Source organism: Trichomycterus rosablanca, chromosome 2, assembly GCF_030014385.1.
Source record: "Trichomycterus rosablanca isolate fTriRos1 chromosome 2, fTriRos1.hap1, whole genome shotgun sequence".
Taxonomy (NCBI): domain Eukaryota; kingdom Metazoa; phylum Chordata; class Actinopteri; order Siluriformes; family Trichomycteridae; genus Trichomycterus; species Trichomycterus rosablanca.
In genome coordinates this window covers 64,250,454-64,322,542 of record NC_085989.1, presented here as the reverse complement: position 1 = coordinate 64,322,542, position 72,089 = coordinate 64,250,454, and the positions used below count along the sequence as shown (strand labels likewise).

General features: G+C 39.4%; 2 protein-coding genes across 2 annotated transcripts in view; both read left to right on the top strand.

Annotated features, from left to right (window-relative positions):
* The window catches only part of LOC134300329 (NACHT, LRR and PYD domains-containing protein 3-like), a 15,769-nt gene extending 2,579 nt beyond the window's left edge, over positions 1-13,190 (top strand). The window contains exons 2-12 of the mRNA XM_062985054.1: positions 190-317; positions 886-1,002; positions 1,194-1,251; positions 2,955-3,156; positions 3,392-5,156; positions 5,480-5,653; positions 5,818-5,991; positions 7,188-7,361; positions 10,971-11,144; positions 11,372-11,548; positions 11,788-13,190. Of these exons, the coding sequence (XP_062841124.1) occupies positions 205-317; positions 886-1,002; positions 1,194-1,251; positions 2,955-3,156; positions 3,392-5,156; positions 5,480-5,653; positions 5,818-5,991; positions 7,188-7,361; positions 10,971-11,144; positions 11,372-11,548; positions 11,788-11,794 (3,135 nt within the window). The 5' untranslated portion in view covers positions 190-204 and the 3' untranslated portion in view covers positions 11,795-13,190. The remainder of the gene's footprint in view (positions 1-189; positions 318-885; positions 1,003-1,193; positions 1,252-2,954; positions 3,157-3,391; positions 5,157-5,479; positions 5,654-5,817; positions 5,992-7,187; positions 7,362-10,970; positions 11,145-11,371; positions 11,549-11,787) is intronic.
* Positions 13,191-40,016: 26,826 nt separating this feature from the next.
* Positions 40,017-52,881, top strand: LOC134303392 (uncharacterized). Its single transcript, XM_062988793.1, has 6 exons — positions 40,017-40,069; positions 45,524-45,636; positions 47,423-47,551; positions 49,173-49,310; positions 50,911-51,052; positions 52,779-52,881. Exons 2-6 carry the CDS (start codon positions 45,534-45,536, stop codon positions 52,879-52,881), a joined length of 615 nt encoding a protein of 204 aa, XP_062844863.1. The 5' UTR covers positions 40,017-40,069; positions 45,524-45,533.
* Positions 52,882-72,089: the final 19,208 nt, after the last annotated feature.

Below are 72,089 nucleotides of genomic sequence, written 5' to 3'. Positions count from 1 at the left end.
TTCTGTTTACATTATTTCTTATGGGAAAAACAGGTTTAACTAACAAACATTCTGACTTAAGAACAGCCCTTCAGAACCAATTACATTCATAAGTCGACTGTATTAAGAATGTTAAATCAGATCAGCTGGTTGAGTTATTGGCATACTTTTTAATATAGTTATTTACTTTTGGTTTTACCTTTACTCCAGTGTTACTCTAGTGTGATGGAGGGTACAAGACCAGATTCACCTGAACCCAGCTGTGTCTCCATGAAGAGTGATCGGTCAATGGATCCTTCAATTAACTTTAAAGATGGAGGATGTTCCACTGATCTAAGGTTAGTATAATCTCATGGTGCGTTAGTGCCTTACTGCACCTCCTAAGCACCCAGTCATAAAATGACTTAAATGATGAAGATCTAAAACTTTTAATAATTATTTATTAGTTATGAGTAACTGGTTAAACCGTGCAAACCACTTCAGAGACTCTTCTACTGATCTGAGGTAAAATTGATGTAACTCTGTAACAAGATGACCTCTTTGGTTAAGTCCACAACTAGACTGAATACTGATCTTGTAGACTTAGTAGCTAGTTAAGCTAGCTGTTTGAGTACTTTGTGCTTTTTGTGCATTTTTGACACAGTGATGAACTGCCAATTGTTTATTACATTTTATTACCCCCAAATTAGCTAACAATCTGTGTTAAATTAAAACTCGTATGGGATGAAGTTGTTGGTTTTGTTTACTGTGTAATGAGTGGTGTGTACTAAAAATTCTGATACCAATACAGCTTTTCTTGAGCAGGCTGAAACAAAAATCTTTTACTTTCTATTTCTCAATATATTAAATACTTCAAATTTAACTTTTTTTTTGGTTCATTTGTGTTTGGTTTTATTAAAACTCCAGTCTGATGGAGGGTACGAGACCAGATTCATCTGAACCCGGTTGTGTCTCAATGAAGAGCGACCAGTCAATAGAACCTCTGTTTAAATTTAAAGATGGAGGATGTTCTACTGATCCAAGGTTAGTATAATCTCCTGCTTTATTCATTAAAAATGGTACTAATGAGAAAAGACGTTAAAAATGTTTCAATAGCTGGATGATAGAATGTGCTGGTGTATGGTACGGTTTTGTTTAGTTATTGATGCAGCTTTATCATTATTAAGTCATTTTTATATTTTATTATATAATTTCTTTTTCATCTTTTTGTAAAGACAACAAAAGAAGACATTACAAGTTACTTGCAGAGATCAGCTGGAATCTATATTCAAGGTTTGTATATATGTGTGTAATAATAATGATGCTAATGTAGTTTGCCGTTGGCTTAATGAATGTTGTGAGGGATTGTATGTTGATTTTGGATTCTGGACCCTCCCTGGTTCTGCTTCTTTCAGACCTGAATGGTCTTTATTTTTGCCATATGGGGTTAATGGGACTAATTAGGGGCATTACGAGTTACGGACGTCGAGTTACAAGGTACCACTGTACTAGTCAAGTCAAGTCAACTTTATTGATATAGCGCTTTTTACAATAGACATTGTCTCAAAGCAACTTTACAAAATCCATGACCAATAGATACAAAAATCCCTGTTGAGCAAGCCGAGGGCGACTGTGGCAAGGAAAAACTCCCTGAAAATTACAGGAAGAAACCTTGAGAGGAACCAGACTCAGCAGGGCCCATCCTTCTTGGGTGGTCTGGAGGATACTTTAAATAAATACACGATTTACACAGAGCATACAAACACAGAATTAAATGATCTAAAAGTTATAACTGGTAATAATAAAGTCTGTAGTGATTTCTTGTCATTCTTGGTGCAATTACTCCAGACCCGTCACATCCGGCACGAGCAGCATAGTTGTCACGGCAGTCTCGACTTTAATCCTTAACCTCGGCGGGTAAACAGGTTTCCATCAGAATGCCTTTGGAGTAAAACAACAGAGAATGTAGTTAATAATGTACAATGCTAGTTGAGTAAAACAGTTTTACAGAGAGTTTTAGACTCCGGCAGCCCTAATTATTACAGCATAACTAAAAGGGAGAGCGAGCAGGTAACAAGGTCATGAAGGCTTTCACAGGACATCAGCGCCCATCTCCCCACCGTCATCAAACCTGAGTGATCAGATAAGAGAGGCAGAACGACAGCAACCCAAAATCCCTGATCACCACAAGTTTCTATGACCAAGAACCCCCAAGCTCTGCTCCTTTGTCTATATTAATCAAAAGCCTGAGAAAATAAATATGTTTTCAGTCTAGACTTAAACATTGAGACTGTGTCCGAATCCCGAACAGAGGCAGGAAGATTATTCCAAAGTTGTGGAGCTTTGTAAGAAAATGCTCTTCCACCAGCTGTGGTCTTTTTAATTTTAGGAACTATAAGTAACCCTGCATCTTGTGAACGAAGTGGACGCGCTGGGTTGTAGTGATTAATAAGTTCACTCAGATACTGTGGTACAGACCATGTAGCGCTTTATAGGTTAGTAAAAGTATTTTGTAATCGATGCGGAATTTAACTGGCAGCCAGTGTAGAGATGATAGAACAGGACTAATATGATCAAATTTTTTAGTTCTAGTTAGCACTCGAGCTGCTGCATTTTGAACTAACTGGAGTTTGTTTATGGATCTACCAGAAAGTATTCTACTAGTCTAAAAGTATTACAACAACTAGTTCAGTATAATGTTAGAACTATATAACTCCTTATATTTACATTTTCAGCATTAAGCAGACGCTTTTATCCAAAGCGACCTACACACAATGAGCGGAACACGATGAGCAATTGAGGGTTAAGGGCCTTGCTCAGGGACCCAACAGTGGCAACTTGGTGGTGGCAGGGCTTGAACCGGCAACCTTCTGTTTACTAGTCCAGTACCTTAACCACTGAGCTATCACTGGCCCTTATATGGTCACATCAGTCATCTATCTTTATTACCTCATGGTGCTTCTTGTGATGATCTGTTCTTCTAAATTCCTTAACAGGAACTGGAGCTTAAAGTCATCAGCATGATAAAGAATGAGCTAAACAAATTTAAAAAGCTACTGAATGATGATTACCCAGCATGCTCTGAGCAGGAGGTGAAGGATGTGGAAAACCTGAGTAGTTTTAGACAGGTGCTAAAGATCACACTGAATGTCCTGAAGATCATGAACCAGACAGACCTCGCTAACATCCTGCAAAGGAGTAAGATACCTAAATACTTGGTCCTAGAATCATCACGGCTTTTAATTGGTTTTTAGATTCTATTATATAATGTTTTATGAGCATCAGGTACTTCTTGATACAGGTACATCTCTACAAATAAGCCAATATAATCATAGAGGTTAATATTTAAAATAATTTAGTAACGAACCTATTATTTATTCAAGGGTTTCTTGATCATGCAGTAAATTATTGATCACCATCTTTTGTTTATTAGAACTATCAGTCTATAACTATCAGAAAAAACTCAAATCCAACCTGGGAGAGAAATTTAAAAGAATTAATGAAGGAATCTCCCAGCATGGAAGCTCAGCACTTCTGAATGAGATCTACACAGAGCTCTACATCACAGAGGGTTTGAGTGAAGGTGTCAATTATGAACATGAGGTGAGAAAGATCGAAGCGGCGTCCAGGAGACCAGCAGCGCAGGAGATTCCCATCAAATGCAACAACCTCTTTAGAGACACATCTGTCAGAACTGTGCTGACTAAAGGAATCGCTGGAATTGGAAAAACAGTCTCAGTGCAGAAGTTCATTCTGGACTGGGCTGAAGGGAAAGCAAACCAGGATGTTCTCTTCATATTTCCACTTCCTTTAAGAGAGCTGAACTTGATGAAGCAGGAAAACCTCAGTCTGATGGAACTTCTTCATCAATTTTTCCCAGAAGTGAAAGGTCTGTCATCATTACATTGTGATGCTTATAAAGTTTTGTTCATCTTTGATGGTCTGGACGAGTGTCGACTTCCTCTGGATTTTCAGAAGAATAAGATTTTGTATAATGTAACAGAATCAGCCTCAGTGGATGTGCTGCTGACAAACCTCATCAAGGGGAACCTGCTTTACTCTGCTCTCATCTGGATCACCACTCGACCAGGAGCAGCTAATCAGATCCCTCCTGAGTGTGTAGGCCAGGTAACAGAGGTACGAGGGTTCAGTAACCCTCAGAAAGAAGAGTACTTCAGGAAGAGGATCAGTGATGAGGACCTGGCCAGTAAAATCATCAAACACATGAAGTCATCAAGAAGCCTCTACATCATGTGTCACATTCCAGTCTTCTGCTGGATCTCAGCCTCTGTTCTAGAAAGAATTCTGGGTGAAGCAGAGGGTGGAGAGATCCCCAAAAGTCTGACTCAAATGTTCACCTACTTCCTGATCTTTCAGATAAAACACAAGGAACAAAAGTATCATGGGAAATCTGACCCTGATCCACACCAGACCAGAGAGACGATACTGTCACTGGGAAAACTGGCCTTCCAACAACTGGAGAAAGGAAACCTGATCTTCTATGAAGAAGATCTGACAGAGTGTGGCATTAATGTAGGAGAAGCATCAGTGTACTTAGGAGTCTGCACCCAAATCTTCAGAGAGGAGTTTGGGCTGCACCTGGGTCAGGTCTTCAGCTTTGTGCACCTGAGTGTCCAGGAGTATCTGGCTGCTTTATATGCATTTATCTGCTTCATCAACAAAAATACACCAGAAAACCAAACTTTTGATCTTTTCAACAACTCAAACCTGTCTGAGTTCCTGAAGAGTGCAGTGGACAAGGCCTTACAGAGTAAGAATGGACACTTGGATCTTTTCCTCCGCTTCCTCCTAGGTCTCTCACTGGAGTCCAATCAGACTCTCTTACGAGGCATACTGCCACAAACAGGAAACCATTCTTACAACAAAGAGGAAATACTCAAGTACATCAAGGAGAAGATCAGTGAGAATCCCTCTGCAGAAAAGTCCATCAATATGTTCCACTGTCTGAATGAAATGAACGATGATTCTCTAGTGCAGGAAGTCCAAAATTACCTGAACAGAGGAGGTTCCACTTCTAAAGTTGGACACGGTCTCTCTCCTGCTCAGTGGTCAGCTCTGGTGTTTGTGTTGCTGAACTCAGTCCAGGAGCTGGATGAGTTTAATTTGAGGAAATATTACCCAGCAGATGAAGGTCTTCTGAAGCTGCTCCCAGTGGTACAAGCTTCTAGAAGAGCTGAGTGAGTAATTCATTGATAAACATTTGATTCAACAGTTCATCACATAAACTGTAATAATTAGATACAAGATGAAATGGTGGAAATTAATATTTAATTTAGTAACTAATATTAATGCTAAATATTTCTGCACCACTTATTAACTTGCACTCTGATAATTTTACTGAGTATAAAATCTGATTTGAAATGGTAGAAATCATCAACCACAGAGCTCCAAAAATATGAGGACTAAATGGTGAATGCAAGTTCAGTAATAAAGAGAGAAATGCATTAATGATAGATATGATTAATCTGAATTAATTCATTGGTTGATTGTTTCTCTCCAGGTTGATAAACTGTAATTTAGCAGAACGAAGTTGTGAAGGTCTGTCGTCAGTTCTCAGTTCAAACTCCTCCAGTCTGAAACATCTGAACCTGGATTGCAATGACCTGAGGGATTTAGGAGTGAAGCGGCTCTCTGCTGGACTGCAGCATCCACACTGTACACTGGAGAAACTAGAGTAAGATCTTCTCTTTCACAAAGTTTTATATGCATTCATTCATTTACACTGATCACTTTATCCTGGGAAACAATCAGTGTAAACAAATAAACTATCTCAGGGGCGACACACACACACTTTTAGAGACAATGTTAAATTGATTGTTTCTGATTGTTTCTCTCCAGGTTGGTTAATTGTTCTTTAACAAAGGAAAGTTGTGCAGCTCTGTCGTCAGTTCTCAGTTCAAACTCCTCCAGTCTAAAACATCTGAACCTGGATTGCAATGACTTGAGGGATTTAGGAGTGAAGCTGCTCTCTGCTGGACTGGAGCATCCACACTGTAAACTGGAGAAACTAGAGTAAGATCTTCACTTTCACACTGGAGATCTGTCCTAATTTAAAGCATAATTTACACCAAAAAATTAATTTAGTGGACATTGTTTAGTAATCTGGGGCGGCACGGTGGCTAAGTGAGTAGCACTGTCACCTCGCAGCAAGAAGGTCCTGGGTTCAATCCCCAGGTGGGGCTGTCCGGGTCCTTTCTGTGTGGAATTTGCATGTTCTCCCCATGTCTGCGTGGGTTTCCTCCGGGTGCTCCGGTTTCATCCCACAGTACAGAGGCGTGTAAGTGAGGTGAACTGGAGACAGTAAATAGTTCATGACTGTGTTTGATATTAAACCTGAACAGAGTTGCCATACGCCATCACATCCTACCAGGATTGCTTCTTTTACTGACTTTTCTTTTCAGGAATAAAATTAATTTGTTATAATGCATTCACAAATACAGAGCCTCAGTTAGTGGAAACCTTTTTACAATTGTACAATATTATATAGGTTTGGTTGCTTGAAGGTGAACAGTGGAAAGATTCAGAATTATTAAATACGTTAATGATTGACAAATAAATAAATAAAACAATTGTATGTGGCTCTTAGATAATTTATCAATTTAAGTTTTTTATGTTTAGGTTATATTCATATGTGGATATGTTTGTATTTAAATAATTTTGTTATTTCTGAATTTGGAAGTCCACACTTGTTTATATTAATCCTTGTTATATTGGCATGTTTATGTGAGATGTCACTTTAAGAACGACAGTCATAATTGCTATGCTGAGTGCGAGTGTGCCGGTTAGATTTAGGATGATTTAGGATGGAGCCAAACGCTTTTCTGACCGTGTCTGGTCATTTAGATTAATTTGTTAGAATAATTAGACAATTTTTAATTAGTAGATGATATTTTTCAAGTATGGATTTTTTAGTTACTTCATTTGTTTGTAGTTAAATAAAAGTTTGACATGTAAGGAAAAGTGCAGTCTTTTTTGTTTTTTTTATGGATCGAGTGGACTGGATATCGGTGAAACACGTGTCAGCTCTAGGTCTCCACATCATCTTACAACTTTTACGAACTTAGGATCTACAACAATTTAAAGTGTTCCTTCAGTATTAAACTCTACAGTACAGACTGTACATTTAAAACTTGATTCAGAGCTAAAACTGCAGTTTTGTGTTTGTAATTAATAAAAGGGGAAATATTCATCTGATCATTTCTCTCCAGGTTGTGGAACTGTGATCTAACAAAGGAAAGTTGTGCAGCTCTGTCCTCAGTTCTCAGTTCAAACTCCTCCCGTCTAAAACATCTGAACTTGAGTTACAATGACCTGAGGGATTCAGGAGTGAAGCGGCTCTCTGCTGGACTGGAGCATCCACACTGTACACTGGAGAAACTGTGGTAAGATCTTCACTTTCACACTGGAGATACAGAAGATCTTTTCCATCTTTTCCATCCTTGGCGGATGGGTTGTTTGTGACTCTTTGGAGTCTTCATACTTTATCACATCCTAGCATGATTGTTTCTTTACTGTAGCTCACTAGCTTACCTGAGATTTGATCCTGAACTACCAGCATCTGGGTTTCTGGTATTGAACCTGTTGTAGGAAGATGAAGAATAATGTGATTTAGCTTAAAAAAAAGACATCTGCTATTTGTGTATATCTTCTCAGTGTTTTTCTATACAGGAATAAACTGACGTTGTGTGGATTAGCTCTTTATTTGGTGACATTCTCAGATACACAATCAAGCCGAAAAGTCTGCACACCCCTTTCACCTTTTCCATGTTGTTTAAAAGGTTGTTCAAACGCAATTTTAAGTGGATTACACTTCTCCTCATAATGAATATTAAAGTCACCAACAATTAAAGCTTTTTTAGTTGATAGGACTAATTTGGAAAGAAAATTGGCAAATTCATGAAGAAATTAAATTGGAAAAAAGCTATGAGCTTGGCACACTTGTTTCTGGACATTTGTGCCCGTTCCTCCTGGCATATCCTTGCAAGCTCCAACAGGTTGGATGGGGAGCGCCATTTTCAGCTCCATCCACAGATTTTGGATTGGATTCAGGTCTGGGTTCTGGCTGGTTGATCTTCTCACATCTCCACAAGGATACGCCGGAGCTCTGTCAGAGTGACCCTCAGGTTCCTGCTCACCTCCCTGGCCAAGGCCCGTCTTCCCCGATTGCTCGGTTTGCACATACTGCAAGCTCTATTAGGAAGTCTGGTGGTTCCAAGTTTCTTCCATTTACGAATGATGGTGGCCACTGTGCTCTTTGGGACCTGCTTTCACTTTGTCATAGTGGCTATTTTGTGTAGAATTTTGTGACAAAAAAGAACTTGATCTATTATACAGGGGTTGGACAAAATAACTGAAACACCTGTCATTTTAGTGTGGGAGGTTTCATGGCTAAATTGGACCAGTCTGGTGGCCAATCTTCATTAATTGCACATTGCACCAGTAAGAGCAGAGTGTGAAGGTTCAATTAGCAGGGTAAGAGCACAGTTTTGCTCAAAATATTGCAATGCACACAACATTATGGGTGACATACCAGAGTTCAAAAGAGGACAAATTGTTGGTGCACGTCTTGCTGGCGCATCTGTGACCAAGACAGCAAGTCTTTGTGATGTATCAAGAGCCACGGTATCCAGGGTAATGTCAGCATACCACCAAGAAGGACAAACCACATCCAACAGGATTAACTGTGGACGCAAGAGGAAGCTGTCTGAAAGGGATGTTCGGGTGCTAACCCGGATTGTATCCAAAAAACATAAAACCACGGCTGCCCAAATCACGGCAGAATTAAATGTGCACCTCAACTCTCCTGTTTCCACCAGAACTGTCCATCGGGAGCTCCACAGGGTCAATATACACGGCCGGGCTGCTATAGCCAAACCTTTGGTCACTCGTGCCAATGCCAAACGTCGGTTTCAATGGTGCAAGGAGCGCAAATCTGGGGCTGTGGACAATGTGAAACATGTATTGTTCTCTGATGAGTCCACCTTTACTGTTTTCCCCACATCCGGGAGAGTTACGGTGTGGAGAAGCCCCAAAGAAGCGTACCACCCAGACTGTTGCATGCCCAGAGTGAAGCATGGGGGTGGATCAGTGATGGTTTGGGCTGCCATATCATGCCATTCCCTTGGCCCAATACTTGTGCTAGATGGGCGCGTCACTGCCAAGGACTACCGAACCATTCTGGAGGACCATGTGCAACCAATGGCGGTGCCGTGTATCAGGATGACAATGCACCAATACACACAGCAAGACTGGTGAAAGATTGGTTTGATGAACATGAAAGTGAAGTTGAACATCTCCCATGGCCTGCACAGTCACCAGATCTAAATATTATTGAGCCACTTTGGGGTGTTTTGGAGAAGCGAGTCAGGAAACGTTTTCCTCCACCAGCATCACGTAGTGACCTGGCCACTATCCTGCAAGAAGAATGGCTTAAAATCCCTCTGACCACTGTGCAGGACTTGTATATGTCATTTCCAAGATGAATTGACGCTGTATTGGCCGCAAAAGGAGGCCCTACACCATACTAATAAATTATTGTGGTCTAAAAGCAGGTGTTTCAGTTATTTTGTCCAACCCCTGTAGAATGAGTCTGTAATGTAATAAAACGTGGAGAAGGTGAAAGGGGTGTCCAGACATTCCAGCTTGACTGTAACAATTACGTTTTTCGGTCAGTAACGACCTGTTTATGTTCATCTCTGATTAATTTCACTGCAGCATGAGCACCAGAAAACATCTACTGCAAGTTGAGGACACTGAGACTTAAAGATTTTAACCAGAAATAATCAGTTATCTCTGTCCTAGCAGTTTAGCTCTGACTTTGCATGTTAGCTCTGAATAGTTAATAGTTTGATGTTCTGAAATTAATTTGTTGAACCAAATCAGGTTTTTCATGATTACAAAGTTTTACACATCAGGACTTCCTCATTCATTTACACTGATCACTTCATTGGGTCGTGGTGGGAAACCATCCGTGCATAGAGTAAACACACCCTGGAGAGATGCTGTTTGCAACTGCATTTTGGGCAGTAGGTTTCTGCGAGATGAAACTCGTTCACCTGACTTACTGTTGAAATTAACATACAAATTGTACCTGTTGATGCATGCTCAATAATCCAGGTACACAAATCCACAAAGTTGAATCAGTTCATCTGGACACAAGTTTGTTGTAGAGATACGTTTCGTCACTCAATCCGAATGACTTCTTCAGTCAGACTGATCTCTACAACAAACTTGTGTCCAGATGAACTGATTCAACTTTGTGGATACAAATTGTACATTTTTTTTTTTTTACATCTACTCCTGATTAATTGTTCAGCCATGCTGGAAAAAGCGTTTACATCACAACTTTTGGTAGAAAATAGCTTTTTCCATAGGACTGTCACCACTTGAAAGCAGAGAGTGTGCCACTGGGAGAACATGCAAAATTCTTCACAGACAATAACTAAAAATGATCATTGAACCTAGGAGCTCATAAACTGCGTTGCAGTTGCTCTACAAGCTGCACCACCCCACCATCCTGGTATATTTGGAATTTGATGGTGATCAACGCCATTTGTTCAGGTTACTGTTAGTTAAGCTAAGAAGTGTAAAAGAAACTCCACTATGAAAAGATCTGATGATGACTCCTGTCTGATTATGAAGCATCATTAGTTGAACTAGGTTTCATTGGTTGGTGTTTAAGAGGGTTTTTGGTTTTGAATGTGTAGATGTTTTAGTGGGATTGTTGCTACATGATCTACCAGCTAACAAAGATCTACTGAAGATTTAAACTCTTTAAAAGCCTTTCAAATGTGGAATCCACTTTAAGTCTGAAATCAAATGTTTACACTCCAGTTGGAATGATTGCTGATTTAGCATAATGAATTCAGCTGCTTTTACTTTCATCTGCAATGCAGCCTGGGTAATATTATCAGATCTGCTACTTGGATTCCACCTACTGCTGCAGGGTGACGTCTTTCATTTCTCTGATGTATCTGATAATTTCTCTCCAGGTTGATTGGTTGTGATCTCACAGAGAAAAGTTGTGAAGTTCTGTCCTCAGTTCTCAGTTTAAACTCCTCCAGTCTGAAACATCTGAACCTGGGTTACAATAAACTGAAGGATTCAGGAGTAAGACGGCTCTCTGCTGGACTGAAGATTCCACACTGTAAACTGGAGATACTGAGGTGAGATCTTCACTTTCACACTGGAGATACAGAAGATCATTAATGCAGAAACTGTTATTGATGTGTGTAGGAGTTTTACTAACCCACACAAGATGATACACTTCATCATTAACATAATAGAATTCTTTTACATTTTGAAGATGTTCTCAGTGATGTCTGTGGATCTGAATGGAGATGGAGGAGGAGGTGGGAGAAAATGATTTTTATTAAATGATTTTATTCTGCAGGTTGAACAGCTGCAGTATTAGAGATGAAGGTTTTACTGCTCTGGCTTCAGCTCTAAAATCAAATCCATCATCACTTCTGAGAGAACTGTATCTGACCCACAATCATCCAGGAGAATCAGGAGTAAAACTGCTCAAATATCTACAGGTGGATCCACAATGTAACCTTAAAGAGCTACAGTGAGTTACTGCTGCTTTACACACAGACACACCTACACACACATGCAATGATATGCCTGTCTTATTGGGAAATCCGAACTGTTCATTAGCAGAACTTCATCTCTATCAGGGTTCTTCAGTGATACTGAAAATGTTCCATCATTGTTCCACCATGTGGGTGCTGCTGCTTATGCTGGTTCTGATTGTGTTGAGTCTGATAGGTGACTGAAACATCTGATCATGTCTGATCTCTTCTACAGCATCTGATTCTAACACACATTAAATAAAGAGAAGAAGAAGATGAAGAGCAGTGGAGATAAACACCATCTACTCTTCACACTGGGATGCTACATGGTGACGCTTTGTTCAACTTCTTACTGCTTAAATCTGTAAACATGCTTACTGTACAGGAAGATGTGCTTCTCTCATGACATCACGTCCTGTACAAGATCAGCACTCTCAAACCCATACTGGAATGCTGATTGATAGAGATGGAACGATCGATCGGCTATGAATCGGTATCGGCCGATTTTTTATCAAAATATGCTATCGGCGATCGGCCGATATTTCCCAAACGTAGCCGATCCGATGGTGTGATATATAAAGATCACGTTAAGCTTAACCGATTGATCCTGACTTTGAACTACTGCTGAACTTTTAGGATCATCAAAACCCTTTTGTCTGACTCGGTTACAGATCTGTGGTAATAGCGGTTTAATTAAGATTTTTAATGTAAGAGAGTCACACAAAATGTTCTGTAGTAGCTGGTGTTTATTTAAAACCACGACATTTATTAATAACAGTAAACACGGAGAGATAACTGAGAAGAGAAACTTACACTTCACGGAAAATGAATCGACTCGTGAATCACTTTAAGCAATACAGTGAACAGATCATCTCTCTTAAAGACACACACACACACACACACACACACACACACACACACACACACAACACACACACACACACGCGCTGCTCCGGTTTATCTTCACTGTGAGGCTATTTTTAAGGTTTTTTCAGACTGAACTGGATAACATTAAACCTGTGTGTGTGTGTGTGGTCAGTTAGACTAATGAAATATGTCTTCTGTGGGTAAAAAAAATAATTGTTTGATGTACTTTATTTACTACTAAATTTGCAACACCCCCCACCCCCTATCGGAATCGGCTATCGGCCGATATCCCTGAAAGGAGATCGGAGATTGGAATCGGTGCCAAAAACCCAGATCGGTACATCTCTACTGATGGACCTTCATCTCCTCCTTCTATACATAATTATTGAAGTAATGAGATTGGAGAGTCCATCAGGTTCCCATCTGTAATCTGAAATCACTTTTATTTAACTGTACATTCTAACCAGCTAACTGATTAAACCAATAAATCATGATAGATTAAAATGATGAGAAACAAAGTGATGATTCTTAATAATGACGTTAAATATAGATGATGATAATGTAAACATTTAATAAAAGGGAGAGTAAGTGTAACAGTTCTGTTAATGACTAATCATAATTATAACACTAATATATTATGATTGATATTTTAAATAAACATTGTGCTTTAATGAATGAAACTACTGTATAATTATTATTTGGAAATATTTTGTGTGAAGTTTATATTCTTCTATAAAGTATTTACCTCAATCTGCATTTGTCACACTTTTATGTATCAAACCAAATAAACACAAAACGTTTTTAAACAATGGATTTATTTATTGAATGAAAAATTATGTGCATGGCTTTATTATCAGAATCAGAAGAAAAATTGCAGTTTTTTACAGCAGCACCCATTTATGTAAAAAGAATAAACACTCTACTAGCTTAAAACAAAGAAAAAAGAAGAAAAAAAAGTTAAAGTTAAAACGTTATATACACACAATTAAATAATTACAATGCTTACATTATTATTGTTGCACAATGAAAACTGAATATTGCATGTATGAAAAACAGATAAACCATAGTGTCACACATTAAGGGAGGAATTGTAGAGTTTGATGACCACAGGTAGAAAAGACTTCCTGTGGCGCTCTGTGGTGCATTTTGGGAGAATGAGTCTTGCACTGAATGTGCTCCTGTGTCCCATCAGTGTGTCATAAAGTGGGTGGGAGCCATTGTTCATAATAACCTGCAGTTTAGACAGCGTCCTCCTCTCCAACACTGCAGTGAGAGAGTCCAGCTCCACACCCACAACATCACCGGCCCTGCGGATCCGTTTGTTGAGTCTGTTGGTGTCTGCCACCCTCAGCCTGCTTCCCCAGCATGCAACAGCATAGAGGATAGCACTCGCTACCACAGACTCATAGAAGATCTTGAGCATAGTCCGGGAGATGTTGAAGGACCTCAGGTGCCTCAAAAAATAGAGACGACTTTGACCCTTCTTGTAGAGGGCATCAGTGTTCTTAGCCCAGTCCAGTTTATTATCATGTGCACTCCCAGATATTTGTAGTCCTCCACAATGTCCACACTGACCCCCCTGATGGACACAAGGGTCACCGGTGCCTTGACCCTCCTCAGGTCCACCACCAGTTCCTTTGTCTTTGTCACACTGCGCTGCAGGTGGTTCAGCTCGCACCATGTGACAAAGTCCTCCACCATTGCCCTGTACTCATCCTCATCATCCCTTCTGATACATCCAACTATTGCATCAGAACTATTGAGTCATCAGAAAACTTCTTTAGATGGCAGTTCTCTGTGCAGTAGCTGAAGTCCGTGGTGTAGAGGGTAAAGAGGAAGGGAGAGAGGACCGTTCCCTGTGGAGCTCCAGTGTTGCTGATCACTCTATCCGACACACAGTGCTGCAGGCGTACATACTGTGGTCTGCCAGTTAGGTAGTCAACAATCCAGGACACGAGGGAGGCGTCTACTTGCATCACTGTCAGTTTGTCACCCAGAAGAGCAGGCCGAATGGTGTTGAATGCACTGGAGAAGTCAAAAAAACATGACCCTGACAGTGCTGGCTGGCTTGTCCAGGTGGGCATAGACTCGGTTAAGCAGGTAGATGATGACATCCTCTACTTCCAGACAGGACTGATAGGCGAACTGGAGGGGGTCCAGATGAGCCTCTCCATGGTCTTCATGATGTGGGATGTCAGTGCTACTGGCCTGTAATCCTTGATGTCACTAGGTCGCGGCGTCTTCGGAACAGGAACAATGCAGGATGTCTTCCACAACACAGGGACCCTCTTGAGACTCAGGCTCATATTAAAAACATACTGCAGTATTCCACAAAGCTGGGTGGCACAGGCTTTAAGCACCCTGGGGGGGACTCCATCAGGTCCGGCAGCCTTGTTTGTGTGGAGTCTCTTTAATTGCCTTCTCACCTGGTCAGCAGTGTAGAGGTAACAGGTGGGTGACGGGTGGAGGGGTGAAGGTGTGAGGTGGACGATCACGTGGGGGGGGGGGGGGGTGCAGACTACCTGGAGGAGGAGGGAGGGTGAGTATAGTGGGCTGCTGAAGACCAGCAGCAGAAGAATCAGGACGGGGGAGGACAGAGCTTGTAGTGTCAAATCTGTTAAAGAACAGATTTAGCTCATTGACCCTGTCCACGCTGCCCTCTGCTCCATGCTGCCCTCTGCTCCCTCTGTCCTCATTCCACTCCAGACCTCCCTCATGTTGTTCTTACTCTCCAGCTTCCTCCTATAGGTGTTCTTAGCCTCCCTGATAGTTGTCTTCAGTTCCTTCTGGTGCCGGCCAGTCTGTAGCCTCGAAACAGTCCTGCAGTGCCTCGTACGTACCCTCAGACCATCTCCTCACTGTCCTCGTTGTCACAGGCTGACTCTTCACCAGCGGCACATACCGGGGGCTGAGGTTCACCAAGTTGTGGTCAGACCCCCCCAGCGGGGGGAGAGGGGAACAACTGTATGCCTATTAACATAAAAAACTACTCCATATTGCTAATATAACAATAATTACTATTAGCATTGATTGCTAACTGAAATTCCGTGTTCAGCTACATCGAGAATATCAACATTTACCTCAGTTCTGTTGGTACATTGTTAAAAAATTACTCCATATTGATGATATATCAATTGGCATGATGGCGCCGCGGATGGCAGCCTCGGCACAGCGCTCTCTGCTTTATTCTTTGTTTTTGTTTATTTTATGTGTGTTTTGTCATGCAAACCCAATAACATACACCAGGGAAGAGCTGCTTAACATCGGGCAGCTTACCGCTAACAGTTTCTCGCCAATGTTTACAAACTCGTATAGTTTTATGGACATTTTTGTTGGTGGAGCAGCGGCTCTCTGTGCAGCATGGAGGAGACGCAGCGCGCCGGTGCGCTAGTGAAACTTAGACAGCGAGGTTTTTCAACTGCGCTTCCATCGATTCACTTGGCGAACCTCCACTCTCTAAACAACAAAATGGATGAGCTGCTTCTCCTGAACAAAATTAAAAGAGACTTTGCACATTCCACTGAAACTTTTTTACTGATTTTACTGAAACTTGGCTCAGCGAATCCATTCCTGACAGTGGATTGCTTCTGCCGGGCTTTCGTCTACACCGAGCGGATCGTGTAACGGGACTCTCAGGTAAAACTAAAGGTGGTGGAATATGTTTTTACATCAATGAAAACTGGTGCACAGATGTCACAGTATTAAACAAACACTGCAGCCTGGATTTAGAAACATTGTTTATTAACTGCAAGCCGTTTTTATTCACCGCGGGAGTTCTCCTCCTTTATCTTGGTCCAGGCACGTGCACAGACATTTTTGGGGGCAGGTGCTCAAGCCAAAAAAAAGGGCACCCATCGCCAAAATTATTAGTAAAATAAAAAAAAACAGTAGAATATTTAACTTACATATTTATTTTGTTAACACAATCAATACACATCTAATCAAATAACTCAAATTATCAAATTGCATAAATAAATGAAAAACAGGCAAAAACAAGGCCATATTGTGCACGCGTTTTAATAACCAAACATCTGATACTGATACATCTCCCTCATTTACGAGATGTATAGGATGGCGCCGCGGATGGCTACCACGGTGAGAGCTCTCTATGTTTTGTGTTGGTTTTTGTTTGTTAATGTTATTTATTGTGCGTCAAACTCGGTCAGTTGGAGCAAAGAACAGTTACTGACCTTCAGAGACAATGTTTCACCAACTTTTATTCCGGAGTTTTCTCAAAATCCTTCAGAGTTTTTGGAAATCCTCACAACTGGTGTGCTGGCTCTACTCAACCTGGCAAGAAAGCGGCGGAGAGGCAGACGAGCCGGAGCGCTCGTAAAGATGAGGCGACATGGAGTCCGAACACCGTTACCGTCTTTTTTCCTCTCCAATCTGCGATCTCTGCACAACAAACTGGAAAACTACTCCTGCTCAACCAAACCAACAGGGACTTTTCAAATACATCTGCGCTGTGCTTCACGGAGACCTGGCTTTCGGAGCTGACCCCGGATAGCGCGCTGCATCTCCCTGGCTTTCGGAGCTGCACCGAGCGGACAGAGACGCGGAGCTCAGCGGCAAAACAAGAGGAGGAGGACTGTGCTTTTACATTAATGAACGCTGGTGTAAAGATGCAACGGTACTGTTAAAATCATGCACTCCTCATCTAGAATCACTTTTCATTAACTGTAGACCGTACTACTCTCCCAGAGAGTTTTCTTCATTCATTCTGGTCGCTGTTTACATTCCGCCGGATGCGCGCACGAGAGATGCGCAGAAACTGCTGGCCGATCAGATAATGAAAGCAGAAAGGGAGAACCCGGACTCACTGCTCATCATCATCGGAGACTTTAACAGCGCAAATCTTATGAAAGAAATGCCGAAATACAAGCAACATGTCACCTGTGCCACAAGAGAAGGAAACATTCTGGATCATTGCTACACCTCTGTTAAAAATGCCTATCACTCCGTCACGCGTGCGGCTCTCGGACATTCCGACCACAATCTTGTTCACGTCATTCCCACATACAGGCAGAGACTCAAAACTAACAAGCCTGTCATTACAACAGTGAAGAAGTGGACCAGCGAAGACATCGAAATGCTACAGGACTGCTTTGAATCCACAAACTGGTCTGTCTTTGAGGAGGCGACAGACAGCTTGGATGAATATACAGACACTGTAGCATCATACATCAGTTTTTGTGAGGACAGCTGTATTTCTACCACAACACGGGTAAAATACAGCAACAATAAAGCATGGTTCTCGGCTGAACTCAGACAGCTTCGGAGGGAAAAGGAGTCAGCATTCAGGAGTGGAGATAGAGTTCTCTACAAAGAGGCCAAATACAAGCTGGAGAAAGGTATCCCATCAGCAAAAAAGGAATATTCAGAAAAGCTGAAAAGCCAGATTGCTGCTAACGACCCAACTTCAGTCTGGAGGGGCCTCGAAGAGATCACTAACTACAAGGTGCGAAAGACCCCCCTTCTCCTGAATGACCATCAACTCACCAACGACCTGAACGAGTTCTACTGCAGATTCGAATACAATAAGGACAATTCTTCATCCTCCTCCTCCACCATGGCTCTCTCACCTCTGTCCCCAGCTCCTTTAACCATCAACGAGCGGGACGTCAACAGACTGTTTAAGAAACAAAAGGTGAGAAAAGCTCCTGGGCCAGACGGAATCTCTCCATCCACCCGTAAGCACTGCAGCAATCAACTGGCATCCACCTTCACTCACATTTTTAACAGATCATTAGAACTTTGCTCTGTTCCTTCATGCTTCAAAACATCGACCATCATACCAGTCCCCAAAAAACGAACATTTCTGGACTGAATGATTACAGACCTGTAGCCCTGACATCTGTAGTCATGAAAGTCCATCACAAATTGAAAGTGAAGACCATCACAAATCCTTTACTGGATCCCCTGCAGTTTGCATACAGAGCAAATAGATCTGTCGATGATGCAGTCAACGTGGCCCTGCACTTCATGCTACAGCATCTCGACAGCCCTGGAACCTACGTTCGAGTTCTGTTTGTGGACTTCAGCTCGGCTTTTAACACCATAGTGCCAGAGCTGCTGCAGGTCAAACTGTCCCAGCTGTCAGTGCCGGATGCCATCTGCCGGTGGATCATGGACTTCCTGACAAATAGGACACAGCAGGTACGGCTAGGAAAACACACCTCAGACCAGCGGAACCTAAGTACTGGTGTACCACAAGGCTGTGTGCTTTCACCTCTTCTCTTCAGTCTTTATACCAATGACTGTGTTTCTAAGGAACCAGCTGTAAAGATCCTTAAGTTTGCTGATGACACCACTGTGGTGGGCCTCATAACCGATGGTGACGAGTCTACTTACAGAAAGGAAGTCGAGCAGTTGGTCTCCTGGTGCAGCGACAACCACCTGCTGATCAACACACGAAAGACTGTAGAGATGGTGGTGGATTTCAGGCGCAACGCGCCCTCCTTACACCCCCTCACAATTAATGGCTCTATGGCCTTAGTGGTGGAGTCACTTAAGTTCCTGGGCACCACCTTATGCAGGGACCTAAAGTGGGAAAAGAACACACTCTCCATCGCCAAGAGGGCTCAGCAGAGAATGTTCTTCCTGAGACAGCTGAAGAAATTCAACCTGCCACAGAGTCTGCTGATCCAGTTCTACACAGCAATAATAGAGTCCATCCTTACATCATCCATCACCATTTGGTTTGGTTCCTCAACATCACATGAACGAGCCAAACTCCAGCGTATAATCAGGACAGCGGAGAGGATCATTGGATGTAGTCTGCCAACGCTTCAGAACATCTACAACAGCAGAGTGCTGAAGCGTGCCGGCAAAATTACAGCAGACCCATCTCATCCTGGACATCACCTTTTTCAAACTCTTCCATCTGGCAGAACACTCAGGACAATAAAAACAAACACATCAAGACACGCTAACAGCTTTTTCCCCAGAGCTGTAACACTTTTTAACCAAAGTTGTTCTCTTGGGCAAATGTTGGTAAATACTGGTTAACAGTCCGTGTGCTGTCGCGTCTGTTAAATATGTTCTATGTTACATGTCATACATGTGTAATTGTCTGTACTATTATGTGTATTGTTTGTACTACTATGTGGACTATTGTGTGTATAATTGAGTGTATCACCAAAGCAAATTCCTCATATGTGTAACATACCTGGCGAAATAAAGTGATTCTGATTCTGATTCTGATTCTTTATGTCCTGTCTTTGTGGAAGCCTTGGCTTTCAGCCAGGGTGCCCATGGTACCTCCTATCGATCCGCCACATTGCACTTTCTACTACTGCAGACAACAAGATGAAAGCTACGACCAACACTGGTATGCAGTGGCGGAAGGCCAGCTTACCACCATTCACACTGACTGTCTTATTTTGGGCCCTAAAGGTGTAGCTGCCCATGCTGTCTTAACACCAGAACAAACTGACCTATGGCACTTTAGTTCTGAACAAAACTCACCACATGTTTCCTTGCTTTTGTCCCGTGGTCATGAGGCCAGACAACTAGGTACAATGGTACAAAAGGCCATGTCTTTGGAATTCTTTCCTACGGAGGTTCAAGGACTATCAACTACAAAGGACCAAACATATTGGAAAATTGCTTGTGACTGCACAGACAGCGAAGTCTATGAACATCAGCAGTTGGAGAGGTATCACAGCAGGGAACTAACTGACCATTCATCCGCTAGTGATTATCTAGCCACTGTTCCTGAGAAGCTGTGGACCACCCATAAGGTAGATGTAGGCTGTGTCCCACACCATTTGGCCCCAATTCGTCTAAGACCAGATGCCCAAATCATTTGTAAACCACAATACCCGCTGAAGCCAGAAGCTGAGATAGGCATACAGCACACCATTAATGATCTACTGACTTGTGGCGTCTTGATTCCGACCATGTCTGCTTGGAACACACCAATTCTGCCAGTGGCTAAGGCTGGCAAAGACAGGTGTGAATACAGAATGGTCCATGGCTTAAGAGCCATAAACAAAGTCACACATACTGAAAACATTACTGTCCCAGACCCCTACAGATCCCTGCAGAATCTGACTCCTGATCATTGTTTCTTCTCTGTGGTAGACTTAGCGAATGCCTTTTTTAGTATTCCCATTCCCAGTGACATTCAGCCAATCTTTGCTTTCACATACAGAAGCCAACAGTACACTTACACCAGATTGCCTCAAGGCTATAAGGATAGCCCGGGCATCTTCAACAAATGTCTGGTGGAAGACCTTTCTGTCTTACTGACACAGAACCTTTTGAGCAGTGACACGGTGTTGATTCAATATGTCGATGACTTACTAATTGCTTGTACTTCTGAAGAGCTCTGTTTACAGGATACTGTTACCATTCTTACTCATTTGGCGAACTTAGGATACAAAGTCAACAAAGCCAAACTGCAGATATGCCGACCTGTCGTGACATTTCTAGGACGGAGGGTTTCCAGCAAGGGTCACTCCCTGACTGCTGACACCAGAGTTTGCATCCTGAATCACCCGAAGCCAACTACCGTGAGTCACCTTCTGTCTTTTCTTGGCTTGACAGGTTATTCCAGGAATTACATTCCTAATTACTCAGGCTTGGTTGCACCTTTGAGGGCTGAAATTACCAGGTTAGGTCAAAGAAACCTAACAGCCAAAGTAGAGTGGACCAAGCCCCTTGAGGCTGCTTTTATTGAATTAAAACAGCAACTGACCTTAGCCAGTGACCTACAACAACCGAAATACTCTGACCCTTCTATTTGGATGTTTCTGAAAAGAATGGCATCATAAATGCAGTTCTTTTTCAGAAAAGGGGGAGTGGTGTCAGAGCTGTACTCTTGTACCATAGCTCAAGATTGGACCCTGTGGTAACAGGTCAACCAGGTTTTGTCAGATACCTAGCAGCATTGTCCACAGCAATTACCAAAACAGCACATTTGGTCATGTGTCATCCTCTTATTGTCAATACAAGTCATGGTGTGACTGCATTTTTGATTTCCACAGCCTTTACCCTGTCAAGAGCGAGAAAAGACAGAATCAATAGTATTCTCACTCAACCTCATATCTCATACACTACAGGGAAAATGGTGAACATGACTGAAGGTCTGAATTCCGACCCTGATGCAGAACCACATTGCTGTGAGTAAATTACACAAAAACTGTTGAAGTGTAGGAGAGATTTAGAAGACACTCCTTTAGAGGACCCTGACTTGACTCTATTCTGTGACGGATGCTGTTACAAAGGGGACAAGGGACTTGTAGCCTCATATGCAGTAGTCAAGCAGACTAATGAGGGTTTCATCCCTGTGGACTCAGGTATCATTGAACAACCAGCGTCTGCCCAATTGGCTGAGTTAGTAGCAATCACCAAAGCATTGGAGAAAGCTGCTGATCAAACAGTTAACATCTACACAGACTCAGCTTATGCCCATTCTGCGTTGCATCTAGATGGGCCGCAGTGGATAAGGAGAGGACTAGTGACTGCACAAGGGACACCCATCAAGCATGCAACACAGATTTTTCAGCTGTTGGAAGCAGTAAATAAACCAAAGAGAGTGGCCGTGATTAAGTGTAAGGGTCATTCAAAAGAGCCTGGACTAGTGACACTAGGTAATGATGCAGCAGATCAGGCAGCAAAGAAAGCGGGAGGATACATTAGCCAAATGGTGGTGTTGGCGTCAGAAAACTTGCCTGAGCTAAAAGACAAGCAGGTAAGGGAAATGCAGGAAAAGGCAGGAACAGCTGGTTAGATAAAGGAGCTAGTGTAGTGGAAGGACTGTGGAAAAGTAAGGAAGGATTGATTGTGGCACCATCACATTTGCTCACACTGTTGATGAAAGAAGCACATGGTCCAACACATGTAGGTACGTCCAACATGCTTGACAGTCTGATGCAAAATTGGTGGCATCCACACATTAGGGATATGGTGAAGAGGTTTGTGGTTGACTGTGAGGTGTGTCAGAGCTACAATCCAAAACCAGGGTATAGAGTGACTGCAGGACGGTTTCCTGTCCCTGAAGGACCCTTTAAAGAAATTTGCATCGATTTCACTGGGGTGGAACACCGAGTGAACGGCTATCGTTACATCCTAGTTATGGTAGATAGATTCACCAGGTGGGTTGAAGCAATCCCAGCAAAAAAGGAAGACTCTAAAACGGTGGTGAAATGGTTAAAAACAGAACTAATACCCAGATATGGAGTTCCCACTGTGATTCGTTCAGATAATGGGGTTCATTTTAATAACGCCAAATTGCAGGAGGTGGAAAAAGCTTTGGGGATAACACACAGATTTGGAGCTGTGTACCATCCCCAGTCCCAAGGGCTGGTGGAAAGGGCCAATAACACCATCAAGACTAAACTGGCCAAAACTTGTCAAGGCTCCAAATTAAATTGGGTTGAGGCTTTGCCCCTGGTGTTGATGTCCATGAGAGCATCGCCCAGGAGTGACACTCACTTCTCCCCACACCAATTGCTAACTGGCAGATGCATGCCAGGGCCACCTAGAGACAGGGTGGTGAACAAGGCACTGGATTTGTGGGATGAAGAATTGGACAGCTACATGAAAGCCTTAACCAAGCTTATTTCCAGCATTAATCAACAGGTTAGGCCCAAGGACAAGAAGAAGGAGCCAGAACCAGAACCAAAGGTAAAGGTTGGACAGTGGGTAAGAACCAAGGTTCACAAAAGGACGTGGGACAGCCCAAGGTGGACCGGTCCGTGGCAAGTGACAGAGGTCACCTCACATGCTGTGAAAGTCAAGGGTAAGAAAGGAAATCTGTGGCACCACATCACACATTGTACCCCTGCAGATCCACCAAGCAGAACCTGTGAAGAGACCAGAGAAGACCTGAGCAAGAATCTGCCCCTTTTCTGGCACGAGACAGAATTACCAGAGAAACACTCAGGCTGGTGGGAAGAGAGATCAGGTAATGTAGTCACTGAAGGAGGTAAGTATATTGCCCATTGTATTGGTACTGATCTTGTTCCAGAAGCCGGAGTTGCAAAACAGATAGGAGAGCAACTTGGAGTGAAGGACTTGACAACAGCTCATGTGGGTAAATGCACAATACACAGTGAAAAGGGAGTGACAGTGTTTAATTTGGTGACTAAAACTCACTCAAAGGGCAAAGCAACATTGCAGAACTTCATCTTAGCTGTGCAACACCTGGCCGACTTACTTAAAACCTTAGAAGTACCTGAATTAGGCATTCCTAAATTGGGTGGTGGCCTGGACGAACTTGATTGGCGTACAGTCCGACCAATTTTGCAGGCTTTACTAAAGGACACAGGCACTAAGGTTACTATTTTCTATAGGGAATAGAGAACTCACTGCCTGACTAACACAATGCCTTTTCATCCACTAACAGATCCGCCTAATCAGGCTTTGAAACGACCAGGATGTGGATTCATTACCATGACCATTGTGGCAATATTGACCATATTATTGAATCTATCAACAAGAAGGCGTGAAGGACCCTGCAGATGTGATGAGACATCACCGACAAACCAGAGAGGTGAAGCCTGGAGGATCTTTTGACAAAACTGTCTGGATAGATGGAATTGGAGTGCCGAGAGGAGTTCCTGATGAGTTCAAGGCTAGAGACCAGATTGCTGCAGGCTTTGAGAGTGTATTCTTCTGGTGGTCCACAATAAACAAAAATGTAGATTGGATTAACTATTTGTATTATAACCAGCAGAGATTTGTGAATTTCACTGTCCAGGCAGTGGAAGGACTTAGAGATCAATTGGACAAAACCTCACTAATGACTGTCCAAAATAGAATGGCACTAGATATGTTGCTGGCAGATAAAGGAGGTGTCTGTCACATGATTGGAACCACCTGCTGCACCTTCATACCCAACAATACTGCCCCAGATGGAACTGTTTCCAGAGCCTTGGAGGGACTGAAGGCTCTCTCAAAGGAATGGAAAGAGAACTCTGGTATCGAAAATTGGTTCACTAAGTGGATGGAGAATTTCTTTGGCTCATGGAAAGGAGTAATAACTCAATTGGCAATGGCAGTTTGTGTGGGATTGGCTATCCTAGTGGTGTACGGATGTTGTTGTGTGCCATGCATAAAAACCCTGATTGTGAGATTCATTCACACCGTGATTCAAAAGGGGGCAGCAGCAGGTGAAGTCCAGGAAACTGTACTCTACATGCAAACCGATGGGCCAAAAGAAAACTTAAAGAATGAGGAAGATCAGGAGTACTGGACTTAACTTCAATGTTGAGTGTTTGTCTGTCTCGTTTGTCAATATTCTTCTGTCTAGATTGCTGATCGATGGATGACACCAAAGGGGGACCCCAAGAAGCAAGAATAGAAGAAAATGTCATGAATTAATGTTTTGTGTGTATTTAGCTACAATACAACATATATAGGATAAAGGACATATTGATAGTTTAAGTAAATAGTAATGTTAAGTTGCAAAACACATAGGCACATATTTGATTAATGTAACCCTTGCATGATTGGTGATGGTTCAAGTTGTCCAAAAGGAGATCACTGAAATCAAAAGGGGGACCATGGATTTCCTGTCAACAAAAAGATATCATCATCAACACATAAGGGAATTTAGCTTACTTTGAAGATGTAACACATATAGGGAAGTCTCTAAAGGACTATACATTTTGAATTTCTTTCCTATCCGGTTGCTGAAAGGTCCAAGTAAGCTTTGATTGTGTAACTATAGCCTTCTGAAGCTCTTTGTTGAAGTGAATGCAATGTTTTGCATTCAAAGGGGGAATTGTTATCTTCTTCTTCTTCTTTCGGCTTTTTCCCTTTTTCAGGGGTCGCCACAGCGAGTCATCCTCATGATCGCTCATTGATTTGGCACAATTTTTTACGCCGGATGCCCTTCCTGACACGACCCTCCCTAATTTATCCGGGCTTGGGACCGGCACTACAATGCACTAGTGCATCTAGCGGCTAGGTATCTATAGGACAATTCAGTGTTTCCAATTATCCTGGTGGCATGTTTTTGGACTGTGGGAGGAAACCGGAGTACCCGGAGGAAACCCACACGGACACGGGGAGAACATGCAAACTCCGCACAGAAAGGACCCGGACCGCCCCACCTGGGGATTGAACCCAGGACCTTCTTGTTGTGAGGCGACACTGCTACCCACTAAGCCACCGTGCCGCTAAAGGGGGAATTGTTATAATATAAATTATTATTGGGCATTACAATATTGGTCTAAAACATTTTGGTATTCAAAAAATGTAATTGGAGTTGGGCCAAACCGCCACGTGGTATAAAACCGGTTAGAACTGGCTGAGCTGAAGCCTGGAACAAAGGGCATACCTTATATGGAGTAGTTCTACACCTGACCACTAGGGGGGGATGGTAAACTATAAATAACGGCTGCGCGCTCTACTCGTGGTCTGTTGGGTTCTTCACTTAGATGGAGAAGCTTCAGAACGCAGCTGCTTTGTGACTTGGAGGACGAACCAACCATTTTTCTGAATAAAACTTTTAAAGAACGCCACCTTGCCTCCTGATTAATTCGGATCGATTCTAACAAAAGATCCACATCTAACATGGTACAGTACAGCGTGGTACAGTACAGTATGGTACAGTACAGTGAGGTACAGTATGGTACAGTACAGTGTGGTACAGTACAGTATGGTACAGTACAGTGAGGTACAGTATGGTACAGTACAGTGTGGTACAGTACAGTATGGTACAGTATGGTACAGTACAGTGTGGTACAGTACAGTGTGGTACAGTACAGTATGGTACAGTACAGTGTGGTACAGTACAGTATGGTACAGTGCAGTGAGGTACAGTACAGTGTGGTACAGTACAGTGTGGTACAGTACAGTGTGGTACAGTACAGTACAGTTAGTATTGGAGTCACTAATCAGTAGAAATAATAAGAGAATGTGGATAGCGGGATTAGAACCTGTACTGTACCGTACTGTCCTGTGCTGATACACTCCAGTCTGGATTTAAGTTTTAATCTAACTAGGATTTATTTGTGATTGGAAAATCAAACCCACAACCTTCAGTTTCCTCCAGTTGTTGAGTTTCTTCTTCACATGTTGATGAATTTCAGGTGAAGTATCTTTAATCCTGGCAGAACACGTCCCTTCTGTGGAGCTGCTCTTCTCAGAGGACCAACAGTATGGATGTTTCCAGATGAAGCCTGTGAAGAAGGAAGAACCTGAAGATGAAGATGAACTCAGTAAGACTATATTTAGAATATTGTTGTGATCTGGTGTTTAGATTGTAGATTTTAGTGCATAAGTGAGCAGGTGAGTGAAATGAGGAGACAGAAGATAAAGAATATTAAACAGATCATGCTGACTGTACAGTGTATAGACCAGTATATAATTACAGAGTAATGCACGGTGAATAAAAGTGGCTGAATGATTGGGTAATGAATGAGAATAAATAAAGTCGAGTATATAAGCAGATATATTCAGTATATACATGATTGTTAGTGCTGATGGTATATACAGGTGAGATGGTTCACTTATGAATAGTACAGAGTTTCATGGTGCAGTGATATTTTTAAAGTGATGGGGAAGAGTTTAGCGTTTACCCCTGTTTTGATTATGGTCTCGGCGCCGGGCTCTTCCTGTTGGGATTAACAGTTCGCTTGGGCGTGGTGTTCTGCTCACCTCTGGAAGTAGCTGGTTGAATTGGAATGGACGGTCCAAAATGACACTTAAAGTGGTATAATCAGAATCAGAATCAGAATATCTTCATTGTCATTATACCAGGTATAACGAAATTAAGGTGCCATACTCTCAAGTGTTTACAAACAATAACCAAAGAAGAAAAACTAGAATATACAAAATATAAAAAATTTAGAAATTTACAGAATTTACAATGACATACAATAGAATAGACAATAGAATAATAGACTTTCTGTTAGGTAGCAAGCTGGTGAAAAATTGCACATAACCATTTGTAAATATTCTAAAAATTGCCCGAAAATTGCACATTACCCCGGTAACAACTGAAACAGATGGTGGCCGGAGTGAGATTTGTCCATAACAATTTTTTGAGCTCTCTGAAGGTAAAGAGACTTGTGTAGGTCCTCCAGGGTGGGTAGAGAGCACCCGATGTTTTTCTCTGCAGACCTCACAGTTCTCTGTAGTTCCTTCTTGTGTGCTGCAGTGCAGCTGGAGAACCACACACAGAGGCCGTGAGTGAGGACGCTCTCTATGGTAGAATGGTAGAAGGACACCAGCAGTCTCTGATCGATGCTATTTTTTCTGAGTGTCCTCAGCAAGTAGAGTCCCTGCTGTGCTAGTTCTGTGATGTTCACACCCCAGGTTAGGTCCTCCTCGATATTAATGCCCAGGAAGCGAAAGTATGTAACCCTTTCCACACAGACCCCATTTATGGTTATGGGTTGAATGATGTTCCTCACCTTCCTAAAATCAATAACCAGCTCTTTTGTCTTTGCTGTGTTGAGAAGCAGATTGTTGTCCTTACACCACAGCGACAACCTCTCAAATCAAATCAAGGTTTATTTGTCCAGTAGGCAGTCGTAAGTATACAGGGTGTAGAGCAGGGGACTCAGCACACAGCCCTGAGGAGAGCCTGTGCTGAGGCTGATGGATGTAGAGGTGTGAGGTCCCACTCTAACTCTGTCTGTGCCCCGTCAGGAAGTCTTTGATCCATAGGCAGGTGTGATAAGGCAAACCCAGATCCAGCAGTTTGCACGTCAGTCTGTGGGGGATGATGGTGTTAAAGGCTGAGCTATAATCCACAAAGAGGAGCCAGGCGTGGGTTCCCTGCTGCTCCAGGTGGTTTAGTGTTGTATGAAGGGCAGTGGCTACTGCATCCTCCGTAGACCTGCCAGCCCTATAAGCAAACTGGTATGGATTGAATGTGGAAGGAAGGAATGACAGGATGTGATTCCTAACCAGTTTCTCGAAACACTTCATCACGTCTCTGGAGTAAGAGCAACTGGCCGGTAGTCGTTGAGGCTGATGATAGTCGATTTCTTAGGCAGTGGGACTATGGTTGAAGATTTTAGGCAGGATGGAATAGTTGACAGGGAAAGTGACCTGTTGAAGATCCTCGTAAAAATCTCGGCAAGTTGATCTGCACATTCCTTCAGCACACGTCCGGAGACACCATCAGGGCCTGCTGCTTTCTTTGGATTTATGGACTTCAGCGTGCACCTTACCACCCACTCATCCACAGTGAAGGTCAAATTGATGTTACTGCTGACCGCTGGGTGCGATATAGCTGTTTCTTGCGGCACCTCTTCAAAGCGTGCAAAAAAGAGGTTCAACTCCTCTGCCAGTGTAGCGTCGCCCTCAGTTGTCCCACGGCTGCCTTTGAAGTTTGTGAGGTGCTGTACTGCCTGCCAGACCTGCCTGTTGTTGTTACTTTCCAGGTGGTCATCAATCTTCCTTTTGTAGTCAGCCTTTGCCTTTTTCATGGCTCTCTGCAGGTTAGGTCGTGCTGAACTGTAGAGAGCCCTGTCGCCGGATCTGAAAGTGGTGTTCCTTTCTTTAAGCAGCAGTTGGACCCCTCTGGTCATCCAGGGCTTCTGGTTGGGATAGACTCGGATTTGTTTGTCCACCGTGACCATGTCCATGCAGTTTTTTATGTAGCACAAAACAGTGTCTTCAAAAACGTCCCAACATGTACTGCTAAAGCAGTCCTGAAGCTGCTGAGAGGCTCCATCAGGCCAGATTTTAACAGTTCTGGTTGTGATATTAGCACTTTTCCTGAGGGGGGTGTAAGCTGGGATTAAAAGCAGGGACAAATGGTCAGACTGGCCTGGCCCAGGTGTGGTAGTGGTCTAGCCCTATAACTGGTCTTGATGTTTGTGTAAACCTTGTCCAGTGTATTAGCTCCTCTGGTAGCACACTTTACATGCTGATGGAATTTGGGGAGGACTGCTTTTAGATCCACATGATTAAAGTCCCCCGCAATAATATGCACAGCATCAGGATACAGGCTTTGTTGTTGGCTAATGCTATCATACAAAAGTCCTAGCGCCGAGTTAGCATTAGCGTCCGGAGAAATGTATACAGCAGTTAACATAACCACAGTAAACTCCCTAGGTAGGTAAAAAGGTCTGCATTTTACAGTCAAAAACTCCAAGTCCGGGGAGCAGTGACGGGCAACAGTTACTGTGTTTGTACACCAGGTGTTATGAATGTACACACTGACCGATAAATCGAGTTTTGGGTGACAAATGATCAACTAGCCAAGTTCTCAAGTCTAACAAAATTTATTTAGAAAAGGGTTTGGTTCTCCTCAGGCCTCACCAGCTGGTATCTGTACTTCTGCTTTCAGAGAATAATCAATGCAAGTCAGAGATACAGACCCCGAGCGCAGGGTTCAACGTGCTTTTATAATTTTGCCCACACCTTCTGAGTTCTTTGTTCTCATGGTCTGTTCAAACCAGTCCTAATTAATTCTTTCAGATGTTGCTTTCTCAGCGCCATTGACCTTGTCCGAGGCACCGAACCGGCCTTATCGGTATAAGGTTTTTAGGGAGTTCTTCTATGGAGCTGTGTGCTACCAATTATCTGTTCACTCCCTTCCTGTAGCTATTCACACCGACCTTGCACCAACTTAATTGGAACTCACTGTTTTACTTTGCTACATCCTTCACTTTGCTAACAGGTGGGGTGTCCAATTTTAATTATTCTAACAATCCCCCTTAGAATGCAAAACATTGCATTCTTCTCCCAAAGCAGAAGTAAGATCTAAAACTTACACAATTAAAAGCATGCGTGGACCCTCAGATACCCGATAGAGCAGAGTTTAACGTCCTTTAGAGACGGGAAGTACCTATATGTGATAATCATATGTAATCAAACTAAAATACTCTAAATCCCTATTATGTCATTATGATGTCATCAAATTGATTATACATAACCACACAAAATAAAATGAAATACAAAAAGGTGTTCCATGTTTTTGATGATGATATCTTTTTATTAACAGGGAGTCTGGTTCAGTATGAGAAACGACAGCCTCATTCAGCAATGACCTCCCCCTTAGATCACTCCTTACTGTGTGCCTTCCCCAAGGGCACAGTCTCCCTGACGGCAAGGTGAGACAAAGCAGGCGTTCTGGCAATCTTCCCAGAAACTGCTTTAAGCTATCACATTCCCCAGACCAACCTTCCTCCCTGAACCATCATCAAACATACAGAACCTACTGTATACGGAGATATATTTGTAACCTGTGCTAAAAGCAAGTGTACCTATGTGTATTGTATTTACCCATTACTTTATTCATTTGCTATCAAGTGTTCCTCTAAATATTTGTGTATTGTTGTAATGCAAGCTAAATAGAAAAGACATAGTAAATTCAAAAGACAATCTTTTATTCTTGCTTCGTATCTTCTGGATGTCATCCAACTTCAAGGTGTTCCTGTGAATAAATCACACACTTCCCAAAGCAAAGAAATCAACGTACTCATCCTTATTTTGATCAACCAGGTCCTCATGAGCCTCAGGGTTAAGCCCTGTCGACATGAGCAGTACTGTCTCATCTGTTGTAACAGGAGAAGCCCCCTTTTGGATCACAGTGTTGATAAATTTAACTATCAGAGCTCTGATGCAAGGCACGCAGCAACACCCGCACACAACCACCATGGCCAAACTTACACACACAGCCATGGCCAATTGCATGATCAGACCTTTCCAAGACCCAAACATTTTTTCCAGCCATTTAGCAAAGGGATTGTCTACACCAGAATTTTCTTTCCATTCTTTGGACAAGGCTTTCAAACCTTTAAGGGCTCTAGAGACAGTACCGTCTGGGGCTGTATTGTTGGGGATGAAAGTACAACAGGTTGCTCCAACCATGTGACAGACACCTCCTTTATCTGCCAATAACATATCTAGGGCCATTCTATTCTGGATAGTCATTAGTGAGGTTTTATCCAATTGGTCCCTAAGTCCCTCTACAGCCTGAACAGTAAAGTTCACAAATCGTTGCTGGTTGTAATAGAGATAGTTAATCCAATCCACATTTTTATTAATAGTTGACCACCAGAACAAGATACTTTCAAAACCAGCTGCGACTTGATCTCTGGCTTTGAACTCATCAGGAACTCCTCTAGGAACGCCGATCCCATCTATCCATACAGTCGTATCAAACGATCCTCCAGGTTTTACTTCTCTGGTCTGTCTGTGACTTCTCATAACACCAGCTGGATCCTCCACTCCGTCATGTCTGAAGATCCTGAAAGGCATTATTAAAGAAACAAGAGCACATTCTCCTGTCCACACACTGGACAGTCTCCTTCTTACTTTCAAATCACCACATAGCCACAGCAAATCAGCTCTGTTTGTCGTTTGATCGTAAAAGGTAGTATTTTTGAGACCAATGTTTTCAGTCTTGCTACACCACCCTTCGGGGAACTGCCCTCTATTGATTTGCCCAGATACAGTGGAGTGGAAACATGTATAATTACCCTTGTATGCTACAATGTTCGCAGGTAATGGTTGGTTAGAAATGGGAAACCCTTTTTCCAATTCTTGGCAGACTGTGGTGTTTTCTATATCCATAACCCTCTGATGTGTATCTTACCCATTCCAGCCACATGTTTTGTTGGTAAATCCTGTTTCAACGGCCAGCTGGTCTCTCCATGTCATGTTCTGGGTCTGAAGTATCATCACTGCCTGTCCTCCATCAGAAACAATCGGGGCTGGTTTCCCTAAATTGTCAGTTTTGCTTGCAGTCCTAGGTTTCAGACATAGTCTCCCTAATGGATCATTACCTGATATGTCCGCACCCACCGTGATACAACATAGATACTTCCCTTTTTTGTCTTTTTAGCCTTGTCTGTGTGTCATTTGCATTAGTAAAATTCTGAATTCTGTCTTTCCCTTCCTTGTCCTCTCCTCTAATAACCTCTAACCACCCATCATCAAACTGTTTCTTTCTTATTTCTTCCCCCTTTTCACAGAGAATCAATACGAAACCCACAAATGTTATGGATAGCAGCATCATTGCAGTCGTGGTAATACACCAAGTTCTACAGCCCAACCTTCTCATGGCTTGACCAACTGGATCTGTAGGTGGGTTAAACGGCATCTTACTGAAAGTACCTAAACTAACCTAAACTTTAATGGAAAACTGTAACTTGGGTCCTTGTTTGGCTCAAATAAGATTTGAGAAATGGTTTCACTACTTTCCACTCCAACTGATCCAGTCCACACCCTAATTTTGGAATCCCCAGAGTGGGCACATTAAGTGCCAGCAGCAGCTCCGTCAAATTTGCTACTGCTGAGATAAAATCCCTAAGCTTAGGCTTGTCAGTAGACCACCTCTTGGTTACCAGATTAAACACAGTCACCCCCTTTCCTGTGTGTACTGCACACTTACCAACCTGAACCGGATTCAGACCTTCCACTCCTAGTTGGCTTCTTATCTGCTTTGCCACTCCAGCTCCAAGAGTCAGGTCTGCACCTACACAATGAGCAATATACTCACCTCCTTCTGTAACCACGTCTCCCTCTATTTCTTGCCACCAATCAGAGGTTTGCTCTGGAAGGGGAGGCAATTCCCACCACACCGGCAAGTTCTTCAGCTGTGCTTGGACCTCTTCAGTAGTTCTGGATGGTGGTTCTGCTGGAACACAGTGGGTGATGTGGTGCCAGTGTTTGTGATTGTTACCCTGTACCTTTACTGCATGTCACGTCACTTCCTCCACTTTCCATGGACCTGTCCACCTTGGCTCATTCCACTTCCTCTTGTGGACCTTGGTTCTTACCCACTCTCCGACCACTGGTGCCAGAGTCCTGGTGTCCTTTCCTCCTTGTTCTTTAGTCACCTGTTGGTCAATCCTAGAAATAAGCTTCGTTAAAGCTTTCATATACCCATCTAGTTCTTCCTCCATTAAATCTAACGTTTTGCCAATTGTCCTGTCCCTAAATGAACCAGGCATGGGTCTCCCGGTCAAAATTTGGTGAGGAGACAAATGGCTGTCCCCTTTTGGTGAGGATCTCATTGACATAAGCACCAATGGAAGTGCTTCCACCCAGGACAGTTTTGCGTTATGGCATGCTTTTGCCAATTTGACCTTTATAGTATGGTTGGCCCTTTCCACCAACCCTTGAGACTGCGGGTGGTAAACAGAGCCAAATTTGTGCGTGATTCCCAGGGCCAATTCAACTTCAGCCAATATTTTGTTATTAAAATGTGTCCCATTGTCAGACCTGATTACCTTGGGCACACCAAACCTGGGAATCAGTTCATTTTTTAGCCATTTAACCACTGTTTTGGCATCTTCCTTTTTGGCAGGAATGGCCTCCACCCACCTGGAAAATCAATCCACCATCACCAAGATGTACCTGTACCCATTCACGCGTTGGTCAGGACCCATATCAGTGTAATCAATACAAATCTCTTTGAACGGCCCTTCAGGTGTTGGGAATTTTCCTATGTCAATCTTGTAACCTGGCTTTGGATTGAAAGACTGGCACACACTGCACTCACTCACATGTTGTTTGATCATGTCCCTAAGGTAAGGGTGCCACCATTTAGACCCAATTAAGTCAGTCATTACTGGTATGCCTGTGTGTGTGGGTCCATGTGCTTCTCTCATTAGCAGTCCTAGAAGTGCCGAAGTGGCTACTGGTTTCCCTTCTGGATTTCTCCAAATCCCTTCACTCTCTTTTGCTCCTCTCTCTATCCATACTGATTTTTCATAGGGACTAGCTTTCCCTGGAATCTCTTTCAAGCTTTCCTCTGTTAGTTCTGGCTCTTGTTCTGTCCCTAGTACAACACATTGAGTTAGTTTGTACCCTCCTACTGTCTTGGCTGCCTGATCTGCTGCATCATTTCCCTGTGCTATCAGATCACTTTCCTTAAAGTGGCCTTTGCACTTTATGATGGCCACTTGTGCTGGGAGCTTCAAGCTTTCCATCAAGTTGTGAATTTGTGTGCTGTGTTTGATAGTGGTGCCTTGCGCTGTCACCAAACCTCTCCTCAGCCATTGTGGTCCATCAACATGGATAGCTGAGTGGGCATAGGCACAGTCAGTGTAAATGTTAACTGTTTGTCCTACAGCAAAGTCCAAAGCCTTGGTCAATGCTGTTATTTCTGCTAATTGAGCTGAAGCTGGTTGTGGGACAATTCCTGAGTCCACCACAACGAATTTATCTGGTGTGTGCATGACTACTGCAAAAGAAGCAATCAGTCCTTTCTCTGCTTTATAACAACACCCATCACAGAAAAGTGTTAAGTCAGGCTGTTCTAGAGGCTCGTCTCTGAGGTCTTCCCTACTTTTCAGAAGTTTCTGGGTAATTGCCTCACAGCAATGAGGTTCTGAGTGTTGGTCAGTCCTTCAGTCATGTTCACAATTCCTCCTGAAGTGTAAGTGATGTGTGGCTGAGTCAAAATGCTGTCAATTCTGTCTTTTCTCGTTCTAGACAGGGTGAAGGCCGCTGACATCAAAAAAGCGACTACTCCATGTGTCGTGTTGACCGTCAGGGGGTGACACATCACCAAGTGAGCAGTTTTTGTAATGGCAGTTGCCAATGCTGCCAAGTACCTTGTACATCCTGGTTGTCCACAGACTACTGGGTCCAATTTTGAGCTGTGATACAAAAGTACTGCTCTCTCACTCCCCCTTTTCTGAAATAGAACTGCATTCACAATGCACTCTCTTTCAGAAACATCCAAGTGAAATGGTTTTGAGTAGTCTGGTGTCTGAAGCTCACTGGCCAGTGACAATTGTTGTTTTAAGGCAATGAACGCAGCATGTAGGTCAGGAGTCCAGGTGATTTTCGCAGACAAATTTTTTCAGCTCGCAATGGGTCAACAATACCAGAATAGTTAGGAATATAATTCCTTGAGTAGCCCGTGAGACCAAGAAAGGACAGAAGGTGACTGACTGTAGTCGGCTGAGGGTGATGTAAAATGGTGTTTCTAGTGTCTGCGGTCATGGAATGTCCTTTGACTGAAACCACTCGTCCCAAGAAGGTAACAACAGGTCTACAAACCTGAAGTTTGGTCTTGTTCACCTTATAACCTAAATTGCCTAAATGAGTCAAGGTGGAAACTGTGTCACGCAAGCAGACAGTGTCTGAAGTGCAAGCAATCAAAAGGTCATCCACGTACTGGATCAAGACTGTGTGCTTGTGTAAGATCTTTGAGTCAATCAGAACAGAAAGGTCAGTAAGCAAACACTGATTAAAGATACCAGGACTGTCTTTGTAACCCTGGGGAAGTCTGGTGTAAGTGTACTTTTGATGCAAGTAAGTGAAAGTAAAAATTGGCTTGACGTCATCAGGAATAGGAATGCTGAAAAAAGCATTAGCCAAGTCAATAACTGTGAAGACACAATGGTCAGGTGTCAGGTTTTGTAAGGATCTGTAAGGATCAGGAACAGGAATGTTTTCAGTGACTGTGACGTGATTAATCAATCTGAGGTCATGCACCATTCTGTACTCCTGTCATCCTGGTTTCGTAACAGGCAAAATGGGCGTGTTCCAATCTGAGGTTGTGGGCTCAAGGACCCCTACATTCAATAAGTCCTGAATGGTGCTGTGAATGCCAGCCTGTGCTTCAGGCTTCAGAGGATATTGTGGTTTGTCAACCACCTGCACGTTAGATTTTAGTTTGATTGGGGCCAGATGGTGTGACACACATCCAACGTCCACTTTACTGACTGTCCATAGCTGAGCTGGAACCTCAGCTAAATGTGTTACTGTGTCACAGTGGTGTGACAGTTCTCTGCCATGAAATCTAATTAGCTGTTGGTGTTCGAAAGTAGCCAGGTCAGAGCAGTCACAAAGAATTTTCCAAAAGCGGCCACAGTGCGAGACTAACAAACCAGGGACTTCAGTGTCCTGGTAGTCCTGTGACATGGCTAGACGCATCATAGGCCCCAGTGCTCTGGCCTCCTTTCCAGCAGCCAGTAGCAGTGAGACATGTGGTGCGCAGGAGTCAGGATCAAAATGCCAAAGCAAAGATTGGTCTGAGGACAGCTGCACATGGGCAGCGACACCTTCAGGTCCCAAGATCAGATAGTCAGTGTGCACAGAGGTTTGTTGGCCCTCAGCAAGACTGTACCAGTCATGTTCATACTGGTCATCAGGTTCTCTTGTGTAATACATAGTGCAGTGTGGAGGATCTTTTGGAGGTACCATAGGTGTGTTGGCAATGAGCCAAGGTTTCCATAGCGCAAAGAAGTACAGAATGTTGCTGTGATCAGATGTTGCAACTGGTGCATCCAATTTTGCCCAGTAGATGTCGCACATGTTGGGTATTGTGTCTGGAACAGAAGAAGTCACCAAAATTCTACAAAATGTGTCTGAGTCATCACTTGAATAGACAGTCAGTTTGCCATCCCTATCACAGAAGATGGTACATGAAACAAGACAAAGCAAATCCCTCCCTAACAAATTAACAGGACAATTTGGGGAATGTAAAAAAGAATGATACACAGTCTCAGTTCCTATCCTTACCTGCAAAGGGGTCATAAATGGTTGCACCATGGGCACACCCGAGAATCCAGTAGTGCTGGCAGTCCTGCCAGACAACTGACTTCCCCAACTTGGATTGGTTAACACAGAAGTTGTGGCTCCCGTGTTAACCAGGAAGTCAACTCGCTCTCCTGCAACTAATAAAGTCAACATTGGTTCATTGGTGCAACCAGGAGAGGAACTGGAAACTGGGCAGCATCATTGGTTACTGGGGTAATTCTGATTCATGGGCCGATACTCTGCTGGTAGTCTAGCCTGAGCAGGGACTGCTGGTAAGGCGTTGGCTGGAGGTGCATAGTATGATGCCTGTGGCGCAGGAACAGGTGCCAATTGAGTGTGCTGTGATTGGGCTGGGTGTGGACAATTTCTCCACCAATGTTCTAGGGCCCCACAATTAAAGCAACCCCTTTGGGAGTGTCTATGGTCCCAAGAGGTTCTGAAATTTCTTCCAGACCATTTTGGACCTCTCCTACCAAAACCTCTGCCCCTGTTAGGGTAGTTTTGCACATTTTGGTAATATGTAGGCGGGGCAGGCACCTCCTGAGCAGGTACCATTATTGGGGCTGATGGCATGGGCTGTGGCAACACAGGTGCATTTTGTACTGGCACCATACTAGGTGTGGCCACTGCCTGTAGGGACTGAGTGTCCACCACCTCCACCAATTGCTTTTTCACCTTATTGGCCTCCAATTTGTCCTTATCTATTTTAGCAAGTGTCACTTTATCCTGGTTTTCTGCTTCAGCTAACTTTTTATTGTGTTTGGCCATGTAGTGGGTGACATGAGAAGACCACGGGCCCTCATCCATTTGATTAAGTCCCACTACATCATCTAATTTATTCTGCACTGATAATGGTAATGAAGCAATTACAGCTTGTCTGAAAAGTGTTTCAGTGGCTAAGTTAACATCTGGCCTACCACCTGTGTTCCTCTTCCACAGTTCCTTCATACGTTGGATGAATTCATCTCCCTACGCCGCCTTCGCCTCCTCCCCGTGGGGATGGTAATCCACGGTGAGCCCGGACTCCTCGCTATGTCTGCCGGTATATCATGCGAGTATAAAAACTCCGCTGTGACGCTCCATTCGCACAAAACTCCTGTTTTTAAGAGATCGTGCCGGCTGTATGTATTTCTTGCACGACAGAAAGTAGTAAGAACGAGACATAACACGTACAAAAACAATAAAAAAAGAACACAGAGAGTGAGAGCACTGTGCCGCTGCGTCCATGCGTGCCGCCATCTTGGCAAATACTACTAAATTAATGTCCATCAGCGTCTGTCTCTTGTATGTGTAGTTCACACGAGTGATTCAAGTGAAAACACAGTAAATTGCCGTGTGATCTGGACCAAAGACGAAAAGGATCCAGATTGTTATCAGCAACATGTGCTGCCTGCAAGACGTCGTCTTTTCCAGGGATGTCCAGCATTTTTCAACAAGATGATGCAAACCCACCTGCTGCACACATTACAAAGACGTGGCTGTGGAAGAAGAGTGTATGGGTACTGGACTGGCCTGCTTGCAGTCCTGATCTGTCCCCAGTAGAGAACAGTTGCAGGTCTGAAATGCAGGAATGGATGTTTATTAATAAATTAAATAAAGTTGAGCAGATAAAAGATGAAATATCTCAGCTTCATCCTGTCTGACATCTAATAAAAGTCAATGTAAGAAACTCTGTGTTTTTATTATTTACATTTTCCATCCTGTCCCAACTTTTTCTGATTTGAGGTTATATTATTATTATTATTATTATTATTATTATTATAAATAAAACAGCTGAAACCCTGTTTGAACAAAGGTTTATAGGTCGTCTTTTTTGACAGATAGTGTAGAAGTACGTGTCTGTTAGTTCTAACTTAAGTGCAGAGGAAAATCAGAGGAACCTGGGATGAAGCATCATACAGTGAAAGCTTGTATTGTGATCATGCAGATCAGTGTGAACAGGAAATGATGAATGCAGGATGAATCACGTTACAGGACTTTAGCATCGGATCTCAGTTTAACATTTACTAACAATCTTTATTATTTATAATGTTATAAATGTATTTTATTATTTATAATGTTATAAATGTATTTTATTATTTATAATGTTATAAATATATTTTATTATTTATAATGTTATAAATGTATTTTATTATTTATAATGTTATAAATGTATTTTATTATTTATAATGTTATAAATGTATTTATTATTTATAATGTTATAAATGTATTTTATTATTTATAATGTTATAAATGTGTTTTAATATTTATGTTATAAATGTGTTGTGATATTTATAATGTTATAAATGTATTTTATTATTTATAATGTTATAAATGTATTTATTATTTATAATGTTATAAATGTAGTTTATTATTTATAATGTTATAAATGTATTTTATTATTTATAATGTTATAAATGTGTTTTAATATTTATGTTATAAATGTGTTGTAATATTTATGTTATAAATGTATTTTATTGTTTATAATGTTATAAATGTATTTTATTATTTATAATGTTATAAATGTATTTTATTATTTATAATGTTATAAATGTATTTTATTATTTATAATGTTATAAATGTATTTTATTATTTATAATGTTATAAATGTATTTATTATTTATAATGTTATGAATGTAGTTTATTATTTATAATGTTAAAAATGTATTTTATTATTTATAATGTTATAAATGTGTTTTAATATTTATGTTATAAATGTGTTGTAATATTTATAATGTTATAAATGTATTTTATTGTTTATAATGTTATAAATGTAGTTTATTATTTATAATGTTATAAATGTATTTTATTATTTATAATGTTATAAATGTATTTTATTATTTATAATGTTATGAATGTGTTTTATTATTCATAATGTTATAAATGTGTTTTATTATTTATAATGTTATAAATGTATTTTATTATTTATAATGTTATGAATGTATTTTATTAGTTTTGCACCTGTGAAAACGAAATCTGTAAAATTTGTACCTGTAAAATAAAAATCTGTAATTTTTTTATCTGTAAAAATAATATTTGTATAATAATACAGATTTCGTTTTCACAGGTGCAAAACTTTTGCTACATATTTACCTCCATAGATACAGGGCTAATGGAGGTTTATTACTGCTAAGCTGCTTTTCAACTCCAGGCCAGTTGGTGGCGCTGGTGCATCTTAAGTTGTTCTGCCAGCCGCCATTAAACCTCATCAGAAGAACAAGAAGCTGCTGTGTTTGTACTGTAGAGCCTCTGTAAGTAAAATATGTATTTAATTATAACCCTTATATTTAATTATAACTACATTCTAATTAATAATAAAACTAGAGTTCATAATAAAACATCACTGTGAGGATTTGAGGAGATTTAACTCCAGTTTTATTTAAACACACAAACTGCTAGCTGCTCCGCTAACTGTTAGCATCACACATGATTCAGTACTGATGAACCGATTCATTTGAACCGATCCAGCAAAATGAATCAATTGAGCGGAACTTATTGAGTTTCTTCATTATTAAATCTAACATTTTTATATAAACATCATATTTAACTTTGTTTACATGTGAACTTTGTTTACAGTTGAACTTTGTTTATAGTTTAACTTTGTTTATAGTTGAACTTTGTTTACAGTTGAACTTTGTTCACAGTTTAACTTTGTTTATAATTTAACTTTGTTCACAGTTTAACTTTGTTTAAAATTTAACTTTTTTTGCCGATTAACTTTGTTTACAGTTTAACTTTGTTTACAGTTGAACTTTGTTTACAGTTGAACTTTGTGTACAGTTGAACTTTGTTTACAGTTGAACTTTGTTTACAGGTGAACTTTGTTTATAGTTGAACTTTGTTTACCGTTGAACTTTGTTTACAGTTGAACTTTGTGTACAGTTGAACTTTGTTTACAGTTGAACTTTGTGTACAGTTGAACTTTGTTTACAGTTGAACTTTGTTTACAGTTGAACTTTGTGTACAGTTGAACTTTGTGTACAGTTGAACTTTATTTACAGTTGAACTTTGTTTACAGTTGAACTTTGTGTACAGTTGAACTTTGTGTACAGTTGAACTTTGTTTACAGTTGAACTTTGTTTACAGGTGAACTTTGTTTATAGTTAAACTTTGTTTACAGTTGAAAGTTGTTTACAGTTGAACTTTGTTTACAGGTGAACTTTGTTTATAGTTAAACTTTGTTTACAGGTGAACTTTGTTTACAGGTGAACTTTGTGTACAGTTAAACTTTGTTTACAGTTAAACTTTGTTTACAGTTGAACTTTGTTTACAGTTGAACTTTGTGTACAGTTGAACTTTGTTTACAGTTAAACTTTGTTTACAGTTGAACTTTGTTTACAGTTGAACTTTGTGTACAGTTGAACTTTGTGTACAGTTGAACTTTATTTACAGTTGAACTTTGTTTACAGTTGAACTTTGTGTACAGTTGAACTTTGTTTACAGTTGAACTTTGTTTACAGGTGAACTTTGTTTATAGTTAAACTTTGTTTACAGTTGAAAGTTGTTTACAGTTGAACTTTGTTTACAGGTGAACTTTGTTTATAGTTAAACTTTGTTTACAGGTGAACTTTGTTTACAGGTGAACTTTGTGTACAATTAAACTTTGTTTACAGTTGAACTTTGTTTACAGTTGAAGTTTGTTTACAGTTGAACTTTGTTTACAGTTGAACTTTGTGTACAGTTAAACTTTGTGTACAGTTAAACTTTGTTTACAGTTGAGCTTTGTTTACAGTTGACCTTTGTTTACAGGTGAACTTTGTTTACAGTTGAACTTTGTTTACAGGTGAACTTTGTTTACAGTTGACCTTTGTTTACAGGTGAACTTTGTTTACAGTTGAACTTTGTTTACAGGTGAACTTTGTTTACAGTTGAACTTTGTTTACAGTTGACCTTTGTTTACAGGTGAACTTTGTTTACAGTTGACCTTTGTTTACAGGTGAACTTTGTTTACAGTTGACCTTTGTTTACAGGTGAACTTTGTTTATAGTTGAACTTTGTTTACAGTTGAGCTTTGTTTATAGTTGAACGTTGTTTACAGGTGAACTTTGTTTATAGTTGAACTTTGTTTACAGTTGAACTTTGTTTACACTTGAACTTTGTTTACAGTTGACTTTTGTTTACAGATGAACTTTGTTTATAGTTGAACTTTGTTTACAGTTGAACTTTGTTTACAGTTGAACTTTGTTTACAGTTGACTTTTGTTTACAGATGAACTTTGTTTATAGTTGAACTTTGTTTACAGTTGAACTTTGTTTACAGTTGAACTTTGTTTACAGTTGACTTTTGTTTACAGATGAACTTTGTTTACAGTTGAACTTTGTTTACAGTTGAACTTTGTTTACAGGTGGTTTTTACAGTTTTATAGTCCCAGTCAGGTGAAAAGTGGAAGCGAGCGTTTTTAATTGTGTACTAGCTTGATGAAGAAAGAAATAAAGTTTTGATGCACAAATGATGGGGAGCCTCATACTTTAATGACTTATTCCAGAAAGATAGTTAACGTGTGGGGAGTTTCGCTCTTCCATTCATCATGGAATCTCCAAAAGGGACAAAACACAATCAACACGGAATTATCACTGCGGTCACAGCGCCATCTACACTAAATGTTTTACTGCGCGTCTAAACCATGTATTACGGTACCCGTCAGAGAGGGTAAAACTGGTGTTTACAGTTCAATAAACATCATCTACCGTGTTCTGATGCACAAAATCCACTAAATTCAAGAAGAGCATCGACTCTGTTATTAATGAAATACATTTCAGACATTTTTACTGGAGGATTTTGTTGTGATCGGATCTCAAACTCATGTGAAGTATCTATTCGGTTTTGTTAATACCACTTTTTAAAGATCAATAAAATAACAAACTGGTTTTGTTATCAGGTGCTACCCTATGATGATAAAGAACATTTACTCTAGTCCTCATCTAATTTATATACATTTTTACTGTAGGCATTTGAGTAATGGGATAAAAAAATGATGTAAAGTGTCTATTCGGTTCTATAAAGACCATTTTTTTAATTTTGAGATCATTTTACTGTATGAATTCGAAATAATGGGATGGCAAACTTAGGCAAAGTGTCAATTTGGTTGTGTCCAGACCACTTTTTGCTGCCTGGTGCCACAGTAGCTTCAGTTCATAACATTAACAACAGCCAGTTCTCTCTCTCTCTCTCTCTCTCTCTCTCTCTCTCTCTCTCTCATATATATATATATTAGGGCTGTTTTTAATTAATATATAATTTTTAATCGCGATTAATCTCAGAATTTCATATAGTTAATCGCGATTAATCGCATTTAAAAAAATCTGTGTAAATGTTATAGAAAAGAAGGATTTTTAAGTGAAATGTTAAAATTTAAATGGTGAACACATTTTATGCTAAATGTACTTATGTTAAAAACTGCTGGGACAAGAGGTAGGTAGGTAGGTAGGTAGGTAGGTAGGTAGGTAGGTAGGTAGGTAGGTAGGTAGGTAGGTAGGTAGGTAGGTAGGTAGGTAGGTAGGTAGGTAGGTAGGTAGGTAGGTAGGTAGGTAGGTAGGTAGGTAGGTAGGTAGGTAGGTAGGTAGGTAGGTAGGTAGGTAGGTAGGTAGGTAGCATAATACAACAAATAATTAACAGTACCAAAACAAAAGCAAACAGAAAAAAAATAGAACCGAGTCTTTCTTGTTATTTACATAAAATGAATAACTGTAATGATGCATGAGGTATATTGCTAGTGTGAAAATTGAATAGTAATTAAACTATCAGATTATTACATAGTAAAGTGACATGTGACAATATTGCACAATTAGGCCAATATAGCCACATATGCAGTACATGCACATATATACCCATATACATACATATTCACACATGTAAATACCCATACACATTCACATATGCAAATACATACACACATACTCAAGTACACATATGCAAATACATACATATACTGTATATTCTGTAGTATGGACGTTTCTACACGAAGTGAGTGTGTTTTGACCCTTTGGGGCTTCCATAGTTCATGGACTAGCGTGCTTGACTCAGCTGTGCGCTATTCGGTAGAATAACAGAAGAAGTAATTTGAAGTAAGTGTTTTGCTCCCGACAACTTGTTAATATAGCGTGTATTTATTTCTTTATTATTATTAAGTGCATCACTACAACGCTTGGTTATATTATTTTAACAAACCGCAAATAAATAACGGTGGCAAGTCCGACATTAAAACGTTTGTTCTACCAGTCAAGTCTCAACATGAACTAGAATTTGCATTAACGGCGCTAATTTTTTAAATCGCGTTAAATTGAGATTGCGTTAATGCGTTATTATCGCGTTAACTTCGACAGCCCTAATATATATATATATATATATATATACAGTATATATATATATGTATATATATATATATATATATATATATATATATATATATATATATATATATATATATATATATATACAGGGGTTGGACAAAATAACTGAAACACCTGTCATTTTAGTGTGGTAGGTTTCATGGCTAAATTGGACCAGTCTGGTGGCCAATCTTCATTAATTGCACATTGCACCAGTAAGAGCAGAGTGTGAAGGTTCAATTAGCAGGGTAAGAGCACAGTTTTGCTCAAAATATTGCAATGCACACAACATTATGGGTGACATACCAGAGTTCAAAAGAGGACAAATTGTTGGTGCACATCTTGCTGGCGCATCTGTGACCACGACAGCAAGTCTTTGTGATGTATCAAGAGCCACGGTATCCAGGGTAATGTCAGCATACCACCAAGAAGGACAAACCACATCCAACAGGATTAACTGTGGACGCAAGAGGAAGCTGTCTGAAAGGGATGTTCGGGTGCTAACCCGGATTGTATCCAAAAAACATAAAACTACGGCTGTCCAAATCACGGCAGAATTAAATGTGCACCTCAACTCTCCTGTTTCCACCAGAACTGTCCGTCGGGAGCTCCACAGGGTCAATATACACGGCCGGGCTGCTATAGCCAAACCTTTGGTCACTCGTGCCAATGCCAAACGTCGGTTTCAATGGTGCAAGGAGCGCAAATCTTGGGCTGTGGACAATGTGAAACATGTATTGTTCTCTGATGAGTCCACCTTTACTGTTTTCCCCACATCCGGGAGAGTTACGGTGTGGAGAAGCCCCAAAGAAGCGTACCACCCAGACTGTTGCATGCCCAGAGTGAAGCATGGGGGTGGATCAGTGATGGTTTGGGCTGCCATATCATGGCATTCCCTTGGCCCAATACTTGTGCTAGATGGGCGCGTCACTGCCAAGGACTACCGAACCATTCTGGAGGACTATGTGCATCCAATGGCGATGCCGTGTATCAGGATGACAATGCACCAATACACACAGCAAGACTGGTGAAAGATTGGTTTGATGAACATGAAAGTGAAGTTGAACATCTCCCATGGCCTGCACAGTCACCAGATCTAAATATTATTGAGCCACTTTGGGGTGTTTTGGAGAAGCGAGTCAGGAAACGTTTTCCTCCACCAGCATCACGTAGTGACCTGGCCACTATCCTGCAAGAAGAATGGCTTAAAATCCCTCTGACCACTGTGCAGGACTTGTATATGTCATTTCCAAGACGAATTGACGCTGTATTGGCCACAAAAGGAGGCCCTACACCATACTAATAAATTATTGTGGTCTAAAACCAGGTGTTTCAGTTATTTTGTCCAACCCCTGTATATGCCTTTCTGTTTATTAGATCTGTAATAATGCAGTCAGCAGAAGAGGAACACGTCGCCCCTGTGGATCTACAACATGAAGGATTCCAGAAGAAACTAATAAAAAAGGAGGATGAAGATGATAGTTACTACTGTAAGTAAATATGGAGCATGATGCCACTTTTCCACCAGACAGTGAGGTACTGTACAGTGTGGTGCAGTACAGCGAGGTACAGTTCAGTATGGTGCAGTACAGTGAGGTACAGTACAGTATGGTACAGTACAGTATGGTGCAGTACAGTGAGGTACAGTACAGTGTGGTACAGTACAGTGAGGTACAGTACAGTGTGGTACAGTTCAGTGTGGTACAGTACAGTGTGGTACAGTACAGTGAGGTAAAGTACAGTGTGGTAAAGTACAGTGTGGTACAGTACAGTGTGGTACAGTATGGTACAGTACAGTGTGGTACAGTACAGTGTGGTACAGTACAGTGTGGTACAGTACAGTATGGTACAGTACAGTGTGGTACAGTACAGTATGGTACAGTACAGTGTGGTAAAGTACAGTGTGGAACAGTACAGTATGGTACAGTACAGTGTGGTACAGTATGGTACAGTACAGTATGGTACAGTACAGTGTGGTACAGTATGGTACAGTACAGTGTGGTACAGTACAGTATGGTACAGTACAGTGTGCTGCAGTATGGTACAGTACAGTGTGGTACAGTGTGGTACAGTACAGTATGGTACAGTACAGTATGATACAGTACAGTATGGTACAGTACAGTATGGTACAGTACAGTGTGCTACAGTACAGTGTGGTACAGTGCAGTATGGTACAGTACAGTGTGGTACAGTACAGTATGCTACAGTACAGTGTGGTACAGTACAGTGTGTTACAGTACAGTGTGGTACAGTACAGTACAGTATGGTACAGTACAGTATGGTACAGTACAGTATGATACAGTACAGTGTGGTGCAGTACAGTATGGTACAGTACAGTGTGGTACAGTACAGTGTGGTACAGTACAGTATGGTACAGTACAGTATGGTACAGTACAGTGTGGTGCAGTACAGTATGGTACAGTACAGTGTGGTACAGTACAGTGTGGTACAGTACAGTGTGATACAGTACAGTATGGTACAGTACAGTATGGTACAGTACAGTATGATACAGTACAGTATGGTACAGTACAGTGAGGTACAGTACAGTATGGTACAGTACAGTATGGTACAGTACAGTGTGGTACAGTACAGTATGGTACAGTACAGTATGGTACAGTACAGTATGGTACAGTACAGTACAGTATGGTACAGTACAGTGAGGTACAGTACAGTATGATACAGTACAGTGTGGTACAGTACAGTGTGGTACAGTACAGTATGGTACAGTACAGTATGGTACAGTACAGTGTGGTACAGTACAGTATGGTACAGTACAGTATGGTACAGTACAGTACAGTATGGTACAGTACAGTGAGGTACAGTACAGTATGATACAGTACAGTATGGTACAGTACAGTGTGGTACAGTACAGTGTGGTACAGTACAGTATGGTACAGTACAGTATGGTACAGTATAGTATGGTACAGTACAGTATGGTACAGTACAGTATGGTACAGTACAGTACAGTATGGTACAGTACAGTGAGGTACAGTACAGTGTGGTACAGTACAGTATGGTACAGTACAGTATGGTACAGTACAGTATGGTACAGTACAGTATGGTTAGTATTTGAGTCACTAATCAGTAGAAATAATAAGAGAAAGTGGATAGTGGGATTAGAACCTGTACTGTACCGTACTGTCCTGTGCTGATACACTCCAGTCTGGATTTAAGTTTTAATCTAACTAGGATTAATTTGTGATTGGAAAATCAAACCCACAACCTTCAGTGTCCTCCAGTTGTCGAGTTTCTTCTTCACATGTTGATGAATTTCAGGTGAAGTATCTTTAATCCCTCCGGAACTCGTCCCTTCTGTGGAGCTGCTCTTCTCAGAGGACCAACAGTGTGGAGGTTTCCAGATGAAGCCTGTGAAGAAGGAAGAACCTGAAGATGAAGATGAACTCAGTAAGACTATATTTTGAATTTTTTTGTTATCTGGTGTTTAGATTGTAGATTTTAGTGCATAAGTGAGCAGGTGAGTGAAATGAGGAGACAGAAGATAAAGAATATTAAACAGATCATGCTGACTGTACAGTGTATAGACCAGTATATAATTACAGAGTAATGCACGGTGAATAAAAGTGGCTGAATGATTGGGTAATGAATGAGAATAAATAAAGTCGAGTATATAAGCAGATATATTCAGTATATACATGATTGTTAGTGCTGATGGTATATACAGGTGAGATGGTTCACTTGTGAATAGTACAGAGTTCCAGAGTGCAGTGATACTTTTAAAGTGGTGTGGAAGAGTTTAGCAGGGTTACAGTTACAGACTGATGCGCTGGTGCTGAGGTGACAGAACTTCAAGATCAGCTTGAATGGAATCACCGAGTTAAATGCTGAACTGAAGTCGATGAGAAGCATCCCAACATAGGCCGTCCAAGTGGGTCAGTGCAGTGTGAAGTGCAGTGGAGATAGCATCATCTACTGACCTGTTGAGACGATACGCAAACTGATGCTGGGCTAGTGTAGCAGGATTTCAAGTGAGAGAGAACTTGGAGATGATGGGAGTGAGAGCAACAGGTTGGAAATTGTTCAGAAGCTGTTGAATGTTTTGGTACTGGCACGATGGTGGCTGTCTTGAAGCTCGTTGGAATCACAGTCTGGGCCAGAGACAGATTGAAACGCTGCTTAACACAAGCTTTAAGCTCAAGCCCAGATACTCCATCAGGGCCAGCTGCCTTCCTAGCATTCATCCTTGGTGGAGAGGGTGATTGGCTGCTCATCTGGAGGAAGATCTGTGTTCAAAGCCAATGTAGAGGTTATTGAGCTCATTGGGGAGCAAGTCTTCAGCATAGGGAGCTGCATTGTGTGGATCCCTGGAGATACCTTTCTTCAGACTGGATCTGGCCGTGCTGTAGGCTGCTCGGTCTCCAGACCTGAAGTACACGCGCAGCCATCTTACCCAAGAACGGAAACGTGTATTGTGGTCAGATGAATCAGCATTTCAGGTCTTTTTATGACGAAAGGTGAAAAGGATCCAGACTGTTATCAGCATCATGTGCTGCCTTCAAGACGTCGTCTTTTTCAGGGACGTCCAGCATTCTTCAACAAGACGATGCAAAACCACCTGCTGCACACATTACAAGGGCATGGCTGTGGAAGAAGAGGGTAAAGGTACTGCACTGGCCTGCCTGCAGTCCTGACCTGTCCCCAGTAGAGAACGGTTGCAGGTCTGAAATGCAGGAATGGATGTTTATTAATAAATGAAATGAAGTTGAGCAGATAAAAGATGAAATATCTCAGCTTCATCCTGTCTGACATCTAATAAAAGTCAATGTAAGAAACTCTGTGTTCTTATTATTATGTACATTTTCCATCCTGTCCCAACTTTTTCTGATTTGGGGTTGTATTGTTATTATTATTATTATTATTATTATTATTATTATTATTATTATTATTATTATTATTATAAAGATAGTATAGAAGTACGTGTCTGTTAGTTCTAACTTAAGTCCTTAATAAAGAAGTTGGTTGTTACTACCAACAATAACAAACTTATTTTTTTCTTCACAAAACAAAGAAATTTCAGGTGAAGGAACCATAATCCCTGTGGAACTCGTCACCTCTGAGGAACATCTCACCCCAGAGGACCAACAGTGTGGAGGTTTCCAGATGAAGCCTGTGAAGAAGGAAGAAGCTGAAGAAGAAGATGAACTCAGTAAGATCTTTTTTTGGGTTTTTATTGATAAAATCTCAGTTTGGGTGAACAATGTGTTTCCTTTTTAACAATTACTAACAATCTTTATTATTTATAATGTTATAAATGTGTTTTATTATTTATAATGTTATAAATGTATTTTATTATTTATAATGTTATAAATGTAGTTTATTATTTATAACGTTATAAATGTATTTTATTATTTATGATGTTATAAATGTATTTTATTATTTATGTTATAAATGTATTTTATTATTTATAATGTTATAAATGTATTTTATTATTTATAATGTTATAAATGTATTTTATTATTTATAATGTTATAAATGTATTTTATTATTTATAATGTTATAAATGTAGTTTATTATTTATAACGTTATAAATGTATTTTATTATTTATAACGTTATGAATGTATTTTATTATTTATAACATTATAAATGTATTTTATTATTTATAACGGTATAAATGTATTTTATTATTTATAACGTTATAAATGTAGTTTATTATTTATAACGTTTTAAATGTAGTTTATTATTTATAACGTTATAAATGTATTATTTATAATGTTATAAATGTATTTTATTATTTATAATGTTATAAATATATTTTATTATTTATAATGTTATAAATGTATTTTATTATTTATAATGTTATAAATGTATTTATTAGTTATAATGTTATAAATGTATTTTATTATTTATAATGTTATAAATGTATTTTATTATTTATAATGTTATAAACATATTTTATTATTTATAATGTTATAAATGTATTTTATTATTTATAATGTTATAAATGTATTTATTATTTATAATGTTATAAATGTATTTTATTATTTATAATGTTATAAATGTATTTATTATTTATAATGTTATAAATGTATTTTATTATTTATAATGTTTTAAATGTATTTATTATTTATAATGTTATAAATGTATTTTATTATTTATAATGTTATAAATGTATTTATTATTTATAATTTTATAAATGTATTTTATTATTTATAATGTTATAAATGTATTTATTATTTATAATGTTATAAATGTGTTTTATTCTTTATAATGTTATAAATGTGTTTTATTATTTATAATGTTATAAATGTATTTTATTATTTATAATGTTATAAATGTATTTATTATTTATAATGTTATAAATGTATTTTATTCTTTATAATGTTATAAATGTGTTTTATTATTTAGAATGTTATAAATGTATTTTATTATTTATAATGTTATAAATGTATTTTATTATTTATAATGTTATAAATGTATTTTATTATTTATAATGTTATAAATGTATTTTATTCTTTATAATGTTATGAATGTGTTTTATTATTTAGAATGTTATAAATGTATTTTATTATTTATAATGTTATAAATGTATTTTATTATTTATAATGTTATAAATGTATTTTATTCTTTATAATGTTATGAATGTGTTTTATTATTTAGAATGTTATAAATGTAGTTTATTATTTATAACGTTATAAATGTATTTTATTATTTATAACGTTATAAATGTATTTTATTATTTATAATGTTATAAATGTATTTTATTATTTATAATGTTATAAATGTATTTGATTATTTTCTGCTTCAGAACTGAACAAGGATTTCTTCTGCTCCTCGTGTCCACGTTCCTCTACAACCCAAAATCACCTCCACAATCACATCAGGAGCTGCAACCATGATAAATATGATGATGCGCTGGTGAAGATTAAGACTGAACATGAGGATCTGACGCCCACCAGAAGCTCCAGTAATCAGCAAACGTCCTCTGGTACTGTCAGCATTAACACCTCTCTCAGTCCCACACAGGAAGAAGGAAACGTCTGCTCACAGTGTGGGAAGAGCTTCAGGTTCCAGTGTCATCTCAAAACCCACCAGCGCATTCACACTGGAGAGAAACCGTATCAGTGCTCACAGTGTGGGAAGAGTTTTAATACACAGAGTAATCTTAAAAAACACCAGCGCATTCACACTGGAGAGAAACCGTATCAGTGCTCACAGTGTGGGAAGAGTTTTAGGGACCAGAGTGAACTCAAACGACACCAGCGCATTCACACTGGAGAGAAACCGTATCACTGCTCACAGTGTGGGAAGAGTTTTAATCGTCAAAGAAATCTCAAAATGCACCAGCGCATTCACACTGGAGAGAAACCATATCAGTGCTCACAGTGTGGGAAGAGTTTTAGGGACCAGAGTAAACTCAAACGACACCAGCGCATTCATATTGGAGAGAAACCATATCAGTGCTCACAATGTGGAAAGGGTTTTAGGGACCAGAGTGAATTTAAACGACACCAGCGCATTCACACTGGAGAGAAACCATATCAGTGCTCACAGTGTGAGAAGAGTTTTAGGTACCAGAGTGAACTCAAAGAACACCAGCATATTCACACTGGAGAAGAACCATATCAGTGCTCACAGTGTGGAAAAGGTTTTAGGTACCAAAGTGAACTCAAACGACACCAGCGCATTCACACTGGAGAGAAACCGTATCAGTGCTCACAGTGTGAGAAGAGTTTTAGGTACCAGAGTGAACTCAAAGAACACCAGCACATTCACACTGGAGAGAAACCATATCACTGCTCACAATGTGAGAAGAGTTTTAGTCGTCAAAGAAATCTCAAAATACACCAGCACATTCACACTGAGGAGAAACCCTATAAGTGCTCACAGTGTGGGAGGAGTTTTAATCAACAGGGAACTCTGACAAGACATCAGCGCATTCACACTGGGGAGAAACCATATCTGTGCTCACTGTGTGGAAAGAGTTTTAATCGTCAGAGCTATCTCAAAATACACCAGCGCATTCACACTAAGGAGAAAACGTATCAGTGCTTACAGTGTGGGAAGAGTTTTAATCGTCAAAGTCATCTAAAAAAACACCAGCGCATTCACACTGGAGAGAAACCATATCTGTGCTCACTGTGTGGAAAGAGTTTTAATCGTCAGAGTCATCTCAAAACACACCAGCGCATTCACTCTACGGAGAAACCGTATCAGTGCTCACAGTGTGGGAAGAGTTTTAATCAACTGAGTAATCTAAAAAAACACCAGCGCATTCACATTTTACAGATATGATGCTCACAGTGTGGGAACTGCTTTGCTCATCATCAGCACTTAGACACAAGTGTGACACATCAGATTGTACCAAACAAGCTAAAATATAAAAAATATAAAATATATGAATCCTCCCTGAGTGAGTGAGTAGATGAACAGATGTGGAGCACTAAGGTCACCATGCTCTGTATAATCCGGTGAAGAGGCTGGATTCTCTACACACAGCCGAATAGGAACTTTACCTCGACCGGTGGTAACGTTCAGAAGCAGACGATTCAAGTCGTTTGGCATCAAGTGTGAACTCTAAAACTTCCAACTTCCAAAACTTTCAAACTATTTCTGTTTTTGAAAAACTCTCCATTAAAATATCCTACTTTGAATGACTGTGTTGCCTCTTTTCAGCTCATATAGAGAGGTGTGGTGTGCAGGAGATGAACTTTCCTTAAGATCACGTGATGGAGTAAGTGCTGCCCACCGTGCAGGTTACCTTGTTAACCAGTTGTAGACGTAAACTCTTAATATCACTAACATAATAACAGAACTAAATCTAAATACTGATATATAGATTAAACAGCTGTAATTCACAGAAATCAATACAGATGTGATGTAAGCATGCAGTACTGATGTTCTACAGCTGTGTGTACAGTATACTGGTATAACATCATTCCTAACGCTAGTTCTCCACTCACACACTGTATTAATATAGATATGATAGATAAATGGTGTAGTTATGGTACAGGAGGTTTTTGGTCTGTCGGTCCTGGATTCTGTAAATGTTCACTGTAAATAGTGCTGCATGAATAAATTTGACTGGACTACTTACTGGGACAGTCTGTGTGAGGATTTTATTCATAATAGGTCACTGATAAAATAAATTCATGGAATAGTCCTTTAGCAGCGTTCTGGGGAAATGAAACACAACGTTTGGACTTTTCTGCCCCCCAGTAAACTGAACGTTAATACTTTTAAACTTTTTAACATGCTAAACGTTTAAAGTTGAAGCATTGAGCGCTAACTGGAATTCTGTATACAGCTATAATGAGAATATCAACATTTATCTCAGGTGTGCTGGATCATTGGCCAAAACAAGTCTCCACATTGATGATATATAACTATTAGCATTAAGTGCTAACTGAAATTCTGTGTTAGGCTATGTTAAGAATTTCAACATTTACCTCAGGTACAGTATCTCACAAAAGTAAGTACACCCCTCACATTTCTGCAAATATTTCATTATATCTTTTCATGGGACAACACTATAGAAATAAAACTTGGATATAAGTTAGAGTAGTAAGTGTACAGCTTGTATAGCAGTGTAGATTTACTGTCTTCTGAAAATAACTCAACACACAGCCATTAATGTCTAAATAGCTGCAACATAAGTGAGTACCCCCCACAGTGAACATGTCCACATTGTGTCCAAAGTGTCAATATTTTGTGTGACCACCATTATTATCCAGCACTGCCTTAACCCTCCTGGGCATGGAATTCACCAGAGCTGCACAGGTTGCTACTGGAATCCTCTTCCACTCCTCCATTATGACATCATGGAGCTGGTGGATGTTAGACACCTTGAACTCCTCCACCTTCCACTTGAGGTTGGCCACAGGTGCTCAATTGGGTTTAGTCCATCACCTTTACCTTCAGCTTCCTCAGCAAGGCAGTTGTCATCTTGGAGGTGTGTTTGGGGTCGTTATCCTGTTGGAAAACTGCCATGAGGCCCAGTTTTGGAAGGGAGGGGATCATGCTCTGCTTCAGAATGTCACAGTACATGTTGGAATTCATGTTTCCCTCAATGAACTGCAGCTCCCCAGTGCCAGCAACACTCATGCAGCCCAAGACCATGATGCTACCACCACCATGCTTGACTGTAGGCAAGATACATTTGTCTTGGTACTTCTCACCAGGGCGCCGCCACACATGCTGGACACCATCTGAGCCAAACAAGTTTATCTTGGTCTTTTCAGACCACAGGGCATTCCAGTAATCCATGTTCTTGGACTGCTTGTTTTCAGCAAACTGTTTGCTGGCTTTCTTCCTTCTGGGATGATGACCATGCAGACCGAGTTGATGCAGTGTGCGGCGTATGGTCTGAGCACTGACCGGCTGACCTCCCACGTCTTCAACCTCTGCAGCAATGCTGGCAGCACTCATGTGTCTATTTTTTAAAGCCAACCTCTGGATATGACGCCGAACACGTGGACTCAACTTCTTTGGTCGACCCTGGCGAAGCCTGTTCCGAGTGGAACCTGTCCTGGAAAACCGCTGTATGACCTTGGCCACCATGCTGTAGCTCAGTTTCAGGGTGTTAGCAATCTTCTTATAGCCCAGGCCATCTTTGTGGAGAGCAACAATTCTATTTCTCACATCCTCAGGTAGTTCTTTGCCATGAGGTGCCATGTTGAATATCCAGTGGCCAGTATGAGAGAATTGTACCCAAAACAGCAAATTTAACAGCCCTGCTCCCCTTTTACACCTGGGACCTTGACACATGACACCAGGGAGGGACAACGACACATTTAGACATTAATGGCTGTGTGTTGAGTTATTTTCAGAAGACAGTAAATCTACACTGCTATACAAGCTGTACACTGACTACTCTAAGTTATATCCATGTTTCATGTCTATAGTGTTGTCCCATGAAAAGATATAATGAAATATTTGCAGAAATGTGAGGGGTGTACTTACTTTTGTGAGAGACTGTATATTGGTACATTCGTTATTAACTACTCCATATTGCTAATATAACAAACTAACTTAATAAACTTTGATTGGCTTGGCTGGAAACTAGCAGCCATCATAACCAGTATGACCAGTTTAGATGAGCATGAATCCATCCAGTTAGCATCATGATCTTCTCTAGGCTGGATTATTCATCAGGGTTTCATCTACAGAGTTTGTTACAGGATGAACCACAACATGATCACAGCAACAATATTTCATTACTGAATAAATACAGGGTTGGTGAATATGATTCAGTGTAAGTGATTAAATATAATAAATTACAGGCCCGGAGTGGCTAATCGGGAGATTCGGGAGGATTCCCGATGGGCCGGCTCATGTTAATCTCGATTTTGGGCCGGCTGGATGGGAAAAATAATTTCGACACTTATCTGTCACTTACCTAATCTTCTTCTTGCATTCATTCATCTGACATCACAGCGATGTAGGGCTGTTATTATAATAGCCTAACTCATTAATGGAATGTTTTTGTTCCGACCTTACTGTACTGATGATCCCGAGGAGCCCATGACTACTGAAGGGACAGGTAGAGGATATAGACAGGTAGATAGTATAACAGAGTTATTTAAACTAACAGTTATCTGTAATGTAAAATATAATGTAGAGAATATACATGATAAATGTTAAATTGTTCAGACATTCAGAAAGATGTCAGCCTGATAGCCTCATTTATTTTAACAAATGGAGACAAATAGCCTAAATCACTATCAATTTTACACCATCATAATATAGGCTAAATTGTTTTAAAAAAAAACTTCAAGCATGTTATGTTATTCGGCAAAATAAGCTAACCCTTAATGAAATGTTTTTTAGCCTCAGAGCAGCAGTAAAGTCAGTCTGATCCTGCTGGTGAACCGAGTAGGCATGGAGAAGCCAGGACTACAGAGACAGAGAGGATAAAAATTAACTAAAAAAACTATTTTATGTAACAAGTTGCACACAGAACAGATGTGATGGATAGATTCTAAATGATACCCAGTACCCAGATATTCAGAATGCTGAAAATGCATTAAAATCAGCCCAAATGAAATAGGTAAACAGGAACTCTTGGAGGCCTTCATGTTAATGTACACAGAGAAGGAAATTCTCATGTCTATAGACAATGACACCGTTATTAATAAAGTTGCAGAAACCAGTGCACTGCTTAGGAGGCTTTTGATGCTGTATGTAGCCTATACTAAATATACGTGTAGTGAAGCTACTTAAGAGTTTGGTGTAAACCTAACAATAGAGCACCTCTCTGTGGGGAAGACATGCAATTTTAATTTCAAATATTTTTATTTCAACTTATTGCTCCTGTACAAATGTAAATACGTTTTCATCTTTAACACATTTTTTTTACCATTTAAATTTTTATCTGATTTAAATTTGAATGAAACATGTTTAAGTGAAGTGTTTTCTGTTAACTAACCAACATATACCTGAACTTATACCTGAACAATAAAAAGGCATTGTAAGAGCTAGCTGCTGTTTCATTTATTCAAATTCCTCCTCCATGGAAAAAGTGGGCCGGGTTTGGGCATGAAACTCCCGGGCTGAAAAAGGGGCCCACTCCGGCCCTGGTTCATTATAATGAAGAGCACTGCGACCTTGATCAGCATTAATAAAGCTGGATGGATGGTGGTGTCAGCATTTATACTAAAATCCAGAAGGTGGCGCTAATGAATCTGAACATTATAAACCACCTCGATCCTAACAGAAGAAGAAACGCTGATGTGTTGGTACTAAAGTGAAACATCTGTAAGTAAAATATGTATTTAATTATAACTACATTCTAATTAATAATAAAACTAGAGTTCATAATAAAACATCACTGTGAGGATTTGAGGAGCTTTAACTCCAGTTTCATTTAAACACACAAACTGCTAGCTGCTCCGCTAACTGTTAGCATCACACATGATTCAGTACTGATGAACCGATTCATTTGAACCGATCCAGCAAAACGAATCAGTCGATCGTAACAGATTCAGAGTTTCTTTATTATTAAATGTAACATTTTAATATAAACGCGTCACATTTTCAGCTTTGTTTACAGTATTTAATGTTTAATACAAACACGCCGAGTTCTTGTAGCTTTGTTTACAGTATTTAATGTTTAACACAAACACACCGAGTTCTTGTAGCTTTGTTTGCAGTATTTAATGTTTAACACAAACACACCGAGTTCTTGTAGCTTTGTTTGCAGTATTTAATGTTTAACACAAACACACCGAGTTCTTGTAGCTTTGTTTACAGTATTTAATGTTTAACACAAACACACCGAGTTCTTGTAGCTTTGTTTGCAGTATTTAATGTTTAACACAAACACACCGAGTTCTTGTAGCTTTGTTTGCAGTATTTAATGTTTAACACAAACACGCCGAGTTCTTGTAGCTTTGTTTGCAGTATTTAATGTTTAACACAAACACACCGAGTTCTTGTAGCTTTGTTTGCAGTATTTAATGTTTAACACAAACACACCGAGTTCTTGTAGCTTTGTTTGCAGTATTTAATGTTTAACACAAACACACCGAGTTCTTGTAGCTTTGTTTGCAGTATTTAATGTTTAACACAAACACGCCGAGTTCTTGTAGCTTTGTTTGCAGTATTTAATGTTTAACACAAACACGCCGAGTTCTTGTAGCTTTGTTTACAGTATTTAATGTTTAATACAAACACACCGAGTTCTTGTAGCTTTGTTTACAGTATTTAATGTTTAACACAAACACACCGAGTTCTTGTAGCTTTGTTTGCAGTATTTAATGTTTAACACAAACACACCGAGTTCTTGTAGCTTTGTTTACAGTATTTAATGTTTAACACAAACACACCGAGTTCTTGTAGCTTTGTTTGCAGTATTTAATGTTTAACACAAACACACCGAGTTCTTGTAGCTTTGTTTGCAGTATTTAATGTTTAACACAAACACACCGAGTTCTTGTAGCTTTGTTTACAGTATTTAATGTTTAATACAAACACACCGAGTTCTTGTAGCTTTGTTTACAGTATTTAATGTTTAACACAAACACACCGAGTTCTTGTAGCTTTGTTTACAGTATTTAATGTTTAACACAAACACGCCGAGTTCTTGTAGCTTTGTTTACAGTATTTAATGTTTAACACAAACACGCCGAGTTCTTGTAGCTTTGTTTACAGTATTTAATGTTTAACACAAACACACCGAGTTCTTGTAGCTTTGTTTACAGTATTTAATGTTTAACACAAACACGCCGAGTTCTTGTAGCTTTGTTTACAGTATTTAATGTTTAACACAAAATCACCGAGTTCTTGTAGCTTTGTTTACAGTATTTAATGTTTAACACAAACACGCCGAGTTCTTGTAGCTTTGTTTACAGTATTTAATGTTTAACACAAAATCACCGAGTTCTTGTAGCTTTGTTTACAGTATTTAATGTTTAACACAAACACACCGAGTTCTTGTAGCTTTGTTTACAGTATTTAATGTTTAACACAAACACGCCGAGTTCTTGTAGCTTTGTTTACAGTATTTAATGTTTAACACAAACACACCGAGTTCTTGTAGCTTTGTTTACAGTATTTAATGTTTAACACAAACACACCGAGTTCTTGTAGCTTTGTTTACAGTATTTAATGTTTAACACAAACACACCGAGTTCTTGTAGCTTTGTTTACAGTATTTAATGTTTAACACAAACACACCGAGTTCTTGTAGCTTTGTTTACAGTATTTAATGTTTAACACAAACACACCGAGTTCTTGTAGCTTTGTTTGCAGTATTTAATGTTTAACACAAACACGCCGAGTTCTTGTAGCTTTGTTTACAGTATTTAATGTTTAACACAAACACACCGAGTTCTTGTAGCTTTGTTTACAGTATTTAATGTTTAACACAAACACACCGAGTTCTTGTAGCTTTGTTTACAGTATTTAATGTTTAACACAAACACACCGAGTTCTTGTAGCTTTGTTTACAGTATTTAATGTTTAACACAAAATCACCGAGTTCTTGTAGCTTTGTTTACAGTATTTAATGTTTAACACAAACACGCCGAGTTCTTGTAGCTTTGTTTACAGTATTTAATGTTTAACACAAACACACCGAGTTCTTGTAGCTTTGTTTACAGTATTTAATGTTTAACACAAACACACCGAGTTCTTGTAGCTTTGTTTACAGTATTTAATGTTTAACACAAAATCACCGAGTTCTTGTAGCTTTGTTTACAGTATTTAATGTTTAACACAAACACGCCGAGTTCTTGTAGCTTTGTTTACAGTATTTAATGTTTAACACAAAATCACCGAGTTCTTGTAGCTTTGTTTACAGTATTTAATGTTTAACACAAACACACCGAGTTCTTGTAGCTTTGTTTACAGTATTTAATGTTTAACACAAACACACCGAGTTCTTGTAGCTTTGTTTACAGTATTTAATGTTTAACACAAAATCACCGAGTTCTTGTAGCTTTGTTTACAGTATTTAATGTTTAACACAAACACGCCGAGTTCTTGTAGCTTTGTTTACAGTATTTAATGTTTAACACAAAATCACCGAGTTCTTGTAGCTTTGTTTACAGTATTTAATGTTTAACACAAACACGCCGAGTTCTTGTAGCTTTGTTTACAGTATTTAATGTTTAACACAAACACGCCGAGTTCTTGTAGCTTTGTTTACAGTATTTAATGTTTTATACAAACACACCGAGTTCTTGTAGCTTTGTTTACAGTATTTAATGTTTAACACAAACACACCGAGTTCTTGTAGCTTTGTTTACAGTATTTAATGTTTAACACAAAATCACCGAGTTCTTGTAGCTTTGTTTACAGTATTTAATGTTTAACACAAAATCACCGAGTTCTTGTAGCTTTGTTTACAGTATTTAATGTTTAACACAAACACACCGAGTTCTTGTAGCTTTGTTTACAGTATTTAATGTTTAACACAAAATCACCGAGTTCTTGTAGCTTTGTTTGCAGTATTTAATGTTTAACACAAACACACCGAGTTCTTGTAGCTTTGTTTACAGTATTTAATGTTTTATACAAACACACCGAGTTCTTGTAGCTTTGTTTACAGTATTTAATGTTTAACACAAACACACCGAGTTCTTGTAGCTTTGTTTACAGTATTTAATGTTTAACACAAACACACCGAGTTCTTGTAGCTTTGTTTACAGTATTTAATGTTTAACACAAACACGCCGAGTTCTTGTAGCTTTGTTTACAGTATTTAATGTTTAACACACACACCGAGTTCTTGTAGCTTTGTTTACAGTATTTAATGTTTAACACAAACACACCGAGTTCTTGTAGCTTTGTTTACAGTATTTAATGTTTAACACAAACACACCGAGTTCTTGTAGCTTTGTTTACAGTATTTAATGTTTAACACAAAATCACCGAGTTCTTGTAGCTTTGTTTACAGTATTTAATGTTTAACACAAAATCACCGAGTTCTTGTAGCTTTGTTTGCAGTATTTAATGTTTAACACAAAATCACCGAGTTCTTGTAGCTTTGTTTGCAGTATTTAATGTTTAACACAAACACGCCGAGTTCTTGTAGCTTTGTTTACAGTATTTAATGTTTAACACAAACACGGCGAGTTCTTGTAGCTTTGTTTACAGTATTTAATGTTTAACACAAACACGCCGAGTTCTTGTAGCTTTGTTTGCAGTATTTAATGTTTAACACAAACACGCCGAGTTCTTGTAGCTTTGTTTACAGTATTTAATGTTTAACACAAACACGCCGAGTTCTTGTAGCTTTGTTTACAGTATTTAATGTTTAACACAAACACGCCGAGTTCTTGTAGCTTTGTTTACAGTATTTAATGTTTAACACAAACACGCCGAGTTCTTGTAGCTTTGTTTACAGTATTTAATGTTTAACACAAACACACCGAGTTCTTGTAGCTTTGTTTACAGTATTTAATGTTTAACACAAACACGGCGAGTTCTTGTAGCTTTGTTTACAGTATTTAATGTTTAACACAAACACACCGAGTTCTTGTAGCTTTGTTTACAGTATTTAATGTTTAACACAAACACACCGAGTTCTTGTAGCTTTGTTTACAGTATTTAATGTTTAACACAAACACGCCGAGTTCTTGTAGCTTTGTTTACAGTATTTAATGTTTAACACAAACACACCGAGTTCTTGTAGCTTTGTTTACAGTATTTAATGTTTAACACAAACACACCGAGTTCTTGTAGCTTTGTTTACAGTATTTAATGTTTAACACAAACACGCCGAGTTCTTGTAGCTTTGTTTACAGTATTTAATGTTTAACACAAACACGCCGAGTTCTTGTAGCTTTGTTTACAGTATTTAATGTTTAACACAAACACACCGAGTTCTTGTAGCTTTGTTTACAGTATTTAATGTTTAACACAAAATCACCGAGTTCTTGTAGCTTTGTTTACAGTATTTAATGTTTAACACAAACACGCCGAGTTCTTGTAGCTTTGTTTACAGTATTTAATGTTTAACACAAACACACCGAGTTCTTGTAGCTTTGTTTACAGTATTTAATGTTTAACACAAACACACCGAGTTCTTGTAGCTTTGTTTACAGTATTTAATGTTTAACACAAACACGCCGAGTTCTTGTAGCTTTGTTTACAGTATTTAATGTTTAACACAAACACGCCGAGTTCTTGTAGCTTTGTTTACAGTATTTAATGTTTAACACAAACACACCGAGTTCTTGTAGCTTTGTTTACAGTATTTAATGTTTAACACAAACACACCGAGTTCTTGTAGCTTTGTTTGCAGTATTTAATGTTTAACACAAACACACCGAGTTCTTGTAGCTTTGTTTACAGTATTTAATGTTTTATACAAACACACCGAGTTCTTGTAGCTTTGTTTACAGTATTTAATGTTTAACACAAACACGCCGAGTTCTTGTAGCTTTGTTTACAGTATTTAATGTTTAACACAAACACGCCGAGTTCTTGTAGCTTTGTTTACAGTATTTAATGTTTAACACAAACACACCGAGTTCTTGTAGCTTTGTTTACAGTATTTAATGTTTAACACAAACACACCGAGTTCTTGTAGCTTTGTTTACAGTATTTAATGTTTAACACAAACACACCGAGTTCTTGTAGCTTTGTTTGCAGTATTTAATGTTTAACACAAACACACCGAGTTCTTGTAGCTTTGTTTACAGTATTTAATGTTTAACACAAACACACCGAGTTCTTGTAGCTTTGTTTACAGTATTTAATGTTTAACACAAACACACCGAGTTCTTGTAGCTTTGTTTACAGTATTTAATGTTTAACACAAAATCACCGAGTTCTTGTAGCTTTGTTTACAGTATTTAATGTTTAACACAAAATCACCGAGTTCTTGTAGCTTTGTTTGCAGTATTTAATGTTTAACACAAAATCACCGAGTTCTTGTAGCTTTGTTTGCAGTATTTAATGTTTAACACAAACACGCCGAGTTCTTGTAGCTTTGTTTACAGTATTTAATGTTTAACACAAACACGGCGAGTTCTTGTAGCTTTGTTTACAGTATTTAATGTTTAACACAAACACGCCGAGTTCTTGTAGCTTTGTTTGCAGTATTTAATGTTTAACACAAACACGCCGAGTTCTTGTAGCTTTGTTTACAGTATTTAATGTTTAACACAAACACGCCGAGTTCTTGTAGCTTTGTTTACAGTATTTAATGTTTAACACAAACACGCCGAGTTCTTGTAGCTTTGTTTACAGTATTTAATGTTTAACACAAACACGCCGAGTTCTTGTAGCTTTGTTTACAGTATTTAATGTTTAACACAAACACACCGAGTTCTTGTAGCTTTGTTTACAGTATTTAATGTTTAACACAAACACGGCGAGTTCTTGTAGCTTTGTTTACAGTATTTAATGTTTAACACAAACACACCGAGTTCTTGTAGCTTTGTTTACAGTATTTAATGTTTAACACAAACACACCGAGTTCTTGTAGCTTTGTTTACAGTATTTAATGTTTAACACAAACACGCCGAGTTCTTGTAGCTTTGTTTACAGTATTTAATGTTTAACACAAACACACCGAGTTCTTGTAGCTTTGTTTACAGTATTTAATGTTTAACACAAACACACCGAGTTCTTGTAGCTTTGTTTACAGTATTTAATGTTTAACACAAACACGCCGAGTTCTTGTAGCTTTGTTTACAGTATTTAATGTTTAACACAAACACGCCGAGTTCTTGTAGCTTTGTTTACAGTATTTAATGTTTAACACAAACACACCGAGTTCTTGTAGCTTTGTTTACAGTATTTAATGTTTAACACAAAATCACCGAGTTCTTGTAGCTTTGTTTACAGTATTTAATGTTTAACACAAACACGCCGAGTTCTTGTAGCTTTGTTTACAGTATTTAATGTTTAACACAAACACACCGAGTTCTTGTAGCTTTGTTTACAGTATTTAATGTTTAACACAAACACACCGAGTTCTTGTAGCTTTGTTTACAGTATTTAATGTTTAACACAAACACGCCGAGTTCTTGTAGCTTTGTTTACAGTATTTAATGTTTAACACAAACACGCCGAGTTCTTGTAGCTTTGTTTACAGTATTTAATGTTTAACACAAACACACCGAGTTCTTGTAGCTTTGTTTACAGTATTTAATGTTTAACACAAACACACCGAGTTCTTGTAGCTTTGTTTGCAGTATTTAATGTTTAACACAAACACACCGAGTTCTTGTAGCTTTGTTTACAGTATTTAATGTTTTATACAAACACACCGAGTTCTTGTAGCTTTGTTTACAGTATTTAATGTTTAACACAAACACGCCGAGTTCTTGTAGCTTTGTTTACAGTATTTAATGTTTAACACAAACACGCCGAGTTCTTGTAGCTTTGTTTACAGTATTTAATGTTTAACACAAACACGCCGAGTTCTTGTAGCTTTGTTTACAGTATTTAATGTTTAACACAAACACGCCGAGTTCTTGTAGCTTTGTTTACAGTATTTAATGTTTAACACAAACACACCGAGTTCTTGTAGCTTTGTTTACAGTATTTAATGTTTAACACAAACACACCGAGTTCTTGTAGCTTTGTTTGCAGTATTTAATGTTTAACACAAACACACCGAGTTCTTGTAGCTTTGTTTACAGTATTTAATGTTTAACACAAACACACCGAGTTCTTGTAGCTTTGTTTACAGTATTTAATGTTTAACACAAACACACCGAGTTCTTGTAGCTTTGTTTACAGTATTTAATGTTTAACACAAACACACCGAGTTCTTGTAGCTTTGTTTACAGTATTTAATGTTTAACACAAACACACCGAGTTCTTGTAGCTTTGTTTACAGTATTTAATGTTTAACACAAACACGCCGAGTTCTTGTAGCTTTGTTTACAGTATTTAATGTTTAACACAAACACGCCGAGTTCTTGTAGCTTTGTTTACAGTATTTAATGTTTAACACAAACACGCCGAGTTCTTGTAGCTTTGTTTACAGTATTTAATGTTTAACACAAACACACCGAGTTCTTGTAGCTTTGTTTACAGTATTTAATGTTTAACACAAACACGCCGAGTTCTTGTAGCTTTGTTTACAGTATTTAATGTTTAACACAAACACGCCGAGTTCTTGTAGCTTTGTTTACAGTATTTAATGTTTAACACAAACACGCCGAGTTCTTGTAGCTTTGTTTACAGTATTTAATGTTTAACACAAACACGCCGAGTTCTTGTAGCTTTGTTTACAGTATTTAATGTTTAACACAAACACGCCGAGTTCTTGTAGCTTTGTTTACAGTATTTAATGTTTAACACAAACACGCCGAGTTCTTGTAGCTTTGTTTACAGTATTTAATGTTTAACACAAACACGCCGAGTTCTTGTAGCTTTGTTTACAGTATTTAATGTTTAACACAAACACACCGAGTTCTTGTAGCTTTGTTTACAGTATTTAATGTTTAACACAAACACGGCGAGTTCTTGTAGCTTTGTTTACAGTATTTAATGTTTAACACAAACACACCGAGTTCTTGTAGCTTTGTTTACAGTATTTAATGTTTAACACAAACACACCGAGTTCTTGTAGCTTTGTTTGCAGTATTTAATGTTTAACACAAACACACCGAGTTCTTGTAGCTTTGTTTACAGTATTTAATGTTTAACACAAACACACCGAGTTCTTGTAGCTTTGTTTACAGTATTTAATGTTTAACACAAACACACCGAGTTCTTGTAGCTTTGTTTACAGTATTTAATGTTTAACACAAACACACCGAGTTCTTGTAGCTTTGTTTACAGTATTTAATGTTTAACACAAAATCACCGAGTTCTTGTAGCTTTGTTTACAGTATTTAATGTTTAACACAAAATCACCGAGTTCTTGTAGCTTTGTTTACAGTATTTAATGTTTAACACAAAATCACCGAGTTCTTGTAGCTTTGTTTACAGTATTTAATGTTTAACACAAACACACCGAGTTCTTGTAGCTTTGTTTACAGTATTTAATGTTTAACACAAACACGCCGAGTTCTTGTAGCTTTGTTTACAGTATTTAATGTTTAACACAAACACGCCGAGTTCTTGTAGCTTTGTTTACAGTATTTAATGTTTAACACAAACACGCCGAGTTCTTGTAGCTTTGTTTACAGTATTTAATGTTTAACACAAACACACCGAGTTCTTGTAGCTTTGTTTACAGTATTTAATGTTTAACACAAACACGGCGAGTTCTTGTAGCTTTGTTTACAGTATTTAATGTTTAACACAAACACACCGAGTTCTTGTAGCTTTGTTTACAGTATTTAATGTTTAACACAAACACGCCGAGTTCTTGTAGCTTTGTTTACAGTATTTAATGTTTAACACAAACACGCCGAGTTCTTGTAGCTTTGTTTACAGTATTTAATGTTTAACACAAACACACCGAGTTCTTGTAGCTTTGTTTACAGTATTTAATGTTTAACACAAACACGGCGAGTTCTTGTAGCTTTGTTTGCAGTATTTAATGTTTAACACAAACACACCGAGTTCTTGTAGCTTTGTTTACAGTATTTAATGTTTAACACAAACACACCGAGTTCTTGTAGCTTTGTTTACAGTATTTAATGTTTAACACAAACACACCGAGTTCTTGTAGCTTTGTTTACAGTATTTAATGTTTAACACAAACACGCCGAGTTCTTGTAGCTTTGTTTACAGTATTTAATGTTTAACACAAACACGCCGAGTTCTTGTAGCTTTGTTTACAGTATTTAATGTTTAACACAAACACACCGAGTTCTTGTAGCTTTGTTTACAGTATTTAATGTTTAACACAAAATCACCGAGTTCTTGTAGCTTTGTTTACAGTATTTAATGTTTAACACAAACACGGCGAGTTCTTGTAGCTTTGTTTACAGTATTTAATGTTTAACACAAACACACCGAGTTCTTGTAGCTTTGTTTACAGTATTTAATGTTTAACACAAACACGCCGAGTTCTTGTAGCTTTGTTTACAGTATTTAATGTTTAACACAAACACACCGAGTTCTTGTAGCTTTGTTTACAGTATTTAATGTTTAACACAAACACGCCGAGTTCTTGTAGCTTTGTTTACAGTATTTAATGTTTAACACAAACACGCCGAGTTCTTGTAGCTTTGTTTACAGTATTTAATGTTTAACACAAACACACCGAGTTCTTGTAGCTTTGTTTACAGTATTTAATGTTTAACACAAACACACCGAGTTCTTGTAGCTTTGTTTACAGTATTTAATGTTTAACACAAACACGCCGAGTTCTTGTAGCTTTGTTTACAGTATTTAATGTTTAACACAAACACGCCGAGTTCTTGTAGCTTTGTTTACAGTATTTAATGTTTAACACAAACACGCCGAGTTCTTGTAGCTTTGTTTACAGTATTTAATGTTTAACACAAACACACCGAGTTCTTGTAGCTTTGTTTACAGTATTTAATGTTTAACACAAAATCACCGAGTTCTTGTAGCTTTGTTTACAGTATTTAATGTTTAACACAAACACGCCGAGTTCTTGTAGCTTTGTTTACAGTATTTAATGTTTAACACAAAATCACCGAGTTCTTGTAGCTTTGTTTGCAGTATTTAATGTTTAACACAAACACACCGAGTTCTTGTAGCTTTGTTTACAGTATTTAATGTTTAACACAAACACACCGAGTTCTTGTAGCTTTGTTTACAGTATTTAATGTTTAACACAAACACACCGAGTTCTTGTAGCTTTGTTTACAGTATTTAATGTTTAACACAAACACGCCGAGTTCTTGTAGCTTTGTTTACAGTATTTAATGTTTAACACAAACACGCCGAGTTCTTGTAGCTTTGTTTACAGTATTTAATGTTTAACACAAACACACCGAGTTCTTGTAGCTTTGTTTACAGTATTTAATGTTTAACACAAACACACCGAGTTCTTGTAGCTTTGTTTACAGTATTTAATGTTTAACACAAACACACCGAGTTCTTGTAGCTTTGTTTACAGTATTTAATGTTTAACACAAACACACCGAGTTCTTGTAGCTTTGTTTACAGTATTTAATGTTTAACACAAACACACCGAGTTCTTGTAGCTTTGTTTACAGTATTTAATGTTTAACACAAACACACCGAGTTCTTGTAGCTTTGTTTACAGTATTTAATGTTTAACACAAACACACCGAGTTCTTGTAGCTTTGTTTACAGTATTTAATGTTTAACACAAACACGGCGAGTTCTTGTAGCTTTGTTTACAGTATTTAATGTTTAACACAAACACACCGAGTTCTTGTAGCTTTGTTTACAGTATTTAATGTTTAACACAAACACACCGAGTTCTTGTAGCTTTGTTTACAGTATTTAATGTTTAACACAAACACACCGAGTTCTTGTAGCTTTGTTTACAGGTTGTTTAACATGTTTATCGTAAAAGTTAACAGTATTAGTACAGCATGTTATTGGGAGTGGATAATAATCTAGATATAAAGAACGTCAGAAAGGTTTGAACTAAATTTCTATAAACAGATTCTGTAATTTATCATGAATCCAAACGTAAGAATCTGTGATTTCTTCCCAGTTACTAAAACACATTTCTTATGTTTAGGATGATTCATGTAATTTGGAAATGTTTGATTGAATCGGTTTTAAGTTTGACTTAATGATTGAACATTGGGCCACAAAACTGCTTCCACCAAACTCAAGAAGTTCTATTGGAGGTCTTTTCTGCCTGATGCTGCTCAGGTCCACAATAGTTTCAACATTTTTACCCTGTTTACAGCCTCACAGCATAAAAAATAAGCAGTTAAAACATTCAGTTAAAGAATTGTCCTGGATTTCCTTTTAATAGGGAATAAAATACATCCATCTATCTTTCTTCATATGTCTGTCTGTCTGTATTAGATCTGTAATAATGCAGTCAGCAGAAGAGGAACACGTCTCCCCGGAGGATCTACAACATGAAGAATTCCAGAAGAAACCAATTAAAAAGGAGGAGAATGAAGATGATTATTTCTGTAAGTAAATATGTAGTGTGGTACAGTACAGTGAGGTACAGTACAGTGTGGTACAGTACAGTGAGGTACAGTATGGTACAGTACAGTGTGGTACAGTACAGTGAGGTACAGTACAGTGTGGTACAGTACAGTATGGTACAGTACAGTGAGGTACAGTACAGTGTTGTGTGGTACAGTGTGGTACAGTACAGTATGATACAGTACAGTGTGGTACAGTACAGTGTGGTACAGTACAGTGAGGTACAGTACAGTGATGTACAGTACAGTATGGTACAGTGTGGTACAGTACAGTATGGTGCAGTACAGTGTGGTACAGTACAGTATGGTGCAGTACAGTGTGGTACAGTACAGTGAGGTACAGTACAGTGAGGTACAGTACAGTGTGGTACAGTACAGTGAGGTACAGTACAGTGTTGTGTGGTACAGTGTGGTACGGTACAGTACAGTATGGTACAGTACAGTGTGGTACAGTACAGTGAGGTACAGTACAGTGTGGTACAGTACAGTGTGGTACAGTACAGTGTGGTACAGTACAGTGTGGTACGGTACAGTGTGTGGTACAGTGTGGTACAGTACAGTGTGGTACAGTACAGTGTGGTACAGTACAGTGAGGTACAGTACAGTGAGGTACAGTACAGTGTTGTGTGGTACAGTACAGTGTGGTACAGTACAGTGTGGTACAGTACAGTGAGGTACAGTACAGTGAGGTACAGTACAGTGTGGTACAGTACAGTGAGGTACAGTACAGTGAGGTACAGTACAGTGAGGTACAGTACAGTGTGGTACAGTACAGTGAGGTACAGTACAGTATGGTACAGTACAGTGTGGTACAGTACAGTGAGGTACAGTACAGTGTGGTACAGTACAGTATGGTACAGTACAGTATGGTACAGTACAGTGTGGTACAGTACAGTGAGGTACAGTACAGTGTGGTACAGTACAGTGAGGTACAGTACAGCGTGGTACAGTACAGCGTGGTACAGTACAGTGAGGTACAGTACAGTGTGGTACAGTACAGTGTGGTACAGTACAGTGAGGTACAGTACAGTGTTGTGTGGTACAGTGTGGTACAGTAAACCACCACCACCAGTAGCTGACAGCAGGCTCCGATGGCATCCCTGCTGAGGTTCTGAAGGCAAATCCAGCAGACACAGCAGAGATGCTACATCCCCTGCTGAAGAAGATTTGGGAACAAGATCAAATTCCAGAAGACTGGAAGCTCGGCTACCTGGTGAAGCTCCCAAAGAAAGGCGACCTGTCCCAGTGTGGCAACTGGCGGGGAATCATGCTGCTTTCCATTCCCAGCAAGCTGCTGTACAGAGTCATCCTGGAGAGACTGAAGGATGCCCTGGATAAGAGACTGATATCTGAACAGGCAGGCTTCCGGCAGAACAGACCTTGCACAGATCACATCATCACAGTCCATCTATGGCTGTCCCTGCTCTACATGACTTTCATGGATTTTGAGAAAAAGAGCGTGGACAGGGACACCATCTGGAAGCTGATGCAGCACTACTGGATGCAACACTACGGGATTTCACCCAAGTTCATGAGCATCATCCAGCAGGTGTACAAGGACTCCACCTGCCAGTGAAGACTGGAGTGAGGCATGGCTGCAATCTCTCGCCGACAATCTTCCTGATGGTCACTGACTGGATCATAAGAACAACCAATGGCACCAGTACGGGTGAACTTTACCAAGCAACTCGAAGACCTAGACTTTACTCTTCTGATCACATCACTCTTCTGTCCCACAAACAACAACATGAACGTTGCAGATGAAGACGTTCGAAACCGAGTCAACAAAGTCAGGCTCACATGTGGAACTCTGAGGCACTGTCCCTGCGCAGCAAGATCTACATCCTCAACACCAATGTGAAGGCGGTCCTCCTGTACGGGCCGAGACTTGGCGAGTGACAAACACCATCATCCACAAGCTTCAGACCTTCAGTAACAGATGCCTGCACCACATCCTCAGCATCAAGTGGCCTGAAAAGATCTCCAACAGCCGACCTGTGGGCAGTAAGCAGCCAGAACTCCATCAGCCAGGATGTGAAGAAACGGAAGTGGAGTTGGATTGGCCATACCCTACACAAACCGGCCCGGTAACGTCACAAGACAAGCCCTGGACTGGAACAGGGGAAACGCAGAGTGGGAAGGCCAAAACAGACGTGGAGGAGATCATTCAAGGGCGAGGCAAGAGACCTGTCATGGACCCAGCTGAGGAGGGACCCACAGAACAGAGTCCACTGGAGGGGTGTGGTTGCGACTCTTTGCTCCACAAGGAGCCTCCAGGCATAATGATAATGAATCAGTAGAAATAATAAGAGAATGTGGATAGTGGGATTAGAACCTGTACTGTACCGTACTGTCCTGTGCTGATACACTCCAGTCTGGATTTAAGTTTTAATCTAACTAGGATTTATTTGTGATTGGAAAATCAAACCCACAACCTTCAGTTTCCTCCAGTTGTTGAGTTTCTTCTTCACATGTTGATGAATTGCAGATGAAGGATCCATAATCCCTGTGGTGACCTCTGAGGAACACCTCACCCCAGTGGATCAACAGGATGGAGGTTTCCAGATGAAGCCTGTGAAGAAGGAAGAAGCTGAAGATGAACTCAGTAAGATATTTGTATTGAATAGAATCAGAGGAACCTGGGATGAAGTAGGGCTGGGCGATATGGATCAAAAATTATATCTCGATATATTTTAGCTGAATGGCGATATACGATATATATCTCGATATTTTTTCATCCCATAAGGTAATAACAAAAAGACACTTCTGAGACAAAGCTACATGTTCCAAATTTTTTACAGGCACTTTTATTAATATTCATGCTAGGAAAGATTTACACAATAACTATTTTTCCTTAAGAAAAAAAAAAAAAAAAACTATTGTAAGAAAAAGTTTGTTGTTTTCTAACGTCTCGCCTGTTGTGTAATGTGAATTACAAATATATTGTCTGGCCCTTTAAGAATGTTAAGTGCACTATAGGGCACAGGCAGCGAGTGTGTAGGGAAGATAACAGAAATTGACCGTTTCCGGCTGTGCTTGTGTGAGCTTGCGTGTTTTGCACTGAGCTTGTATGACATTAAAAGTAGCGTTCTCGTTAACCAATCCCCCCCCCCCCCCCCCTCACATGTTTGGACTTTATACATTGTTTTACATCAGTCGCCACAACATTAACATTTACATTAATATTTTCTTTTACTGTATAGAACTCAGTTCTGTAATACAGGCAGAACTAATCGTTCGTGTTACTGTGTACCTATTACGTTATTTAATGCATTTTATTCAGCGTTCTGCACTTTATTATTATTTAACAGCTTTATTTGTTGTTTAATTGCTGTTAGCTCCTTGTTTACTGCAGAGTTAGTTCATGCAATTTTATTAATTTTTGGATGTTTATTGGCCGAGAACAAGAAATACTATAATAGAAGATAAATAAATAAATGAGTCTCGGACGTCGGGATATCATCCAGTATAAACTAACGTGCATGTCAGCCCGTGCATGCGCTTGTATATTTGT

Coding starts and splice junctions, on each gene's coding strand:
- LOC134303392 (XM_062988793.1), top strand. CDS start 45,534: ATGCAGTCAGCAGAAGAGGAACACGTCGCCCCTGTGGATCTACAACAT. Junction 45,637..47,422: donor TGAAGATGATAGTTACTACT/GTAAGTAAATAT, acceptor GATGAATTTCAG/GTGAAGTATCTTTAATCCCT. Junction 47,552..49,172: donor TGAAGATGAAGATGAACTCA/GTAAGACTATAT, acceptor CACAAAACAAAG/AAATTTCAGGTGAAGGAACC.